Source organism: Coptis chinensis, chromosome 6 (genome assembly GCF_015680905.1).
Source record: "Coptis chinensis isolate HL-2020 chromosome 6, ASM1568090v1, whole genome shotgun sequence".
Taxonomy (NCBI): Eukaryota; Viridiplantae; Streptophyta; class Magnoliopsida; order Ranunculales; family Ranunculaceae; genus Coptis; species Coptis chinensis.
Genome location: NC_141461.1, coordinates 18,484,125 through 18,556,213, shown reverse-complemented (window position 1 = coordinate 18,556,213; position 72,089 = coordinate 18,484,125). Strand labels below are relative to the sequence as shown.

At 39.6% G+C, this 72,089-nt stretch overlaps 4 protein-coding genes and 1 pseudogene across 5 annotated transcripts; all 5 read left to right on the top strand.

Annotated features, from left to right (window-relative positions):
- Positions 1-17,041: 17,041 nt before the first annotated feature.
- LOC147491912 (uncharacterized) lies at positions 17,042-27,425 on the top strand (annotated as a pseudogene).
- Positions 27,426-30,369: 2,944 nt separating this feature from the next.
- Positions 30,370-36,506, top strand: LOC147491911 (putative protein phosphatase 2C 60). 2 transcript variants are annotated; one of them, XM_086565066.1, is made up of 5 exons: positions 30,370-30,626; positions 30,744-31,151; positions 31,333-31,700; positions 34,746-34,982; positions 35,893-36,506. In XM_086565066.1, the coding sequence occupies exons 2-5, from the start codon at positions 30,830-30,832 to the stop codon at positions 36,160-36,162; spliced, it is 1,197 nt and encodes a 398-aa protein (XP_086421192.1). In that variant the 5' UTR covers positions 30,370-30,626; positions 30,744-30,829; the 3' UTR covers positions 36,163-36,506. The 2 variants fall into 2 exon arrangements, with proteins under 2 accessions (XP_086421192.1, XP_086421193.1); XM_086565067.1 differs by having other exon boundaries at positions 30,486-30,626; positions 35,602-35,928.
- Positions 36,507-45,143: 8,637 nt separating this feature from the next.
- Positions 45,144-45,518, top strand: LOC147491910 (uncharacterized). Its single transcript, XM_086567358.1, has one exon. It carries the CDS (start codon positions 45,144-45,146, stop codon positions 45,516-45,518), a length of 375 nt encoding a protein of 124 aa, XP_086423484.1.
- A 51-nt stretch (positions 45,519-45,569) lies between these two features.
- LOC147491909 (uncharacterized) lies at positions 45,570-46,418 on the top strand. The gene has a single exon (XM_086567357.1). It carries the CDS (start codon positions 45,570-45,572, stop codon positions 46,416-46,418), a length of 849 nt encoding a protein of 282 aa, XP_086423483.1.
- Positions 46,419-46,907: 489 nt separating this feature from the next.
- On the top strand, positions 46,908-47,853 carry LOC147491908 (uncharacterized). The gene is made up of 2 exons (XM_086567356.1): positions 46,908-47,153; positions 47,407-47,853. The coding sequence occupies exons 1-2, from the start codon at positions 46,908-46,910 to the stop codon at positions 47,851-47,853; spliced, it is 693 nt and encodes a 230-aa protein (XP_086423482.1).
- The last annotated feature ends 24,236 nt before the right edge of the window (positions 47,854-72,089 follow it).

The window sequence follows — 72,089 nt, the reverse complement described above, 5'->3', positions numbered from 1 at the left end:
TAGGCATCCGACCGCTTTGATCGTCCGTTGGTTCTCGACCGGGCTGGGCTTTGAGAGTAGGCCCAATGAATCAATGAGCAAACTCATATTTTTGAAGTACTATATTCGCGATAAATAATTTCTCATTCAAACCGCCTCGAGATACAAAATTATGAGAAATCAACCGATATATAATAATTTAGCTTAAAAATAAAAATGCAATGCATAAGGGAAATAAATGACATAGTCATTTCTAAACCAAAGGAAATAAACAAATCGTGGAATCCTCCCGTTAGCGAAGATGAACCCGGTTTCTACGCCTTCGCCACGACGAAACTTCAGCCGAAATGACCGGTCCGAATGTGGCCTATAGATCAGAAAGAACCGATCTTGAATTGCCGCTGATTTGCCATCATCATTCTCCTCGAATTGGCCTTGGCGATTTCTCATTTCTTTACCGAATTCATTCGAAGTAATCATCTCTTCCCCGAGAAAGAAACATCCTCGCGATACTAGAATTCATGTTCCTCAAGGCATCCATAGGAGTATTGATTCGGGCGATGGTATCTTCATTAAAACAAATCCGTGGTGAAGGAGGGAGGAGGAGGAGGTACGCTATCATGCTCAATGTCATCTCTAGCTACCGGGTCCCAATGGTCTAAAACACAAGTCTCAAAAATTCCAAAATTCTCGAAAAGACCTTGTTTCAATGAAAGGAGTAGCAGACCGAACCCTAAGTTAAGCATAAGCCGAAAGTAACAAGTACAGCAAGAAGAGAGCTGACCTATTTGACGCTGGGTCGTAAGAATAATATGGCCCGTGAAATGGACCATACAGAAAGTGTGCTTCCTCTCCCGTAGGATCCACAAAGCAGTGCAAGAAAGTCTTGTTCACGCCGACGCCTTTGAAGTTCCAATGACGCCAGCGCGCCACCCATCGAAAGTGACGGCTAATTGGTTACGCCTCGAAAGCAAATGCCGGTACACGCAGTTCGAGCCGTGTTGTACCCCCCTCGAAAGCGTGTCAAACATCAAATCCCTCGTGGTCGGATACTCGACAATAACGTGGTCGGCTATCGAGTTAATCGGAATTTGCACGCATTCAAATCAACTCCAAATAAGAGTTCACGCTCCATCCCATCCGCCGTAATCCAAAATTCGCCACCCCGAAACCTCCATTGTTATAAAATTTCAACACCAATTCTTCGAATATTGAGCTGGATTCGATGCAATAGATATTCCCACTCTCTACTAGCAATTTCATCGAAAAATGGGTGAAACATCCCTAATTATAGAGATTTGTGAAATTTCTCTCAACTGTAATTCTTCTTCGTACGCTGCCATAGCGGTAAAATTAACTTTTGATGGTGCAAATAGCAAGAGGAGGTGGAGGAGGTGGTGCTGGAGGAAGGGGGTTGAGTTTGGTGGAGGTTGGCCCGCGTGCGCGGGTCAAATTCACTGCTGGTATGCCGCGCGCGCGAGTGGATTGTGGGGGGACCAAGATCCGATTTTTGTGGAAGAAGAAGTGGGGGGACGGACGCGGTGCCCCCGCTGGGGCTTTGTACCGATCTTTGGTTTTGGGTCGGGCAAAATTTTGGCCCAAGTACAAATGAATTACAGAAATTCCTCTTATGTCCCGAAATGTTCCGAAATTTCAAACGTGGAAATTCGATTCGTTTCAACTCCAAATTGAACGGATGAGATATCGAAACGATCAGTATTAAAAATGCCATCCACTAGAATATGAAAAATCACATTCAAACATCATTTTTTTTTTTTTTTTTTTTAATTTTCCATTTTATTTATTTATACTTTTATATACAAATGTACAAGTCGAAGAACGGTCAACAACACCGAAATCCAAATAAAACAACACATCACAACAAACTTAACTCGTAACTTTCATGTCGGCTGGCGGCGAACCCAATCCAGCCAGACCGCGGCTTATCCTTTATGTTTTGGGGCCTAGGGTTTGTGATCGGTACCATCCTTGACCAACGTGCAATGGTCTAATAATAATATTACCCTTAGTACATATGGTATAGCCTCAAACCGCCCAAACAAATACATAGAAAACTGAACGGGTTGGCCTCGGTGGAATCCATTGCCCGCATTTAACCAGGAAATGTCCGATGGTGCATATCACGACTTCTTTTGGGCACCATGCCGGGTGCTAATAAAACAAAACGAGTATATACATGTTGAGTCTTTTAACGCCGATCCTTTTTTAACGCCGATCCTCAAGACGAATGTGAGTCTTTTAACGCCAAATCCTCAAGACGAATGTGAGTCTTTTAACGCCGATCCTCAAGACCCCAACCCGTGGGAGCAACGGACGACGACGGTTTATCCCGCTTGAGCTGGTGTCGACAATAATATACCTTATACCGCTCATCTCGATAAAAGATCAAGACCTGACGTAAAGGAGTTTGATACCATACACCACCCCATCCTTTTCGCCGCCGCTTTGAAAAAAGTACTACGACCATTACCAATTCGAGATGGGTGAGATTTGGACCAAATGATGAGTTGGAGTTCACGAGGAAGAGAATAGAAAAGGGGAGGAGAAAGAAGGAGTTGAAATTTTGGTACCCATTGTTTTCCCCGAGGCACGCTTTTGCTCGACATCGAAAGACATTTATACTCACCAAGTAGAGTTTTTGTGGACTAAGGTTCCGCTTTGCAACCACACACTCTAGGGATTTTTAGAAAAGAAAATAGAAGAGGGCCCGGCTACCTTAATGGCATACTTTTCCCCGCTTAAATACATGGAAAGAAGTACACCAAATAATCTATTAGTCCGTAGACCGATCATTTAGAAGAGTCTCTTCGACATCCGAGAGCGCAACTCATGATAATGTTTAAGGCGCCGCCATTTACTTGAAATTCGCTACCATCATTTACGCTTTTCACAGAGATAGCCCCATAAGGGGTGACAAAGCAGAGACAAAGGAAAGGACCGCACCATCGAAGTTTTTAATTTTCCGAAAAAATGTGTAATCTTGAGTTGTACATCAAAACTTTTGACCGACTTTGAACTCTTTTCGCAATATGTGCTTGTCATGCACTCTTTTTCATGTTGGCTTTATAGGATTTCGAGAGATCATAGGCATCACCCAAATTTCCTCAAGCTCATTTAACCGCAATTTCTTTTCACCGCCACGCTAGTGTTATAATTGAGGCTTTTGATGGCCCATAGAGCACGGTGCTCAAGTTCAACCGCAGATGACAAGGTTTTCCAAAAACGAGGCGATACGGAGACATCCCTATAGGTGTCTTAAAAGTCGCTCAGATGCCCACAAGGCATCGATAATCGTAGAGACCAGTCTTTCCTAGATGGATTGACAGCTTTTTCCAAAATGGATTTTATTTCTCGATTAGAGACTTCTACTTGACCAATCGGGTTTGAGGATGATACGGAGTTGCCACTTTGTGCGTGACTCCATATTTCTTTACTAATGATTCAAAAATTTTATTGCAGAAATGTTTTCCCCGCCACTACTAATTATAGCTTTTGGAACACCAAATCGAGAAAAATATTTTCTTTTACAAACAAAACGACCGCTTTATGATCGTTAGCACGACATGCCAATGCCTCAATCCATTTTGACACATAGTCAACTGCTACAAGTATGTATAGGAAGCCATGAGAATTTGAAATGGACCCATGAAGTCGATGCCCCATACATCAAAGATTTCCACAATTAGAATGGGATTTAAGGGCATCATATTATATTGAGTAATGCGACCTAATCACCCGGCAAATGATTGATGCTTTGCAATGCTCATGTGCATCTCTAAACAAAGGTTGGCCAATAAAACCACATTGTAGAACCTTGGCCGCAGCTTTTCTTACCACTAAAATGACCACCACAAGATTGTTCATGGCGTAAGATAACACATCGCTTGTGTTCCCACCGAATGCAACGGCGGATTAGTTGGTCCGAACAATACTTGAAGAGGTAGGGATCATCCCAAAAATAGAATTTCACAAAGGATAAAAACTTTTTCCGGTCATTACGAGACCAAGATAAAGGAACTTCCTCGGTAACTAAGTAATTTACTATGTCCGCGCGTACTAAGGGGGACGAAAAAAAATAGAGTACAAGTGTTCATCCGAAAGGAATCACGATAGGTTCGTATCGCGATCAACATCAATCGACAAGTCTTGATAAATGGTCCGCAACCACATTTTCGCTACCTTTTTTATCTCTAATTTCGAGAGTAAACTCTTGCAAAAGGAGAATCCATCGGATCAACCTTTGTTTTGCATCTTTTTCGCTAATAGATAACGGCGTCGCATGGTCGCTGTAGACAATAGTTGAGAACCCACTAGGTAAGGATCGAAACTTATCTAACGATATACAACGGCGAAACTCTTTCTCGCGGTGGTATAGTTACGCTGAGCTTCATTAAGGGTTTTACTCGCGATAGTAAATGACAACCGGCTTATCTTCTCGGCGCGTTCTAAGTACAGCTCAATAGCATAGTCGCCGCATCACACATTAATTCAAAAGGTTTAGACCAATCGGTGGTTGAATTATGGGAGCGTAGTTAATGCGGTTTTAATACCTCAAAGGCTTGTTTGCAACCGAAACTGAAATAAAAACGCATCTTTAAGCAGAGATTGGTTAAAGGTCTAGCAACCTTTGAGAAATCTTGAATAAATCTCCTATAAAAACCTCAAGGTCCCTAAGAATGCCGAATGTCTCGAACTGTTTTTGTATAGAAGTGAAGCAATTTTTTCTATCTTAGCTTTGTCGACTTCGATTCCATCCTTTGAAACGATATGTCCTAAAACTATTCCTTTAGTAACCATGAAATGGCATTTTTCCCAATTAAGAACAAGGTTTTTCTTCACAACGCAAAAAGACCTTTTCAAGATTTGATAGATAGCTATCGAAAAGAATCTCCATAAATTGAGAAGTCGCCCATGAATACTTCCATAAACCGCTCAACCATATCACCGAAAATATGAAGCATGCAAATATTGAAAAGTACCAGTGCATTGCAAAGGCCAAAAGGCATTCGCCTATATGCAAATGTACCAAATGGACAGTGAACGCTGTCTTTTCTTGATCGCCAGGGTCGATGACTATCCGAAAATAACCTCAATAACCATCAAGAAAGCAAGAATAGGCATGACCGCTAAACGCTCGAAAGCATCCGATCGATGAATGGAAGTGGAAAGTGATCCTTACGAGTGACGGCATTAAGTTTGCGATAGTCAATGCATATTCGCCATTTTATCGATACGAAATGAAATGCATTCATCTTTATCATTTCGCACAACCGTAATGCCGATTTCTTTGGAACCACGCGGTACAGACTCACCCAAACACTATCGAGATAGGGTAAATAATACCCGCGATCTAGTAATTTTAACACTTCCTCCCCGACCACATCTTTCATGGTAGGTTTAGGCGACGCCGCGGGTTCACGCGACGCCTTAGCATTTTCTTCCGTGTATGCTGATGGGTGCACACATTAGGTTCAATGCCTTTAATGTCATCGAGGGACCATCCAATAGCGTAACGATGTTGTTGAATGACATTAATTAAACGAGCTTCCCGATCGCCGCTTAATTGTGAAGAAATAATAACCGGGTGACGCACCATCAAAGATCAAGTCAGACGATTTTAATTCGGGGAAGTGGTTTTAATTCAGGGGGCGGAGCGGGTATTAAAGATTCTTGAGGAAGGTCATCATCCATGTAGTAAACAGATTGATGATCATCCAAGCTACTTGACATCACCGCTTGTAGGGTCAAATAATGGTAATCGACTCTAATAACTCATTTACGCCTTGTGTGTAATCATCGCCCTCAAATTCAGATTCGCTAAAGGAAAGAAATTGGTACACTTCATCTTCGTGAAAGAGTTTGTGAAATACTTTTATGAATGTCATCAACCCCGCTGACTTCACCATCAATGTCGCTCGAAGTTGTTTCATCAACTTGAACACATTCACCTCGACCGAAAGATTTCCGGCGACATGGTCATGGAACCATCTCTACAGCTTAATAAGAGCATTAGCAAAGTGGCGCAAGAAACGGACGCCCTAAAATGATAGGAATGGAATCACATGCCACTTCAGATCCAAAATAACAAAGTCTACAGATAGATAGAAGAAATCTTGACTTTTACCGGACGCTTTTCCACAATTCCTTTTGATACTTTATGGAACGACCGCTAACCGTAGAGTCATGGTGGTAGGTTTGAGCTCATGAAGACCTAGTTGTTTAAATAAATAATATGGAAGTAAGTTCACACTAGCTCCTAGGTCTAATAAAGAAAGAGTCGCGGTATTTGTCACCTAAGGTGCATGGAACCGCTGGGTCTACCGTGGTCCTTGTATTTTACTATACCATCAGGTTCGTGATGGAGGGAAACCGCTCAATGAGGAACGCTTTGTCGAGGAACATTAGTTCTCTTTTGTGGTGCACATATCTTTTTAGAAATTTTGCATGTTTTGGTAATAATTTTAAGGCATCGAAAAAGGTAAGTTGATTGTTAAATTTTGAAAAGTCTCTCAATTTCAAAGAAAATTGTCATCGTTTATTCTTTGCCAAGCCGCAGAAACGGTGCCTTAGGGCTGAATTTGGCAAAAGGGTCTACTTGCTTGTTTCCTACATTCGAGGTGTTGACTTTGTTGAATCGGGAATCTTCCGTAGGTTCATTATTAGAAATAGATTCCTTGAACCCTCTTTTTTTTTTGATCATCCGCATAATGATCCGATTGTCGACGCTTTTCCGTGATCGTAGAGTAGTGATTGCATGCACCTCACCTTGGTCAGTGCTTGTACCGTGGGCATTGGTCGGCCAAAGGTCGTGGTTTGCCGGTTTAGGGTTTGAACCGCCAGGCAGAAACACGCCTTTCCTCGACTCTTTTCTTGTGCCAATTGCTCGAAGTGATTGTTGATAGACGCTAAAATTTGAGATTGTTGGTTCATGTAAGCCAAGAAAGTCTCATTTGTCCTATCCGTAATGGTTGGCGCAGTTGTGCAAATGTAGTAGTTCTCGATTATTGCTTAGAAGTTGTTGATTATAGTCGGGATTTGGATTAACCGAACAAGGCTTCGGCAAGTCCGATAATTAGCATTGGGATTATTTTGAAATCGACCTTGTTGGTATTGTTGATTATTTCCTTTGGCGTATGGAATAAAATTATTGGTAGGTCGAATAGTGGATTAGCTTAAACCCGGGAGGAGCCCCCATTTGTTGGTTATTTTGACGCCAAGCTTAAATTCGATGTTGTCTCCAGGGCATCGAATGTTGAATGCACATGCCTCCTCCGCTTTGTTGAGTAGGGAAGCATATAACAAGGGACAATATGCATCGATGATCGACTAAGACAAAGGACACAAGGAGCGGTGTCAACGCTCATGACCGGTTTTGGTAGTTGATCGCTTACTTGAACCGCAAGGGCATCTACTTTTTAGTTAGGATTCTATCAAATTTTTATTTCGTGATCGGTTTTACCTCAAAAATAGATGTGGCTTTTGTAACAGATCCTTTGATGATCTAGACGACTCGTTGTTACCCCAAAGGTGTACCTTTTTTCGCTTTGTTTTTCAAGAAAAGTATAAGCTTCAAGAGTCCTTTGTCCATGAAGCAACCTCCGCTCATTATATCAAGAGTTTCTTTTGATGATCGCATTGCACCATTAAAGAATGAACGAACAAGGACAAATTTTTTCTAGTTGGTGGTGAGGACATTCTAACGTAAGATCAAGAAAACGACTCCATGCTTCCGTAAAGGATTCATGAGGGATTTTGACGAAGAATTGAATTTTCTCAAGCATTTCAGTTGTTTTCTTCGAAAGTGTAAAACCGGAAGCATGAAAGCTTGAACTAGTTTATTCCATGTGTCTATGGATTGTGATTGTTGTCCCGCTAGCCGATTGACGCTTTTTCCGCTTAAAGTGAATGGAAACAAATGGGCAAAGAGTTGTTCCTTAGAGATCACCGGATGATGAAATGTTGTTGCCACTTTGTTGAAGTCTACGAAGATGATTGTACGGTTTTTCGTGGCTCCAAACCATGATATATTGGTAACAAACTGAAAACGCTTTGCGGGATACTTAAAAAATCACCGACAATGTCCTCAAGTTTGATGCAGAAGAAGGTCCTTCCCAGAATGCAAAGATAGAAGTCCGAGAGGGGCTTCTCTCATTGGTGGAGGATCGCCGGCCATAATGACAAGTTGATGGCTTAATTTGGAAGATTGTGATGAAGGTAATTAGCGTAAGAAGAACAATTTTTATGTGAGAACTTACGCAATTGCTTATCGTGATTTTTCGACGATAGGTATGTTCAATTTCTTTAGTGGAACCAGCATCTTTATCTCATGCAAGCATAAAATTAAATCTAACTTACGTAAGGAATTATGAGGACTCGAATTTTATTATTATCTTAAGCATTAGGGTTGAACAACATATGCCTAAGCCGCCGCTAACGAAAAAGTGGAAAGCTAGAATACGTGATGCATAAACCAACAACCGTCACAAGAGAGATATGAGGGAGGATTTCCGTAAGCACGGTTCTAATTAAGTAACCTCAATCTTTCAAGTTTCCTAGACACCATTGAATATGATTAAGATTTATGGAATTAAAATTTATGCAAAGGTGGTATTAAATTAATTTTAATTTAATTTAATTTTTTATTTATTTTTTTTTTTTTTTTTTAAGATTTATGCAAGGTTTAAAATACAAACATACAAATACGATCTACTCATACAATACTAGGTGCAAGAGTATGTGAAGGTACTCTACTCATACATATAGCTATACCTAATAGGCAAGTTTGTGTCATCGATAAATATTTCCATACGCATGTGCAAATATACATCAAGAATAATGTATATGTACGCTTAATTTGTAAATCGATATTACGTGAAATGTATATCAACAAGAATGTGCTTAATTTGAATCACTCATAATGATCTAAATACATTAGCATACCTAATACAATATACATAATGCTAATAGATGACAAAACTAAACATGCAAAGTATTATACCTAAACTAAAATATTTACTTTTGTATTGCATAATAAATCGATTTCGACAATACTCATTGAGATTGCGAATGTCCTATAGAGAGCAGCTTTACCCCGTAGGGTTTAGAAACAACTTACCCAACTCAGATTTTAACCCTCGTTGAATGTTCTCCTCTTTCTTGACAAAATCGACATATTAGACAATACCGGTAATGATAATGAGAGAAATATCAAACATTTAACAAGCAACATTTATAATGTAGAAAGACATATACCCATGCAAAACAAGCATTCATTAATATGTAAATATACATTCATATGCAAATCATGTCCGAAAGTAATCGATATAAATATTTACCGTATATAAAACTGATTCATGCATAATTCGAGGCTAAAACTTAAATAATAATCCATAAATTTATCCTAATACTATATACATGGCATACATGCAGAAAACATAATAATAATAATAATAATAAAATAATAAATTACAATAATACTGAAAATTGAACCTCAGAAGCTTCCTCGCTGCTTTTTGAAAATGAAAACAAACGCTTTAATTGGCGACGCCGATAAATCCCAAAGGATTATCGAATTTTTCGTGTACAGGGCTAGATATTTAGGCCCGAAATGGATCAAGGTAGATCTGAGATGCCGGAGGTTGAACAGAGCAAAAATTAACAAAAACACTCTCACGACGCTGGTCCCACTTCACTACGCTGATCGCACACTCGCAAGACACGCTGTTCAAGAAATTATAGTGCTTTCAATTTTTATGGTAGTCTTATAATCTCCTCGAGGAGTTGTTTCCCAAATTCTAACTTTGGGTACCGCAAGTGGAACGAAATTTTTTTATCGAACAGTCAATTGTAAGTGAAAAAAATGAAATTAAACTAAAAAAACAAACGAATCGACAAGGAAAAGGAATGAAGAGAATGGGGTTCCCCTTGATGCAACTTCCGATCTTTAGCACAAGTTCTATGGCTTTAGAACAAAGAAATGCGCGCATTTGATATTTGCTTGTTACTACTACTTAGAGTTTTGAACTCTAAATTGATGCAAAAGCAATCAATGTTCCTTACTCACGATCTTCGTTTCGTAGAGTTTGAATAAGGATTCGAACTAACCTAAAGCTTAGAACAACTAAAAATTAGATGTTACAATAAAGGGAAATTAAAGAGTAAGGTCATAATATAAATGCTAGATTTTTCCTTCCTACTTAAACATTAAGAAAACATTAACGCTGAAAACATTCACTTAATACCAAATAGAGATTTGAAAAAGAAGGTGGAGAGTTAATCCTCCTCATGTGAAACTATCATTAGCGTTGATTTGAAAAAGGTTTTGATTCTTCCTAGACTCATAGACAAGTCCCTAATGGAAAAATAGATTTGATCCCTAGCATGCATGGCTCACTAAAGAGCTCATACATGCTAGCAAGTGAAACCAAACAATGACTTATCTCTAAGCTCATTGCTTGATTCCTAACTAAACTCTACACCAACTACCATTTTGGGATAGGATGTAGAGTTAGTTGTTCTTCCTAAACCTACCAAACCAACAACAATTTGTTTACCCTCACATGAGTTGGATTAACTCCCCAAAGGGAAGTTAGCTCATGATCCTTGGGACAAAGGATTTATGAACTAAGAAAAACACAAAAAGAGAGAGAGAGAGAGAGAGAGAGAGAGAAGAAAAAAAAGATGAACAACCAAACTCACTTCTATTATTTTCTAGAAGAACAAGTGTTCCTCCATTAAAACTATTACAAGCTTTTTTAATCAAATCTAAAAACTAACTTCTCATTTTCACTAAGGAACTAAAATAATGTCATGTGAGGAAAATAAGTCAAGGGAGTAAATGGAGTGTCCCCCACCCTTGTCTAATTTCTTCTCCATTTGAGAGAAATCTCATTTCCTCCCACGTGAATTATCAAACCACATTAATTCATTTTTATCCACCACATTAAAACAAAGTGACACCTTGCCTTTTTTTTTCACTATTAACACCTAATCTAATTTATTACATGCAAGGTGTCAACTTTGCACCAATAATTTGTTATCTTTGTCTTGACATGCTCCATGATTGATGACTCATCCAATCTTGTGGCCCCGCATAGTGGGTCCATGTGTAGTCCAGTGGCAGTCCGGTATTTTGGGCAGTTTTACAATTTCCCGCCTATGCGTAGAGTTCATCGCCTCGATTGTCCGAAAGCATCTCTCTTGTCGATTCGAGTCCCGGGTTCGAGAGGTAGGAGCTTTGGAAGTTTGATGTTTCTACGCGGATTTGGGAGAATTCATATATACCCGTTCCTCGCTTTTATTGCAGTTTTAACCAATATTTCCATGTTTACTGCAAATACCTGCAAAAGTATGAAAACATATTTATTTCATGATTATTAAACACATAATGAACCAAATTTATATGTCTCAATGGGGTTTCATAATACACTTTTGGGTGCTTATCAACATCCACCACCAGTCAACCACCACCAGCCACCGCTCGCCACCACTAGTTAACCTAGCGGTTTGGTTCCTTTTGAAAACCCCTACCTACCTATACCAACAAATCGCGATTCCCTTATACTGAAAAAATCGGGATCGACGCCATTAATGGCTTCTCTGGAGCTTCAACAGCCCCACCCTTCCACTACAACCAACATTAAACCAAGAAATACAACTTAATAACACAAGAGTTCAAACAACAATCTAAACAGGCAACGCCATTAATGCTCCCTCAAAGCTTCGACAGCCCACATCTCACGACACCAACAATCGCCGTCAATTCAACTCACTAAAACGCATAGATACTTACCTAGTTCATCTCGACATTTACAGTAATCATAATCAAATCAAATTAGGTACTCGTTTTGTTTCAATGGATTGGGCAAATTTTCTGGAGACACTTTCAAACTAGAGAAAACAGTAGTTAAACCATATAATTTTAAATGTAAAATTTATCATGTGAACACAATAGGTATTCTCCAATTCCTCCATATACATACAGAGTGAGTAAACACAGAAACTTAACATGAGCAGTAAAGCTGAAAACGGATATCATTATATCTTTGTCAGTAAACACAAAACATGCTATAAGAGTAATAATAGTAAGAACTTTCATGTTCAATGAAGTGAGGTATTATCTACTCACCCGTATTGTGTTCCGACTATCAGCTAGCTAACAAAAAAACTCTTCCTTTTCTTCTTTTAGTAAAACTCCCTTTTTTTTTTTCTTTCCTCTGTATAAAACTCTCGCTATGTTTTTCCCTCAAAACTCTACGTGAGAATCCCCTTTTTTTGTTTTTAAAATCTCACCGAAAAACAAGGGTTGAAACTTATCTATTTACTTACGGGACTTTTATCCCCAAGCTGATAGTTATCATATATTTAGTTTTATCTATTATCTATTATCTATTATTATTATTATTATTATGTCTCCATAATGTCTCAAGTCTGTGGCCTTTTGCTATGTGGGCAATGGATATAGTGGGACCACTGCCCATGGCCAGTGGCAAACAGAGGTTCATGCTCGCGGCCACGAATTATTTCACAAAATGGATTGAAGTCGTACCCCTACAGCAGGTAAAGGAGACGCAAATCATCAAGTTTTTATGGGAGAACATTATTTGCAGGTTTGGGCTGCCATATGCCATCATAGCAGACAATAGGACTCAGTTTACGGGATCGAAGGTGGCCAGGTTCTTACAAGCCTATAAAGTGCTACAGGGGTTCTCGGCCCCTTACAATCCGGAGGGCAACGAACAAGTAAAGTCATCCAACAAGATTATCATGAATAATCTTAAGAGGAAATTGGAAGATAAGAAGGGGTGTGGGCCGACGGCTGAATTAGGTACTATGGGCCTACCGGACCACACCTAGGTCGTCCACCCAAGAGACCCTATTCTCATTGGCTTACAGGGTGGAGGCCGTGATCCCTTCTGAGATGGTGGCAGCGACAACGCGAACAAAGGTCGTGGAGGAGGGCTCAAACTAGAGAATTCTAGCAGCATACCTAAATTTGGCAGAAGAGAGAAGAGACATTGCCTGTATAAAGCTGAAAGAGTACCACCGGAGACTGCAAAGACAGTACAACAGGAGGGTCAAGCCGAGACAATTCAAAATAGGTGATCTAGTGCTCCGCTGGGTGACACCTAATACTAGGAAAGAGAAAGATGGAAAGTTGGGTCCGAACAGGGAGGGACCTTATACTGTGGTGGATATCGGAGGGGCTGACACATACAAATTGCGGACGCAGAAAGGCAAATTGATAGAAAAGTCGTGGAATGTGAGAATGTTGAAAAAAATTCACACTTAAATGTAATGGAAATCTAAAGCTGGAATATGTAGCTGTATGTAAATATATAATATGACAGCACTTTTGAGAAGAGATTATCATTTGTAAGGGCAGGAATCCAAAATAAACATGGGGCATGGAATACCAACGAGGCTGCAGAGGGGATGAGCCCTTCACTGACGCAAGGTAGGAATTTGACCTGGGGCAAGACAAGTTGCCCTACTTTCGGAAGCTACAGAGGCGGAGTGGGATGAGCCTTCTGCGGATGAGAGGCGCAAATTACACATGGGGCATAGGGCCCAGGTGTGGAGAGAGACAGCGGAAGGGATGAGCCCTTCGCTGATACAAGGCTAGAGAGGAGCCTGGGGCAAGATGAGTTGCCCCACGGAACTAAATGAAACAGTAAAGTCCGCGGAGTGGGAGGGAGCCCTTCGCGGAGGAGAGATGCAAAGCACACGTGGGGCATGAAATCCAAGCGTGGAGAGAGACAGAGGAGGTGAAGAGTGCTTCGCTGATATGAGGTTGGAGGGAGTCATGGGCAAGATGAGTTGCCTTCAACGACCCGCCGAAGCTTGGGCGCCTGCGGAGTGGGAGGAATCCTTCGCGGATTGGAGATACTAATAACACACGAGACATAGGGACTGGCTTATAGTTGATGGAATAGCCAAACTAAGAGAAGAGGACAGGGCAAGGACTACATTTGATTAAGACAAAGAGACTAGACCACAGAGGAAGGGGGGAAAGAGTGTAGACAGAGATACAATGTGATTTAAACGAGCAGCAAAGTCAAGAGACAAGGAAATAACTAGCATGCCATACAAAATCAAATATCACATGAAACAGATTAATATCCAAATATAAACAAAACAAGCGTACTGCAATCAGTGGCCAAGATGGGGTAAAAGTGACTTATTACAAAGAAATACATAAAGAGTAGGTCTAGTGCATCTCAGAGGGAGAGTTGTTAGCAAATAGTGCGTTCAGGAACCTCCTCGGGGGGTATAGTGGTGGTCGTTGCAGTAATTCCCTCCAAGGTCGCGGTAGGGGTCTCTTCTGTAGCTGTGGCAGGGTTGGGGTTTTCTTCATGCACCGGGGAGTGGGGAAGGGTCTCGGTGGCCGCCACCTCTTCACTGGCATTTTTTGGGGAGGCTACCACCGGGATGGTAGGCTTGTCAGGCAGAAGCCGTCCTTCCTGTGTGAGTTAGGCAAGCTCCTCCTGGATCTTCTTGGTTACCCTTTTTTCAGCAAAAAGCTTGAAGCGTTCGGGAAGGGTAGCCATGTCATCTTGGTGTTGCTAGAGTAGGGCAGTGGCAGCATCTTTCTGCTCTTGTTTGAGGGTGTCAACGGCAGCCTAGTGTTGTTGATCTAAGGCAGATAGGTTGAGCTGATGTTGTTCAAGGAGCATTTCCCGCTGACGACTCAGGAGGTCGTTAACCATATCCATGTAGTTCTGACGAGATTATTCTGCGGACTGCAGTTCATCTCGGGCCTTGAGTTTAGCCAAGTTAGCAGCGGCTAAATCGGATTGAAGCCCTACGTAGGCACCCTTTAGACCATAAGGGCCATTGACTTCTTTCTCCAAGGCGGCCAACTTGTTCTTGGCGCTAAGGAGACCGCGGATCATGAAAGAGATGTCCAAGCTCACCTAGAAACATAAATAGAGAGGTAAAAAAAAAAGCAAGGAGTGTACCCGTTCCCAGTTAGTATACAAAGAGGTGCGGTGCTGATCAAACGAACCCCCATCGGCATAGGCGATGTCCCTAGGCAGATGGGCATTGTAGAATAGGGAAGAGGCTACCGCCACATTGTCTAGGGCGGAGTCAGCTGTGGATACTCGGCGGTTGTGCATGTTGAAAATAGGGCAGAAGTCTTCTGCAAGGGCCGATTCAGAGACCGGAGTTGCCGGTGGAATAGGTTCTTTGCCAGGCCGGCGGGCACATGGGGAAGAGACTGTAGGTTGAAGTGACGAGGTGATGGGGCAGGTGCTTGCATAACCGCAGGTCCGCTAACTACAGGGACCGATCCTTCAGAGGTCGATGTCCGGCCGCCTCGACGGGGCATTTCGGCAGGATCCCTGACCTCGATTGGAGAAACCTCCGTCACATCATCATCATCCTCGTGAGTCGCCAAAACAACTTCGCTTTTTAACGTCCATGTCGCCGCGGGGAGTTGGGAGAGGTGTACTGGTCGTCCCAGTTGGAAATGGAGCGGTAGGAAGGGAAGTCTTCGGGGGCGGAGGTTGCGGGAGAGTCACGGGATCTAACGGAGTGAGAGGAGGTGCGAGGACGACGGTGGTGGGAGGAAGAAACGTGGGATCTTTTCCTGGTAGGCGGAGAGGCTCTGGGTTTCCGCTCCTTGGGAGGGGGAGGGCGGTAAAAGGGAGCTGAGAAACCGCGAAAAGTTTGTAGACTGGGGATTTGCAACAGCGGGGTGGTTGTGGTAGGGTGGATACCTAAGTGACTGGTTTGAGCGAGTCCGAGATCGCGGAGTCTTTGAAAAATGGGGCAAGATATGCCGAAGTAGAGTTGAGATTTGGAGTCTGACCGCCAACCTACAGAACAGAGAAGAACAACGAGTTAGAGCATAAGGGTAACAATGCAATAAGAAAGAAGGGAAGAACAAGGATACTCACCACAAGTGAAGAAGGCGAGATGGTTAAGATTTAAATCTGAAGAAACGTCCGCGGACATAAATTGTCCTGATACGTATAAAGGGTAATGGTGCCACTTTGTCTAAGGCAAGGACCAAAATATTGATATCGGTGAATATATCGATGTACCCAAAAACCGATATATATCGGATATATCAATTTTTTGTGACCAGTCCAAACTATTTAAAATATCAAAAATATCGGATATATAATATCGAAATATCGGAAATATATTGGAAATATCGGATTTATATTAAAAAATGGTCAAAAAGTCAAACGATATATATCGTAAATATCGATTATATCGGAAATTCTGATATATATCGGAAAAAAAAGGGTTCAATATTCGGTGGATATATGTCGAAAATATCGATGTCGGTGTACCAAAAAAATGATATATATATCGGCAATATATCTGATATATCGGCGATATTTTGGTCCATGGTCTGAGGATGTAGTACGGAGCAAAAGGGGTAGCTTCCGAGGGCGTACACAAAAAGACTGGTATCCCACACCGACGTCTTTGGTACTTTTCTTAATGAAATAGTGTGAGAAGATGTTGCGGCTGGTGATTTTGGGCTCGCCGGTTTTATTGTATACATTCGCGACATATATAGTCCTCCAAAAATTCCCTATGCCTTGACAGGGGGGAATATTAAAATGATTACACACCTCAACGTCCAGAAGAGTGAAGGGCAGCTGTAGACCGGCGATAATTTGACCCACCATGATTACTAGGTACCCCAGACGGCGGGGAACCAGGTGAGGATAGTGTGTGATAGATGGCACGTGTTCTAACGTTATGTTGGCTGGAATTCCATAAGCTGCCCTAATTGCGTCCAAATTAGGGCGGCAGCATCTCGAGGGTGGAGGTAGCAAAGAGGCTGGGAGCCCAGAGGTGGAGGGGGCCGTTGTAGGGGCAATAGGAGGCGAGACGTTACTCTATGTGAGCGAGAAGTGGAAGAAGCACCAGAGTTAGAGTCCGACATCGGAAAGACAGATGGACAGACACGGGATATGAACAGAACCAACTATTTAACCCAAACAAAAGTAAAGGAAGCCTAGAAAACGTACCAACTGAAGCAAAGAGAGTGGTTATGCCTGAGTAGAGGTCCGGAAGGATGAAAGAACCGCCAGGAGACCGAGAAAGCGCCCGCAAACCGGAGGTTGATCGGAGAAGAGGAAAGGGGAGAGCAGTGAAAAGCAAAGGGAGTAGGGAAAACAAAATGAGGAAGAAGGAGAGGGAGGGGAGTTTAAATAGGGGAGGGGTAAAAGGGTAATTGATGGATTTGTGGAACTCGAAGACTTAGGCGGACAATCCAGCCAACGCGAGACACGTGGAAGCGCAAGACACGAGGGGCGGCTGAAAACGCGTGTGATGATTGCAGCCCACTTCACACGCAAACCAAGAAATAGCGGGGACGGTGGAAAGAGAATAACAGTGAGAGTTCTCGACCCCGGCTCCATTAATAAGACCGCGGAGTCGAGAAGAGGCATCTGTAGTGGCACAATATGGGAATATTATATTGAGTCTGCTGTGCAGGGGATAGGAGACAACATAATCAAAGACACGGAGCAGCGAATCAAGACCACGGAACCCTGTGACCGCTGGACGGCGCGGTACGCATCGGTCGAAAAGGAGAGCCACAGGATGACAAGACAGTGGACGGTCCAGATAGGAGGGAGGGGGGTATAAAAAGAAGATAGAGGGGAGAAAAAAGGGAGGCCGCCAATGGAAAGAAAGAGAGAACAGTGAAAAAGAGAGAGAAAAAGAAAGGCTTGTAAAGGAGATATTTTAGGTTCATACAAATAACCCGTTTAAAATGGATGGGAAAACCAATGGAGTCCTTCTCACTTACCTTTTCGGTTTTCCAAATATAGTTCGAAAATGAACATCAGTAACCTGGCCCCACTTTTTGGGCATTCCATTCTGCGGGGCAAGGTCGTGGACTTATGTGTTGTGCGGGTCAAATAAGGCCTTAAATAAATGTAGGCTTTGTAAGTAGTGGAGATTGTATTCACTGGACTCTGAGAAAAGGCCCATTTATCTGACCCAAGTATAAAGTTGCTTATGTGTATATGGGCGTCTTTTCGGTGTATGGCACATAGTACAAAATATCTCGATATATCGCGATATTTGGGAATATCTATCCAGATTTCAGAGAAAGATATATAAATATCACGATATGTTCAGAGATATATACGACTGCAAATATTGGTGATATTTCGACGATATTTGTGATATTTTGCGATATTTTGTGTATATAACAATTTTATTTAATATTTACCATTATATTTGAAATAAATATAAATAATGTATCATGATATATCAAGAAATATCTATAATATTTACGATATTTATCGATATTTTGGATATATCCACGATATTTGCATGTGAAACAATGTCAAATATCCCCAAAGAAGGGGATATATCCACGATACATATCCAGAAATTGAATATCGATAAATACCCATATCCTAATATTTTGTACTATGGTATGGCATGGCGAACCAGAAACCGACCTCAGTACTCCAAGCCCACGTAGAAAATGTCTCCAATCTTGAGTGATACAATTTAGTTAAGGAAGGGGTTATTTTAAAAAAATATATAAACAAACTCAAAATCGTTAGTGCATTTATAAGTATTATATTGGTCTAATTTTTTTAGATATGATCTCCTAACTATTCTAAACATTGTCACAAAAAATTAAAATAATCAAAAATTTCTAAACTTGCCAAATATAATATCAATAATCATGAAAATGATCGATCGGTTCACAATTCTTAATTTGTCATGTACATTTGATGGGGTTACAAGTTTTGGATTTTAATAATTTTTTGTGACAATGTTTAAAGTAGTTAGAAGATTATATCTACAAAAATTTAGGCTAATCTAAAACTTATAAATGCCCTAACAATTTTGACTTTACGTGTTTTTTAACATGTCCTTAGAACCCCTCCATTTAACTTAATATATTTTTTTTCCGGTAAATTTACTTATTATCTACCCAGAGTTCATGGTTTTGAATGGAATCTCAAAATTCCATCGAATATTTTTTTTTTTTTTAAGAAAACAAAATATTAATCTAACCGATTGTAGAGAGGTCCCTTGCGGAGGGTCAAAAATATTGTCTCGTGTCCCGTGTCTTCTTATATAACCACTTCTCTTCTCATTTCTTTTGCCTCACATATTTCATCTATTCATTTCAATTTTTCTCTACGTTCACATAAAACACAAAATCAATTATAACTACTATACTCGTCAATCTTTTTCATCACTAGAGCACTTCCACACTATTGCAAACCATACCAAAATTCTCGACATCTTCTTCATCATAATTTCTCTACTGCTCACTCACAATATTGCACAACAGATCATTATCGTCAATTGGTAAATTGCATTCAATAATTCACAATTTATTGTTTATTTGCATATTTGCAAGAAGTCCTTTAACTGACTGATCGTACACTTTTGTTGGGCAGAACCACACAAGACGTGTTATACATTGGAAGCATTGGGTTTGCGCAATAACCATTTCGAAATATACGATCGGTCGACACCGTGTTGCAGTATAATAATATAAGCTAAGAGCATCTCTAGGTGGTAGTATCACCTCCAAATTTCTCGTAATTTGCTTTCAAAATTCGGAATTTCACGGAAATCCAACTCCATATGGAAGTAAATCCAGTAGTATCACTTGTCTAGCCGCATCCGTGGATGCAAAATTGGGATTTCGGATGCAGATGCGGCACGACAGTGGTAATGTCGCGTGAGTTTTTCTTTTTACTTTTTCAATTTAGCGTGACAGTGGGAATGTCACGTGGGGATATATTTATTTTTTTTAACTTGGGGAGACATTGGGAGTGTCCGCGACATTCCAATGGTGCAGGTGAAATTTGCCACCACCTAGAGTTGGTCAGATTTTGAGGAAAGTTTTGTCAAATTTCAAAAGCAAATCTGCAGATGATACTACCACCACCTAGAAATGCTCTAAGGGTAGAAAAATCAAAATCCCAAATTTTTTCAAAATATTTTAGATTCCAACTAGAATTTCAATTTTTGGAATTGTTGAATTTTTGGTTTTCTGAACTGTCAGTTTTTTTAGCAGATAATCACTAGTTACTAAAGCAAAAATCAAAATACCACCTTTTGTGTAATTCACTTTGCTTTTAAGAATAATCACTTAGTCCATGGTTTGGGAAAATTGAGTTTGCGCTAGAATTTGATTTGGGGGGGAATTAGGGTTTTGAGGAATGGGCAAAATCATTGAAAGCTTTTTTTCCGTTTGGAAGAAAGGGAAACGGTTTGTGCTAACATGCGCTTTAGCTGGCGTTGTTTTGTTGTGTTGACTGAGTTTAGAAATCGGTGGGTTCGGACGAAATTGGAATTAAAGCGAGTTGGGTAACGGGATCCGAATTTTGGATTAGGGTAACTAGATTCTATTAGGTTAAATAAAGCCCAAACTAAAAAGAAAAGGCCCAAAGTTTGTGTCGTATAAGTAGGGGTGACTTCGGATCGGATCGGATCGGATTAACCTCCTTCGGAATTTTTCCAAATTTTTTTCGGAACCTAATATGCTAGTCAAATCCGATCCAATTTTTTTTCGGATTCAAAATATATTTCCAATTTCGGAACTTTCGGAAATTTTGGAATAACTCGGAAATTTCGGAATACTTGGTAAATTTTCAAAGATCTCTTTACTTTCAATTATTTTTGAATATCATAAATGCAATGTTCATTGTAGGGAGAAAAAACCATGTCCACAACACCAATGTACCAACAACAATACGCACTTGTTTACTGAGAAAACCCATTTTCATTCAAACAAGTGATCCAAGAAAAAACGAGAAAAAGAACATGCAGCCACCAATAGCAAGCATTGCATTCATTGAGGTCCGGGTATTTGTAATGTTTCAATCTTTTTTCGTGTGTGGAAATTGAAGCGTGAAGTGTCCGTGCATAAATAATGGATTATGGTCTTGGACTCTAAGTAGCTTTACATAATATTCTATCTATTGGAATTTGGCTTTTGGATTGGTCCGAAGTCATTGTATGACTCAATGACATTTTTTCATATCATTGTTGTTATGGCGGGACGGTGTAATGACAAAGAAAGTGGTCCAATTCAAGTGGGGAAGTAGCGGCTAGGTTATGTTTTGTTTTTGTTTTGGAAGTAAAAACTAGAAAAAGAATGAACTATCGAGATCTAATCAAGTGGATAGTGAGAGAAGTATATATTTTCGAAATAAATTGGCAATAATATCGGAAATTTCAGAATTTTCGGATCGGATCGGATTTTAGAATTATATCCAAATCCGATCCAATTTTTTTTCGGAATTTTCGGAAATCGGAAAATCGGCCCATGAAAACTACACCCAGAGCCAGACCAATTTCGGGTCGGATTTCGGAAAAATCGGAAATTCGACAAAAAGAGACACCCCTAGGTATAACTAATTATCGGCCTTCACAACTATATTGGCATTTGCGTGAAACTGGAAAAGAAAGGGGTAATAGAATCACGTGTCCCCGCCCACGTGCGCTTTTTTTGCTTAGGTGTCTAATTTCACACTTTCCATTTGCCACATAATTTATTGACTGGCACTTGTCATTACTCCGACAGCCACATAAGCACCCAATTGCCTGAGATTTAGAAAAATTAATTATCAAAGTGAAAAAAATCAAATTATACAGTGCATAAGAACAACTTTAGGAGAGCAACCAAAAAAACACCAAAATTTTGAACAAAAAAAACACCAAATCAAAAAAACACCAACCATCTTTAGGAGCAACATCAAATTTTCAACATCAAACTATGTGGTTTTGGATAAACCGCGTCATATAACCCATGCGGTTTTGGAGGCGGTTTTTTCAAAACCGCTCCCCTGAAGCCCATCTGACAAGCCCAAGCCCACGCTGTTTTCCAGAAACCGCGTGCTATAACCATTTAACCCTCTTGATCCTGCGAAGTTATCTTCATTTTTCATGTTCCCTCTAATCTAAACTCATCTCCTTGAAAAAAAAAAAAACACTACCAAAACTCTTGACAATTTTTCAATGGATCATTCATCTTCTTCTTAATTCTTCATCGAGCTCGAGCTCTTCAAATTATAACACTGTAATTAAAACTCGTAAATTAGTGGCTATTGCTCTACCTTTGGTTCAACATCGTCTGAGTTTATTGCGTCAGCAAGAAGCGAGTCTTCTTATAGGCCACATAGTGGTTCGAAGAAAGGAAGAAAATGTAAGAATCGTCAGTACGAGGCAACACTGGCTCGTGTAAATGTTAACTACTTCAGCGCAAATCCTATATTTCGTGATCACGACTTTCAACGCCGATTTCGTATGGGTCAATCATTATTTACTCGTATTTTGAATCATCTTAATCATAATGTACCATGTTTTCAACAAAAAGTTAATAATGCAGGTAAGTTTGGGATTAACCCAAAAATAAAAGTAATTGCTGCTATACGAATGCTTGCTTATGGGACTGCAGTTGATCTAGTAGATGACATGTTACATGTTGCTGAGCCAACTGTTCATGAATGTATGCGCTATATCTGTGTTGTGATGGAATTATTAGAATTTTTGGAGGTGAATACTTGCGCAAACCAAATGCTGCAGATATTCAACGTTTGCTTGAAGAGTCTAAGGAACGCGGATGGCCTGGAATGCTCGGAAGCATTGATTGCATGCACTGGCAATGGAAGAATTGCCCATCCGCGTGGCAAGGGTCTCACACTGGCCATGTGCATAAACCAACAGTGATTTTGGAGGCAGTTGCTTCTCGTGACACGTGGATTTGGCATGCTTTTTTTGGAATGGCAAGTTCTCACAATGATCTTAATGTGCTTGACCGCTCACCAATATTTGATGATATAGTCAATGATAAAGCTATTCCTTGTAACTACACTGTGAATGGCCATCATTATGATATGGGCTATTACTTGGATGATGGTATTTATCCTAATTATGCCACCTTGATTCAAACGATTGTTAAACCGACTATTGCATAAGACAAACATTTTGCAAAGAAGCAAGAAGCTGCTAGAAAAGACATAGAGCGGGCGTTTGGTATATTACAGTCGCGTTGGGCTATTTTAGCGAATCCGTGCAGGTTATGGTATTTGGAGAACATGACTATTGTTATGAGGGTTTGCATCATTTTACACAATATGATTGTGGAAGATGAACGCGAAATAGATATCTCGCAATATATCCCTGATTTGGAAATACCAAGTAGAAAAGGTGCATCTGAAGATCAATGCCACTTTGTTCTATCTCGTTGGGCATCTGGCGTCGAGAGGGTTCGTTCAAAAGTTGTTCATGATAGATTGAAGAATGACTTGGTCGAGCATTTGTGGAGTAGGCGTGGGCGGCGTGGTCAAACTTGATTTCTATTTCTATTTGCACTTCATTTGGACTTTGTGTTTATTTATCGTTTCAATTTCTATGTATTTGTGTTCCAAGTTTATTTCTATGTATTTGTGGTTTTATGAAAGGATTTGTGTATATGAGAATTTTGAAAATACAAAGTAGACTCTGCCGAATTTTTTTTAGAATGATAAAAAGTATCAACTTTAAATTAAGGTAACTTAACTCAAATTAAAATAAAATATTCAATTAAAATACATTCTAATTAAAATCAAAATACAAACTCAAACTTAACTCAAATTAAAAGACATACAAACTCAAACTTAGACTATGCACTACTTTGACTACTACCAGTGATATTGCCAAGTCGATTTTTCATTTTTTGTAAAATTTCTGCCCTTTTGAGTTGCCAAATTTCGCGCTCGTCTTCGGGTAATCCTTCTAATTTCATTCCTAGTATTTTCGCATCATTTTCATTTTCTCGAACTCAGAGCGCATCTTTCTTCAATTGAAGTTTTTCTTTTTGGATTTGGAGTGTCACACCCCAAATTTCGACAGAAATCGGAAAAACAATATTTGTTCCCGACTCTTCGATTTTGAGGCGTGATGCACTCTCCACTTCCAAAAACCCATCATCAATTTATTTATTCTAATAATTTGAAACCATTAAAAATTTTAAATAAACAAAAGTTCTCTTCAATACAAAAAATCACAAATATGATTGAATTACAAATTTCCTTTCAACAACTCTTTAATTATAATTACAACTGATAAATACAAAACAACATTGTCTCAACTAAAATCTATTACACCTTAAAGGAAAACAAAACATATTCTGAATGCGACGCTAATGCAAACCACAAGCAGCAACCAACCTTCTTCAATACTAATCCTGTTAAGACTTATCAACTATGTTCATTTAATGAACACACCCGATAAACAAACATGCAAATCGGGTTAGCATTATAAACAATGCTGGTGTGAGTAGCTATAAAATATAACATATACTTATACATATATATACACAATCCATAAGGCATTTAGTTCTTCCACCGAGGTACCTTAACTTCCAACGACTAATACAACATTCTTAAATATCATAATTAAGGCAAGTAGTTCCTCCACTGAGGTGCCTTAGTTTCCAATTCAATAATAATAAGGCATTTAGTTCCTCCACTGAGGCGTCTTAACTTCAAACCATACTAGATCAATTGTATTTAATAATAGAATACCCAAACTAAAATTTACTCTATACTTACACTGGTGTAAACCAAATCACAGAGTGGGTCACACCTGCATAAATAATCAATTCAACTCACCCTTCTGCAAAACCTTTATGAATGCTACATAAATTACAATAAACCAAACATATCATATACATAATTCCAATCATCTCATTGAACCAATTTCACAACCATTATCAATCATTTATTATAAATTTAATGTACACTTTGATATATCATCACAATTATTGTTTAGAGTTTCTTCAAGTGTCTCTAGAATCACGTCGTCTCTATGTCTTACCTAGTTTCCCTGGCTACCATAATCGCTACCCCACGCCGAACATATACATCCACATGCCTCCCCTCACATAATAAACCACTCCGTGCGTAGCTACCCTAAGCGGGATATCGCATACCAGGTAACCCCCACACGAACGCTATTATGTGAGTACTGCCACTATTCGGCATAAAATATCGCGCGTCTCGTTCTAATTTTGCGAACGGAATAATCAAGTCACTATTCGGCTACGCCATAAGGGCCATTCAGATTCACTGAAACGCTATAAGAGCCAATCAAATTACTTACGCCAGAAAGGCCATTCAGATTCACTGAAACGCCAGAAGGGACAATCATATCACATACGCCCTATACATGGCCAAATCACATGAGTTGTGGCAACTAGGTTCTAGGATTTTCATTACGTAATTTATTCAGGTGTCATACATTCATATCTCATAATAATTCTTGTTCTATCTCATGCCAGTATACTTAATTGTACTGAAGCTCAACGTTTCTCGTTATAATAAAATCCACATTATCACGTGCCAATACTATTCATTGCACGATATCCTAGCATCTCTATATCAAATCTCAAAACTTATTATTTCACGTGCCAATCATATATTGCACTACACCATATGGAATATCTCAAGCCTTCAAAAATACTACAATTCATTTAAGTAACAACTCATAATAGTAATCAATCATATAATGTATTCGTTCAATATAGTTATGTGAACCCAATATTTATATGCTTTACACACTACTCACGTCAAATCTTAATTAGATAATAACAAACGAGGTTATACAATTTTTGACAATATTTTATTATTACATTTGTCCATAAAATTAAATATGTGAAAATCTGGAAAAAGTCAACATTCCACCGTCAATGGTCAACGGTCAAGGTCAAAGTCAACATGTCAGTTCCATGTTCAACAGGTTTATGGTCATAGCCATGGCTCATGGCTACGGTCATAGTTCATGTCATGGCTAAGGTAAAAGTGCATGGCTCATGGGCTCATGTCTAAGGTCATAGTTAAGGTCATGGCTCGGACCCAACTAGCCAAGCCTATGACTCAACCAAAGATTCAAATAATGTTAGCCGAATCCACATAACAATAATGACCCAACCCACAAAATAAAAGAAAACCGGCCCATGTAAACAAAATTAGAACTAGCCCCAACAAAAACAAAACTAAGTTTCGGCCCAAAACAACTAATTGAACTGGCCCAACCAAAACTTAAACTTTTCGGCCCAAGGCCCAACAGAGGTAACAGGTCATCTTCCTCTCTTCTTCTTCCTCAACAACAACTCCCTTCCACCACCATCTCGAGTTGTCGGCCACCTCTCCTCACTTCCTCCTTCCAGTGGTTTTGCTCATTGAGAAAAACCCCATCTTCCAATACCAACAAATACCCGATTCCCCTAATCTCCAAAACTCGACCCCAACCGCCATTAACACCTGTTCAAGCTTTTTCCAAACTTCAACAGCACACACCTCACAACACAATCAAATCTCCATTCACCAAACACAGTTCAATCAACACACCCTTCACCCATACACCCCGACAGTTAAACCACCGATTCTCCATTAACACTATTTCCCAACTTCCATCAACTACACCACAAACTCCATTCGATAGCCCGACCACCGTATTCCATACAACAACACAACCAAACCGACAGCAACCTTCCACCCACAATCAATAGCCACCACCGATTCTAACCCGACAACCAACAAAACAGTCCAACCAAAACTAATAAAACCGATAACACAATCAACAATACTCACAATAATAGTTTATATTTATATAGGGATAATTAATTAAAATTAATTAGTAGTCAAACCTATTTTATCAATATAATTTGGTTTCAACAGTAGGCAGAATATTACGGTACAGAACATAATGAACATGAACAATAAACATAAAACTTATATATTTTGACAATAAATTCATAGATTTTAAATAGACGAAAAATCATAGTTTTAGTAGTCGGTGAAAGATAAAATTCATTCACCTGTATCGCGAAAAAGAAATATAGAAGAAAACTACGCGAGAACCAATCCCAAACTAGCTCGCACAATCTCTCATAGTCTGAATCATTGCGCTCCAACTCTCTAGCAAGGAAGCCTCCTCCATTTTATTTTTATTTTTTTATCCAAAAACCCTATTCTTTGAAAAAATATGAATATATATCTGGGTTTGAAACCTAAGCCCAACACAGACTCGAGCCCAGAAATCAGGCCCACATATCCCAAATCCAATCCAACAAATTTTAAATAAATAAATAAATAAATAAATACATTACAAATACGGGTGTTACATGGAGCTTCCAATCCATCGAACTTTTCTTCAATTGAAGTTTTCCGAATTCCATCTCATCTTTCTTCAATTGTTTTTGAGCTTCCAATTCATAGCCTTATTTGGTGGTTTTAGAAAGTTCCACCAGAAAATCATCAAGTTTCTTAGCGGATTCCTCCACTTTAGAATCACCTTCTTCTTTCTCTTTTTGCATTCTTCTCTTGTCTTCTTTCTTTCCAAGAGGCCTATCCTAAAGCCCATCAACTTGGTGTGGATCATAATCCATTGGTTGAGTTGTTGCAGTTGATATTGGAACTGATTAACCTCTTTCCCCACTGTTTGACTTCGACTTTTTGGTGGGATGCAAATCATTTCAACAAGTAGCCTCTTCCATTTGGTCTTTTTTTACCATATTATAGCATTGCATCCACTTCCAAACCCCATTATGCATCACATATGCACTTATTGCTTTCTCAACCTACCAATTAAGCAAAAACTAAATTAGAATTGAAAAATGTATTTGTGAATCAAAATAACAAGTAAAAAGTAAATACTTACAATCATATTGTCATTATAGCCACTTGGAAGAGATGCTTGAATCTTAGAAAGAATAGCATAAAACTTGTTGATATTAGCTTGAATGAGAGTCCAACGGTATTTCATGTCCATCAAGTTGCATTCGGTCATTCTTCATAGATTTACATGAAATGCATTTAGAATTCTAGCCCAAAAATCGTTTGACTTTTGCTCATTTCCTACTACACCATCTTGACTAACTTGTAGCCAACTATTGGTGAGAGCAACATCTTCTTCTTGTATCCATGCAGCCCATTTAGAGTTTGCTTTTGGTTCTTGACTAGTCATTATTATTTTAAGAGTAGAGAGTAGAGAGTAATAGAGAAAAGAAGTAAGTGTAAAACTATGGTGTGAGTGTTTCAATTTATAAGGTTAGAAAGATATAACCGTTTTCTTCCCGTTTTTTGCCCGTTGTTGTCATTAAGAGCACACGGTTTTAGAAAAACCGAGCGGTGTTGGCAAAACCGCGCCATAAAAGCTCATTTAGCAGCTCAAGCCCACGCGGTTTTCTTAAACCGCTTTCGGTTTTCTAAAAAAGCGTGCGAGTGATTTGATCTGGACACCAAAGATGGAACCAAATATTGGCCGATTTGGTGTTTTTTTTGTTTTTATCAACATGTAACTCTCCTGAAGTTGAAAAAACACCAAATTTTTAGGTTGAGTGGTGTTTGATGTTAGGTTGATATCACTCCTAAAGATGCTCTAATATAGCAGTGCCAAAAAAATTGTAAAGTAATGGAAATGAAAAAAATGTGATAACACGTCACTTATTTTGCCTATTAAGTGTAGACATTTATAAAGAAAGATTTGTAGAGATAGTGTTGATTCTTAATACTCTTAACTTGTAACTTGGCTCTAGAAATCATTCCAACATAAATCATGCAAATAGCTGATTTTGAAGTTCTTCAAACATTGTCTTTGCAGGAACTTTAGTAAGCATGTCCATATAACCAGGATTACACGTCCATTTAATCAAGGTAGGACCTATTTATTAGTAGATCTGAGCCGTTGAACATTAAGATAACTGGACCTGTAGCCATTAGTGGCCTACACAGGAGGGTTCCAAACAATAGGGAACAACTAAGATTTATTGGATTGCAATCGATTACAGTAATATACTGTACCAATAGTGACTATGTTACATGTATGTTTTGGGAGTTATAGTTTATTTTGTTGAATTTTGGTTCATAAATAAAATATTGTGGAAGAAAAAGAGATCACTGGGGAATTGAAGAAGAAAATAACTTATGGTGTAGTCCACTAAAATAATTTTAGACGACACAAATGCGATTTACACATTTTATTTTATTTTATTTTTAGTTGGGATATGCGATTGTTTTGTTGGGTGTGACCATGGAAGACATCAACTTTGTTTGTTTTTACATTGAATCGATGTTAGCTCCAACACATAGAAACATAGCATGTTACTTGTGCAATCAAACATGCTAATCACCAGTTCACCACATGGAATGCAATGTTGCTCCAAATCGTCCACACTGAAGTGACTCAACCCATCTGGCGCAGTTTTTGGAGACTCCCACGTTTTCAATTATTTTTCTAAAGCTAATTAACCTCTCAAGCTTAATTATTAAAAGGAAAACATCAATCAAAATAACTAATTAGTCTCCGTCAAATGTTTGAAAAAAATATCTTATCACTGTAATGGTCAATATTTCACATGTAAGTTACGTTGAAGGTTCTTTAAATTGCATGACAATGCAGATGGTAGTCCAAATATTTTTTTCTATATTTGTATATGTAGTCTACTTTCATTCCAAGTAGTGGCTGTTATTCCACAATGAGTTTCAATCCAATAAACTGCGAAATCGCATTACAGAATGTTTTAATCAACTAATAATCTATATGTCCTGAATTGAATGTGAATCCACAAAGGACCCACATATCCATCTTATTTAGCATAATTTTGTTTAGAATTCACATCAACAATAATATATCTCTTTCTCTGATGGCGTTTGTGCTAACATCATTCACAATCTTTGACAAATCATCTAACAGACTTCACAATGTCTCCTACACTAAAATTAATTTCAGTTGACTAACATTATCTTCAGTTCAGGATACACATTTCCTTCCCGATTTCCAGATTATAAGTCCTTTCTTCCTTCCCGATTTCCAGATTATAAGTCCTTTCCATTATTATAATGCTAGACATTGACCACAATGTTTTATCCCGTGTGACGATTGTTGAATGCACTCCATTTCCTAACCACCACCACCCGTTCGTACCACCTTAAAACTACAAATCCATATATCTTCAAAACGTCAATTCAAATTTAGAGTTAAGAAAATGTGTACCGAACTTCTAGAAAGGCTAGCTAATTTTTCCCTTAAATGATTAACATTGTGAGTAGGCCATGAATAAATATATAGTTTATATTACATATATACATTTTCCTCGATTGGCTTTTGGCTAGTTATAGTTTCCTTCTTCATACGATTCGCTTTATCAGCCTAACAAATCTACTACCACTCTCCATAAAGTTGTACATTATTACGGAACAAATTATATCTACAAAGAATAAGGATAAAACTATAACCACGCCAACATTTTAAATTTACAATAAAAGTTTGGGTGCAATGCGTTGATGGGGTGACGTGGACCCCAAAGGTGTCCCTATGATTAGCTGGCAATTTATAATTTAATTAATTAAACCCATTTCTTTTTCTCTCTCTTCTCTTTCTCTTTCTCTCGTTCCTCATTGTGGGATTTGTCTGCTCTTATTATATTTTTTTTCTCTCTCTCTTTTTATATCATCTCGTTTTTATTTCTGTTGGGATCCTTTTTTGGAGAATATATTAATCAATCTGATCTTTCTCTTTTAGATCTACAAGAAATGGGGTCTTCTTTATTTCTGTAGATCTCTCTTATATCATTTCCATCTCTTCCACTACTTACTGGATTTCGAAAAAAAAGGGCGAAGAAATCGGTATGATTTTTGTTTGTTTGTTTTAATTTATAGATTTATAATTATTATTAATTAGATTTAAGATATTTGTTTGAATTGGTTATGCATGATTGAATGGAAATTTGATTGTGAATGCAGTGGAGGAGAAAGTTAGGAGGGGGAGAGAGTTTTGGGATTGATCCCAAATGTGGGGAAATCCGAGGGTGGTTTGGGTGACATGAGGGATGTTAGCGGAGTTGATGAACTTTCTGAAGGCCTGCTGGCGCCCATCATCGTCTGAACGTTATGTTCATACGGGTACAGATGCGGCAGGCCGTCAGGATGGGCTTCTATGGTACAAAGATACTGGACAACATGTGAATGGAGAATTCTCAATGGCCGTTGTGCAGGCTAATAATTTACTTGAGGACCAGAGTCAGGTTGAGTCAGGATCTCTGAGCTCTTATGAGTCTGGACCGTATGGAACATTTGTTGGAGTATATGATGGGCATGGTGGGCCAGAAACTGCGCGCTACATTAATGATCACCTCTTCCAACATCTTAAGAGTAAGAATTTTAATCCTGTTTCGTCTTTGGGATTATATCAACTTTGTATATAGATTCACTTAATTAGTTAATAATTACACTTTATTAGCTCAGGTTTCACCTAGTGCCAGTATACTTTCTTAAGGTCTGGTCATCTACATTTAAACTTATTTTACTTCTAATATGAGCTGCTATTTTGCAGGATTTACTTCCGAGCAGCAGTCAATGTCAGTGGAAGTGATACGAAAGGCTTTCCAAGCAACAGAAGATGGATTTCTCTCTCTAGTGACCAAACAATGGCCAATGAAACCTCAGATTGCGGCTGTTGGGTCTTGCTGCCTGGTTGGTGTCATATGCAGTGGGACCCTGTACATTGCTAACCTGGGTGACTCCCGTGCTGTTTTGGGGAGACTTGTCAAGGCAACTGGTGAAGTGCTGTCGGTTCAGCTGTCAGCGGAGCATAATGCCAGCATTGAGGCTGTGAGGCAGGAGCTTCATTCTATGCACCCAGATGACCCTCAGATTGTTGTTCTAAAACACAATGTGTGGCGTGTGAAGGGAATCATCCAGGTAAGGAACTTGTTTGAATGGTAATGGTGATTTCTGATTTAGTATGTAGTATATTTCAGCTTATACGCAACTGCACTGTCTCATTTTGTCTAATTTTTGTAAGATAGTGTTCTCTAATCTATCTGTGGGATTTCCGGGTAATTAAGAGCTCACAAACAGTTGGAGACTAGAAAAAGGTTTATTAGGTTATGAATATATCCTGTTTGACCTACACATACTTCTTATGGTCAGTAGATACTTCCATTCTGTATGCAGTATGGAACCTGCATTTGATGAATGCTTTTGGAATATTTTGTACTAGAATTCCATATCTTTATCTTGGTTGTACTCAATTTGCAGATTTTAGGACTACATAGTAATAATTTTGCATTCAGTCTCAGCAGCTAGCTATCTTGCATAATCTGCCTGTAACAGTATCAAGGAAAGTCCCCTTGGATATGACAAATAATCATTCCATGGCTTATGCAAATTTACTCCGAAAATATATATACTCTTAACCTAAGTAATGATGACACAGGTATGAGTATTAGTGTGACATGGATATAAGGTGTTGGACACAACATAAAGCCACTAGGAAAAATCAAATATACAAGTTTATTGGAATCTGATGAGATAATCTTCTACACAATGAAAGTAGGAGTGGAAATTTAACCGATCGATCATACTTCAAGGTCTTTAACACCCTCTCCTCAAGATGGGTCTCATCTATTTCATCTGTTGTGGTGCGATGGAATTCTAGTGGTGCATTTTCATCTTGAGGTCAACTTGGAACAAGGGGTAAAGAGGGGTGTCAAATCTCCGTTCACTCGAAATGTTCGAACGTGTTGAAAGGGTTGAGTTTAATCAATATCAAGGAAAAGGCCGGACTGCCTGAAGATTGAACATAGGTGGGAGTGTGGTCTACCCCACGCCCTGTTAACTAAAAAAGTCCCTGATCTTATGTAAACCAGAGTTTTGATACCCTGTTAAATTGCCATTTTCTCTAAAATATTAAAAAAAAAATGGAAATTTATGATAATTAAGAGAAGGCCTAAGGAAGTATTTAACATCGGTGAGATACACCTAGAAGCGGGAGGGAAAATAGATATCACTAGGAGTCCATTGAATATGTTATATGTTGTATAGAAGAGAAAATACTGGACCACCTTATGCTTCACTAGCGGTTCAACATAGAAGTGTGGAAACTGGAAAGCTTTCCTTACTCCAATGTGGTCCAACATCAACCAAGTTGTTGCATATCACTCGAGTGGTGCATGTCCTTAGAGTTGGATTTCCCCTACTTATGCAGCTTATGGGAGTTCTAATGCGGAAAGCTATTGAGTGAGCTTTTGTCTGTTGTAGGTGTGGAAAGGGGCACAAAGTGAGGAGATGGAGCACAAGACCAATATGTTTGCATGATTCTTGTTAAAATTGTCGAGGTTTTGTTTGATTGGTCTATGGACGCAATGAACTTAGGAGTGTACACTATCAGCATGTTATATGTAATGTGGGTGCTCTTGTAGAATAGCGAGGTTTTATTTGTTGTAACGAGTGAATAGATGTGTCATTACACTTGCTAGTGATGCATGCTACATATCAAGGGGTAGGTTGCTTTCATAATGTAATACTTCCTTTAACTTTTCACGGGAAAAAGAGGTGTTGGACTATGTCCTCTTTTGCGGGGCCACTGAAAATATTATTATGGATAGTCAATTGCAGTGTAGTGATATTGGGATCTTGAAGGAAACTCTATATTGTATCTGCTGAGCCTATTTATCTCTCTTTTCTAACGTGGGTCTCGTAGTGAATTCGTCTTCACTCTGTTATAGGATCATAATGAGTGGCCTTGGGTGCCATCCTAATTGAGATTCTTGGTCCGTTGGGGGAGTCAGTGGGGCGGGGGCCTATCTTGATTTTTCTTTCTGTAACTCAGCTTCATCTTCATCTTATATCAATAGAAGTGTTTTTATTTATGAAGATATTGGGTTGAGGTGGTGAGAATATATTTGTACATTGGATGCACTCATATAAAAATAAAATTAGGTGGTTGACCAATGTTCTTTTTAGCTGACTTGACATGTATGATGTAATTAAAATTTTAATATAACTCAGGTAGTGAAGATTATGTAATTAGACAAGTGCTTAGAGTTGTATATTTTGTTAATTACATTGGAAAAAGAAAGTCCTCCTTTTGTTGTCCCGCCTTTTGTTGTCTACAACATGCATTTTTTTTGTATCCAACTCTATATTTAGTTTTTACTACTATATCTAATCAGTGCGTGTATTTTTATCTGTCACCGGTCATCCTGCCAAATCTCTGTATTTGTCTTTTCTGGTCTCATCACCATCTATCTCAATTTGTACATCTCTGTGAACACATATATATGCATGACCTTAGCATTTGATCCAAAAGAATTGTCTGCTCTAGCTGTTACCAAAAATTGCTTCCATTTGGTTTACATCAGTCACACGATGGTCCTAGGATGCTCCACTCTGTTGTTCAGCAATAAGTACAATTCCTTGGTTACATGTTTCATAATTTGTGCGTCTTTGTGAATAAATGGATTTGAAATAACTGTAGTGCTCTATTGGTATGGACCGTTGAATTCCCGTTTTGATACTTATTTGCAAGTACCAATATGGCAATATCTCATGAGAGATATACACATGGTAAATAGAGAAGAATAGTTAAATTTGAAACAACCATTTGAATTATATATAAAAGGAATCGTATAGGTATTATAGAAGGTTTTAAAAGATCCAAATGTAGCACCTAACGTAGGAACAGTATCATCCTTTATTTTCATGGCTTAGGAGAACGTTGAGTGGATCAGTTTTCGTGGTTTATGAAATAGTAGTGCACAATTTGTATCTGTTTTATTGACAAGTGAAGATGCATTCATATTGGCTATATTGAAACATGCTCATTTCTATACTTGTTTTTTAAGAGGTATCAAACTGACACAGAGCTTCTTCCTTAAAATATATATCTCCTGTGGTTTACAGGGTCTACTACATTTTGATTTTTCGCCTTCTTAACTCTTCGAAATAATATCTGTCTTGCAGGTTTCTAGATCCATTGGTGATGTATATTTAAAAAGGGCGGAGTTCAATAGGGAACCTTTGTATGCTAAGTTCCGCCTTCGTGAGACTTTCAGAAGGCCTATTCTGAGTTCTGAACCATCAATTTATGTGGCCCAGCTACAGCCATATGATCAATTTATTATATTTGCATCTGATGGACTCTGGGAGCACTTCAGTAATCAGGAAGCAGTTGATATAATCCAAAATCATCCACGAAATGTAAGATTATCTAATCCTTGTGAAACCTATAGTTCTCTATTTGTGTTGAAGTTTATTTTGTATTATAATGACGTGTAAAGTGTGACAGAGTGTTGTTCCAGTAACGAAAATGAGCTTGTTATCTAATGAGAGGTCAATATAATTATAAATTGTCAATGTGGTGTAGCGGGGGAATACCCTTCAAAGTGAAATAGTCAGCTGTAACATTGAATTGTTGTTACGAGGTGTTGTTTCCAATTATTAAACCGAGATCAGTTTTGTTTTTGTTAATGCATCTCAAACAAATTATTGTATGTTTTTTTTTTGGTTTATTTTGAAAGAATTTGCTGTGACGTTTGGACCAGATAAGAAACATTGTCTAACTCAGAATTATCTTTCTCTGCCTTTTGGAATTTACTGGCTCTGAACTCGAGAAAAGACTTCTCACAGCCATGTCATTATTCTTGGAAGACAGAACTTCCCATGTGCTCATTTATAAGTGTCTTGGATTTCGATCTCTTACATTTCTCACAAATAAAGTTATCATCTTTATAATCGTAACCATCCAATCAATGAGCTTTAGGTGGAGTGCGTTACCTTTTTCATGCTGCTCAACTGAAATCCAGCTTTCTTGTGCCAGGTGTATCATTTTCTAGATGTGCCTTACACAAGCCGTTACAATTATGCTAAATTGATAAAATTCCTGGTAGGTCACAGCCCCATGAATCAATACTTTTGACTACTTAATGGTTCTTCTCCTACCATTGAGGGTAAACTATGGCCCATCCAAAGAAGCTATTATTTGTGGTTAAATGGTCTGAATTGATATGAATGCATACACAATTACAGATTAATCTGGAATAGAAGCTGTTACCGAACTATAGCCATTAGGAAAAGTTGGAACGTACTTTACTTGCTGATGTTATTGCAGGGAAGTGCTAGGAGGCTTGTAAAAGCTGCACTACAAGAAGCAGCAAAGAAAAGAGAAATGAGGTACTCAGACTTGAAGAAGATCGATCGTGGAGTTCGGCGGCATTTCCATGATGACATAACTGTCGTTGTTGTTTTTCTTGATTCAAATCTTGTGAGCAGGGCCAGCTCAGTGAAGGGTCCCACGCTATCTGTGAGGGGGGGAGGTGTTAATTTACGTGCTAACTCTCTTGCCCCATGTGCTACGCCTACAGAACTTGGTACCAACTAATGAGGCCATCTTGCACTCTATATGTTGTACTAATATCCACGTTTGATGTTCTGTGTGACCAAAGTCACAACTAGGTGCTATCTGAGAGAGAGAAGGACCGGGTCTTCAATTCTTTAATGTACACTGTAACACTTAACTGAGGGACAGGTACTTGAGTATAGTTTCTAAACAAAAGAAGCATGGAAAGAGAACTTCAAGGTGATGGTTAGATTATTTCTTTACGACTGTTCCTTCTACGTATTCATTTTGCTCTTAGGTTTTGCTTTTGCTTATCTTTGCTTTCTTTTGTAAATTGCGTGAAACAGCATCCTTGGAAATCTAAACTTCTCTTATCATTGCTTGTTTATCATTTTGTTAAACCTTTTGTCTGGTTAACAAAGTAGGAGAAGCTACAAGTGTTTTTCAGCTTTGTAGTGGTGAGTTTCATATTTTTCCAACTACCATTGATGATTTATGGTGGAATAGCTGCAGAAGACGTGGAGAATTGTTCGAGAGCATGGTTGTTTCTAAGGTAACATAATGTAATCTTGTTTAAATCTGTTTTCTCCCTGGGCTGTCTGACAGCAAAAGACCAAGACTGTCCAAGAGTGATCTTAAACCACAGCAAGGAATAACTTTACATGTTCTGAAAGTCACGAGTTCTTTCTTCTAGTTAGATTTGTTTTCACTGTGATTTGAGGGCAAGGCTTGTTGTCCCACTAGTTCTGACAAAGCACCAGTTTATCTAGTTAACAGAAGTCGTCAATTTTCTAGCCCATTTGACGGTCATCTTATGAAGCATTTAAGTAGGTGTCACTTGGTGTTGTAGATTCCAACATAAAATTTCTTGATTAGGAACTCGAAGCAACTAGTGCAGATACAACATAATTATACATCAGGATGCTCCAATATGTTGAAGTTTTTGTTCTGGAACTGCGAACTCTTTCCCAAGACCCAGATTACAGAAAGCTAAAGCTGAAACTGAAACTGAAGGTGATATGTTGCTATCTAACAGTTAACATTATGGTTGCACAGACTAACAGTATTGCGGCGTATGATTTTTAAAGTTGTTATCGATGAAGCTACGACGATAGAATTTAGGGCCCTGCATAAAAAATAAGTAGATAAATAGATTAAAAATAAATAAAACAGTCGGCGTGTTACTGATCTTTAGTTTGAGTTGTTACTTATTCTTGTCGGCAGTGATTTCTGTGCCTCTATGTATGAGTGGAGTAATTTCCTAATCCTATTTCCCTTTTGCATGGGACTGACTGGAAGTAATGTCTGCTATGAATGTTCTTTCACTTGACTCCTGTGAAAGAAAAATGTATTTGTGCCAGTAAATTATTTGAGAGAGTGCTTGAACATATATAAATATATATATATATATATTTTTGATTTGATTTTTTCAAGTAATCCTTATATATGGGCCATAAGGGGTCATGCAAAGTTTAGAATTGTTTTGATAATCTAATGTCTCCCTATTTATCTTGTACCAAAGTTATTCAGTGCTGCCCAGAACAATTTGCTGATTAACTTGTCAAGAAGAGTATAGTTATAAGGGTATATGAAGTTTGTAAACGTGTTGGAATTACGTCAAACAGTGTCATCTATATGAAGGACAAGTGAACAGTCTCTAGTTAAAAAAATCTCATCGCCATGACTGTCTAGCATCAGTATTATTTAGGCTTGATTGTTGCGTGGACGAGTTCAGGCAAAGCCAAAAACAAACTCCAAGAAGCTCGACTCATTTACTGGCATTGTTGAGCAGTGGATGGTAAAAGTCAACAGTTTGCAAGTGAGCTGTAGGCTAAATGCCAACAACTCGTGATACTGTATTTGGAATGCTAAGTAATGGAAAATTATTAGGTAAGCAGAATTGTCTCACAACAGCTGGAGAACCGCTCCGAGAATGCTCTATTGATGCAAAGAAGGCTAGCAAATCTCAAAAATTTGAGATCAGCTACATAGGAAATGATATGATGATAAAAGAGTTTTTTTTGGGTAACTGGATGATAAAAGAGTTGGTTGCCTAATACTGTCTGAGGGCCAAAACGTTGTGGGCAATATCTGCAAATTTAGGGCCCAAAGATACGATTACCCACACAAAAAGGGTCCAAAGATGAAGGGAAATAGAGAAGAATCTTACACTCTGAGTAAACGGTACAAGTATTTAGCTAGAGAGAGACGGGGGGATTTCACGAGGGAAAAGGACAGCTTTTAACACATTTGCCAGGGCATATTCACACAACCCCATGAACATGAGCAGCCCATTTATGTAAAAGTCATTTTTCTATCTACTCTTCTTTAAGCTTTAGCTCCTAAACAAGCACAAGTTTCAATACAAGGGACAATACAAAACGACCCCCCTCTCCCAGCAAGAGACATTTGTTTATAGATAGTACTGCTTTATATATTGATTGTTAATATGGAATTGCATATTATATGGAGACAAGAATCCCTAAGCAATACTGGGCTACTGGCCAACATAAAGAACAAAAACCAGCATATTTGTTGCATAAACATTCCTATTTCCTGGCTCAATATATCAGTTCTAGTCTTGCTTCTCATTGATCTTACTTAAACTATATATATATATAATGGACAAAGACTGAAACAGTCATAATTAACAATCCTACCAGACTTGGGTACTTAAATTATATATATATGGATAGCATACTGTTAAATAAAAAATTGGTTCCAATCATCTGTGGCAGTGAATTGGATTGCATTCACTTGAGCAATTACATGTAGACAAGAGACGAGGGTTCTGTCGCCACAACTCCCAGTGTTAGATGACCTCGGTTGTACATGAGCAACACTTTGTGGAAGTCAGTGTGTTATATGGTGGATTGGTGGTGCGTGTTTTTGAATTTTGATGTTCTAATGTTACGAGTATGTGTGTCTGTGCGTCAAAATGTCTAATGCCCAGCACTCCTATATCAGGTAGTACTGTTGTTTTTTATTGTGATAGCCACTTGGTTGGCATGGTAAGTATTTTGGGCAAAGATCTGCAGAAGAAGGGCAAGCAAGACTTACAGTGGCCCTTTGGTCGTGTCTAGTTGACACCGGTGCACTATGTACGTTACAAATGGTTGTACTTAGGAGGCACTTTGGAAGTGGTTTAACTTAAACTCTCGGATGTATTCATAATCATAACCAAGAACATCACTTCTTGTCATGTTCGTACCACTCCATGTCCTATCACCCCCTCTAGTCTATAATGTCCTGCATAAGGGCAAAGGGGTATGTGCTTCCATTCTGGATGAGAATAAACTAGCAATCCAATATGATGCCCACAATGTGATGGTTTACCTACTAAAGAGGTAGGTGTTTAAAACCCAATACTTGGAGAGTTGGAGTCACCAAATTGCACGAGTCTTGTGGAATTTCAGCTATGAGACGCTATGAGACAGTATATTGGTTTTCTTTTTTTTATGGTGGTTTTCACTAATCGGCAATCGCCAAATGGTAGTCACCTCATCTACAGTCTACACACTAACACACCATAAATTGAGAACGCATGGGAGTGTGACATTGTTAGTTTGTTACAAACCAAATAGCGATAGGATATTGTACCCTGTGTTTTAGTCTCTTATTATGCTCTATGAGTGTTCATCTTAGTATGGGTGTATCACTGAGTGGCTATCACTGAGTGGCCATTTGTTTTTGTTTTTTATGAGACTCAAGGTCTTATATAACCTCTTATAAGATGATGTGGACTAGTGATTTTGAACATTTATTTGGTTTGTTTTTTTGACTATTTTATAGGAGGTATTCTACTATAGATGTCTTACTAGGTTTTATAGATGTCTTACTAGGTTTTGGACCCGGGTATACGCCCGGATCTATTAAATATTTTGTGTGCTAAAAAGGCTTTACAAAATGTCTCACACAAATTTTCGAATCAGAATATATTTTTATTGAAAATAAACCAAAATATGTTAATGAGCAGCGATTATGGTGCATAAGTACTTGAAAACTAAGGGATCAAATTGAGATAGCATCTTCATTTTGTGGTTTAGGATATTAATCTATAATTTTCAAATAAAATTATCTTAAACTCGATCTAGCTTGTATAATAGTTTTCTTAGATTTATGGTGATTTAGCGGTAAATTTTCGAATCAGAATATATTTTTATTGAAAATAAACCGAAATACGTTAATGAGCAGCGATTATGTTGAATAAGTACTTGGAAACTAATGGATCAAATTGAGATAGCTTCTTCACTTTGTGGTTTAGGATATTAATCAGTAATTTTCAAATAGAATTATCTTAAATTTGATTTAGCTTGTATAATAGTTTTCTTAGATTTATGATGATTTAGCGGCAAATTTTCAATCAGAATATATTTTTATTGAAAATAAACTGAAATATGTTACTAAGCAGCAGATTATGGTGGATAAATACTTGGAAACTATGAGATCAAATTGAGATTATCTCTTCACTTTATGGTTTATGATATTAATCCGTAATTTTCAAATATAATTATCTTAAACTCGATCTAGCTTGTATAATAGTTTTATTAAATTTATAGTGATTTAGCGGTAAATCATCACCGCTCGGCTTACGTACTAATGTGTACAAATCACTAAAACAGATTGATTGTTTCCATATTCCTCAAAGAATACACTACTCCCACTTGAAAAGATTTATCGCATAAACGTGTCCTACGAACGGGTGCCATTATATTAAATTATTCTAAAAAAATATTAGCAACTATGCATAACTATAAGATCTGAAAATTATATTAATTACTCATTTAAATTTCTTGCACCACTTTCTATAAAAAAAGCATCAAATCTTGATAAAACTCATCGACTTCTTTTTATTGTTAGGTTTAAAAATAGAAGTTTAATTGAAGTTTTGTGATAATGCCCAATGTAGCGCGAAAATAATATTGAAGCTACTTGAATAGCAAAACATTTCCAATCACAATAAAAGAATTATGATAAACACTACTTAAAATGCAAAACTATATATGTCGAGACATTTATTCTCCCTACATATAATACAAATATGTTTTAGGGTTATTAGTTCAATACATTTGCATCAAGTTTCTGATTTTCCATTAATTATTCTTTGAGGTTAGTTTAATGTAGTACGTTGCATCCAGTTTTCCATTTCTCATTAATTATTCTTTGAGGTTAGTTCAATGCAGTTGCATCAAGTTTCCAATTTTCCGTTAATTATTATTTGAGGTTAGTTCAGTGCAATTGCATCCACTTTATGATTTTCCGTTAATTATTCATTAATGTTAATTCAGTACAGTTGCATCCAATTTTTGATGTTTTGTTAATTATTATTTGAGATTAGTTCATTGCATTAGCATCCAGGTTCCAAGATCCCGTTAATTACTCTTTGAGATTAGTTCAATACATCTGCATCCAGTTTCTGATTTCCCGTTAATTATTTTTCTAGGTTAGTTCGATAGTTTATAATTTCTATACAGTTTGCATACATGTAAGAGTCTATTTTTATAAACTCACTTTCGTTTTGGGTTCCTAATTACTCATGTGAGAAGGCTAAATAAGCAGACATTTATGCTTTGAGGTTAGTGCGATGCAGTTAAATCCAACTTCTGATTTCCAGTTAACTATTTTTTGAGGTTATTTCAATGCATTTGCATCCAATTTATGATTTCCTGTTAGTTACTCTCTGATTTTAGTTTAATGCAGTTGCATCCAGTTTTTGGTTTTCCGTTAATTATTCTTTGAGGTTAGTTCAATGCAGTTGCATTCAATTTCTGATTTTATGTTAATTGTTCTTTGAGGTTAGTTCAATGCATTTGCATCAAGTTTTTGATTTCCCGTTAATTATTTTTTGAGGTTAGTTCAATGCAGTTACATCAAACTTATAATTTCCCGTTAATTATTCATTTAGGTTAGTTCAATGCAGTTTCATCCAATTTTCAATGTTTCGTTAATTGATCTTTGAGATTAGTTCATTGCATTTGGATCCAGTTTCTGATTTCCCATTAATAACTCTTTAAGGTTAGTTCAATACATCTGCATCTAGTTTCTGATTATTTATGCTTTGAGATTAGTTCGATACAATTATACCCGGTTTCTGATTTCCCGTTAATTATTCTTTGAGATTATTTCAATGTATTTGCATTTAGCTTTCGATTTCCCACCAATTATTCTATGAGGTTAGTTCAATACAGTTGCATTTGGTTTTTGATTTTCTATTAATTATTTTTTGAGTTTAGTTCAATGCATTTGCATCCAATTTTCGGTTTTCCATTAATTATTATTTGAGATTTGTTTGATGTATTTGCACACCGTTTCCAATTTTCCGTTAAATATTTTTCAAAAATTTGCATCCAATTTCTAATTTCCCGTAAGTTATTATCTGACGTTAGTTTAATGCAATTGCAACCAGTTTCCAATTTCTAGGTAATCACTTTTTGAGTTTAGTTTATTGCATTTGCATAAAGTTTCCGATTTCCCGTTAATTACTCTTTGAGCTCAGTTATGTATTTGAATCCAGTTTTCGATTTTCTTTTAATTATCCAATGTGGTGTGTAATATTAACTTCTATTGATCCATCTGTAGTATCATTGCAAACATAACATAAAAAGTAAATTATGCTTGATTTACTATGTGGGATCATCAAAGATTATCCAGTTCTCGATTTCCCATTAATTATTCTTTAAATTATGCATGACTCACTATGTGGAATCTTCAAAGATTATCTACGAATAGGTGTTGTTATATCAATTATTCTGAAAAATATTTGCAAATATGCAGAACTATTATATATTAATATTATATTAATCACTCAACCAAATTTCTTAGAACGTGAAAACTGTATTAACCCCTTTTTAGTCCACTGAGGTGGCATGTCCGCCGACCTGAAGCAAGATAAGAAAAAGAAAGCGCGAAACACCTGATCGGGGCCGCGACTCTAAAAAAGTGGTCGGGCCGTACAACAGCATGTGGAAGCAGAGCGGCCAGAGTCAAAGAGGAGGCAACTTAATAGAGAAGGAACGGGGAGTACAGTAGCAAGCTAGGTCGCGGAACCCTAAGAAGACAGGTGTGTTAGTGTGGACCAGAGGATGGGAGGCAGATCAACGAATAAGAAAGAAGGGAGGAGGATATAAATAGGAACAGAAGAGTAAGAAAAATAGGGGAGAAAGGAAAAAAAAAAAAAGAGAGTGGAGTGAGAGTTAGAGAGATTAGGACATAGGATCTTAGAGGTTGTAATTTGTGTGCATACATTTGGCGCCGTCTGTGGGGACGAGGTAGGTCCACGATTCGAGAAGAATGGGAAGGTGCGAAACATGGCTCAAGCTAAGAGAGGAAAAGGCAGGGGAAGAGGTAGAGGACAAGGTAGAGGAAGGCTGGCGAGGGAGGAGGCCGTTCAGAACGAAACGACGAGCGTGGAAAACATAGAGGTGGGGGAAGAGGAAGTCGAAGATGCGTTGGCTGAGGCAACTAGGTTGCTTCAGGAGGAGGTAGGTAGACTTAGGGAAGAAAATGAGGAGCTGAGGAGAGAAAGGGAAGACACTCAAGGAGGAGCGGAAATCGCAGTGCCTGCAGGTAGTGAAGTGGAAGTGCAAAGTGAGGAACTTTCTCAGGAAGCTAGGGTGGATCGTGCAGGAGGCATTACCATGGAAATGGTACAGGCGATGATCGAAAGAGACAGAGAGGCCAACCGCGTGGTGGAAAAGGAGAAACTCGGCGCGGCCACGAAGGTGGTGGACAGCCTGAATCAGAATCCACTTACTGATTCAGTCTGGAATTCGGAGGTACCCAAAAGGTTCACCCAGCTGCGGTTTGAAAGGTACGACAGGAAAGGAGATCCAGCGGACCATTTGCATCATTTCCGGCAGCAGATGCCACTGTGGCAAGAGGCGAAGTATGATGGCCTCCGGTACATGATGTTCCCCGCCAGTCTAAAAGGGGGAGCATCCGATTGGTACTATCGGTTGGCGTCGTGGAGTATACAAAGGTTCGAGGAGTTAGAGCAAGCTTTTGTGAACCACTTCATCCATCAGAAGAAGAGGGTGGTGGACGTAGCGGATCTTTTCAATGTCAAGCAGAAGTCCGCAGAGACACTCAAAGACTTTTTGTGCCGATTCAAGGAAGAAACCCTGAGGGTGGAGAATTTGGACAAGTGCACCGCGGTCATAGCATTCCAATATGGGCTGAAGCAGGGAACCATGGTGCATGAATCAATATCAAAGATTGAAGTTACCACCTTGCATGCTTTGTATTTGAAGGTAGAGAGGTACATCCGATACGAGGACATTCTGTGGAGAAATAGTAAGGAACCCAAGAAACCCGACAAGTTAGTGCACGCCGTGGCCGCGGAGGATAGGCGAGATAGAGACAGAGCCGTGGCGCGGGATGAAGGAACCTACAGGGGGGAGACACAGAGAGAAGAGAGGGGCATGGACCAAGCCCGAAGGGAGTACAGGGAGAGAAAACCTTACTACGAGATAGACTTGACTCCGCTGAACAAGCCGTTGGAGGAAATCTTGCCCCTGATCAAGGGACAACGGAATTACGAAGAACCTCGGAGCTCGCCTAAGGAGATAGAGGGAAATCCATTTTGTGCATACCATCAGGTTAGGAATCATGCTACCAACAAATGCTTTGCTTTACAATGGTTAGTAGAGAGAATGATTGAGAGAGGACAACAAAAGGAACATGTCAAGGAAGTTCAGCCGATCGAAAGGGTTCCTGCCGCGGCAAGAATCCTGGGCATGATAAATGTTATATTCAGCGGAGAAACACTAGGGAGGAACGCCCACAGGGATAAGGTGAGGAAGACGGCCAGTCTGCAGCAGATAAACGAAGTTGTGAGCAGTCCGTGTCCAATTCTAGGAAGTAGCAAAGGAAATGATAGGATAGAGTTTACTCCAAAGGATCTGGAGTCGGTGAGCTCGCCGCACGAAGATACGTTGGTGATTACCATAGCAATGGGGAATTACATGGTGAAGAGAGTGCTGATAGACTGCAGAAGTTCAGTGGATTTGCTGTTTTAGAGTGCGATGGAAGAAATGGGAGTAGGAAAGGAGCAGATGAAGCCTCCACGGACTAACTTGTTCGGGTTCAACGGCAGCATGACTGAGCCATTGGGGGAGCTAGTACTGCCGATGACCGCGGGGCCGGTGACTATTTTCACCAACTTTATGGTAGTGGACACTAACTTGCAATACAACGCGATCCTGGGAAGAAAATGGATTCATGAGATGAAGGCAATTCTCTACACGTATTACCAGGTGATCCGCTTCCCAGCGAATGGGGGAATGTACGAGAAAAAGGGTGATCAGGTCGCGGCCCAGAACCTCCACCAGGTGACAGCGAAGGGTCTTGTGCGCGCACCCGGTAAAGGGACACCGAAGGTAGGGGACAATCTGGCATAGCAATTACAGACCGCGGCTGAAGAAAAGAGGTCGCTCGTCGGGGGTAAGACAATGGACGAGATTAAGGTTGTGAGCATCGGAGTGGCTGAGGAGGAGAGGTTTGTGAATGTGGGGGCAAGTTTGTCAGAGGATTGGAAGGCGAAACTGATTGCTTTGTTGACTGAGAACAGCGATGTATTCGCATGTCACAGATTACATATGCGGGAAGGGACCCGTCCAGTCCAGCAGAAAATGAGGAGTATGAAACCACAGTATGCACAAGGAAAAGCAGAGAGGCCGGTGTACTTCCAAAGCAAAACAATATTAGATGCTGAAACAAGGTACGGTAGAATTGAAAAGTATGCCCTGGCGCTGGTCTTCTCAGCGCTGAAGTTGAAACCATACTTCGATGCTCATTATGTAGTGGTGGTGACCAACTTGCCACTCAAGCAGGCATTGAAGACCGACAAATCGAGAAGAATGTTGAAGTGGGTCGTGCTGCTCAGCTCTTATGAGATCGAGTACCAAGTCAGGACCACCGAAAAGGCCCAAGCGATGGCGGAGTTCTTGGCCGAGTTTCCAGCCGAGGACCCCACTTGGGGGGAGGAGATGGTTATGGAGCAGAAGACGGACCTAAACCACGACCCCTTGGATCCATGGGACATGTGGAATGGATGGATGGTATTTGCAGATGGATCAACTACAAATACTGGGAATGGAATTGGGGTGGTGCTGGTTACCCCCGAGAATACTCGCCCGGAGTTGTCAATGAAACTGGGTTTTTCGGCTTCGAACAACGAGTCTGAGTATGAGGCAGTGATAGCGGGAATGGATTTGGGGGTGCGTGAACTGACAGTATATTCGGATTCTAATTTGGTAATATGTCAAGTCAATGGAGGATTTGCAGCGTGGTGCCCTTAGATGGCCAAGTGTCTAGAGGTGGTACGGAAAAAGGCAGGAAAATTCGAAAAGATCAGCTTTGCTCATCTAGGCAAGGGGGAGAATAGACACGCCGATGCCTTGGCATACGTGGCCGCGGTACTCCCTGGGATAGAGGGTAGATCTATTGAGGTCAGGGTACTAAACAAACCAAGCACCGCGGGGGACGAGGATGTGTGCCTGGCTATTGAACAAGAGCATGGATAGATGGAACCCATCAAGAGTTTCCTATCGGGGATAGATACAGGGGATAAGGGTGAAAGAAGGAGAATGGAACAGAGGTCAAGGAGATACATTCTGACAGACGGTGAGTTATACCGGCGGAGCGTCAGTGGACCACTTCTGAGATGCCTGGGGCCGCAGAAAGCGCGAGAGGTGTTAGGAGAGGTTCACGAAGGGGATTGTGGAAGCCACTCGGTAGGGAGAATGACGGCCCACCAGTTGCTATCTCAAGGGTACTTCTAGCCCCACATGCAGAAAGATGCAATTGAGTACTCGAAGAGGTGCCGAAAGTGTCAAACCTTTGCACCGTTGATACATTCACCTGCAGAACCATTACACAAGGTCTTTAGTCCGTGGCCATTTGCTATGTGGGCGTTGGATGTCATCGGGCCCCTGCCCTTGGCCAGTGGCAAGAGGAGGTTTATGCTGGCCGTGACCGATTATTTTACGAAATGGGTTGAGTGGGTGGCCCTACAGCAGGTGAAAGAGGAACAGGTGAGAAAGTTTTTGTGGGAGAATATAATATGCCAGTTTGGGCTGCCACACACCATCATCGCGGACAATGGCATTCAGTTCACAAGGGGAAAAGTGAGGGCCTTCCTCCAAGCCTATAAAGTAAAGCAAGGGTTGTCAGCCTCGTACAACAGAGTCTTCCAACAAAGTTATCATGGATAATTTAAAGAAAAAGTTGGAGGAGCACACGGGGTGCTTGGTAGATGAGTTAAATCATGTATTGTGGGCGTATCAGACTACGCCGCGGACATCTACAGGAGAATCCCCCTTCACAATGGCCTACGAAGTGGAGGCAATGATCCTGGTGGAAATGATGGCTCCGACGACTAGAACCAAGGCGGTAGAGGTAGGGGCTAATGAGAAAATACTGGCCGAAGAACTGAACCTCACAAAGGAGAGGAGAGACATTGCGCGCATCCGATTGGAAGAGTATCACCGCAGGTTGCAGAGACATTATAACAAGCGGGTGAAGTCGCGGACATTTCATGTGGGAGATCAGGTACTTCGGAGGGTGACCCCAGCCACCAAGGAGGAGATAGACGGGAAGTTGGGACCCAACTGGGAGGGACCTTACACCGTGGTGGAGGCAGGGATGGCAGGGACCTACAGGCTTCAGACACCCCAAGGGGAGAACATCAAGCGGCCGTGGAACGTTTGGATTCTGAAAGAATTCCATGAGTAGCTTTTGTTATGGGTGCTTTTAATTAAAGAAAATTGTACTTGCTTCATTCGAGCCTTGTACTATTATTTTGAGTTAGCTACTATGTTAATGAAAGCAATAGCCAAATTTTCCCATCTGATGAATGTGTGTTCGCTCATGTGTGTGTTAGGCTGGGAGCAGCGGATAAGGGTTTCTACATCAATGTTGACTCTTTAGTCAACTTGGGGGCAAGCCGAGTGGCCTGGGCATGCTTAGCTGCCCTCAACATCTCCATGGCCAACTTGGGGGCACGCTGAGTGGCCTGGGCTTACCCAGCGGCCCTCAACATCTCCTTAGTCAACTTGGGGGCAAGCTGAGTGGCCCAGGCATGCTCAGCTGCCCTTAACATCTCCACGGCCAACTTGGGGGCACGCTAAGTGGCCTGGGCTTACTCAGCGGCCCTCAACATCTCCTTAGTCAACTTAGAGGCAATCTGAGTGGCCCGAGCATGCTCAGCTGCCCTCAACATCTCCACGACCAACTTAGGGGCACGCTGAGTGGCCCGGGATTACTCAGCGGCCCTCAACATCTCCTTAGTTAACTTGGGGGCAAGATGAGTGGACCAGGCATGCTCAGCTGCCCTCAACATCTCCACGGCCAACTTGGGGGCACGCTGAGTGGCTCGGGATTACTCAGCGGCCCTCAACATCTCCTTAGTTAACTTGGGGGCAAGATGAGTGGACCGGGCATGCTCAGCTGCCCTCAACATCTCCACAGCCAACTTGGGGGCACGCTGAGTGGCTTGGGATTACTCAGCGGTGCTCAACATCTCCTTAGTTAACTTGGGGAAAGCTAAGTGGCCCGGGCATGCTCAGCTACCCTCAACATCTCCACGACCAACTTGGGGGCACGCTGAGTGGCCCGGGCTTACTCAACAACCCTCAACATCTATCTCCTTAATCAACTTGGGGGCAACCTGAGTGGCCCGGGCATGCTCAGCTGCCCTCAACATCTCCACGGCCAACTTGGGGGCACACTGAGTGGCCCGAGCTTACTCAGCGGCCCTCAACATCTCCTTAGTCAACTTGGGGGCAAGCTGAGTGGCTCGGGCATGCTCAGCTGCCCTCAACATATCCACAGACAATTTGGGGGTCACTGAGTGGCCCGGGCATACTCAGCGGCCTCCTACCTCACCAAAGCAAATTGGAAGGGGATGAACGCCACGGTGAAACAAGGTGGTAATTAACTAGGGAGGGGTGTCAACACATTACAAAAGAGGAACACTTGGAGTGCAATGAGTTTTCATAAAACACAAGTTAAACAGGAATGGAGACCCACTGCGGTCTGCTAGGAGTAACCAGAAATCCAAACCCAGGGGTTGAAACCAAAAAGTTAAAGTATCAAAATATCATATACAACTGTGCAACTGGCTAGGCCAACAGACAAAGTGAAACTTAGATACACTTTATTTCGGATCACCCAAGGCATCAGCTGGCAGACCGCCCTCCTCCACCGCATCGGTGGTTTCGTCCACATCAATAGGAGACAAAGACACCCCAGGAATGGCAGTGGCTTCCGTCTCAGGAACGGGGGATATGGCCGCGGATTCAGTTGAAACCAAAGCAGGAGATGGGTCACGAAGAAGACGCCCAGCGGCAGTAAGAGCTTCCAGCTGCTGATTCAGTTCTCGAGCTATCTTCTTGGCAGCAAGGACTTTGAAGTATTCAGCGACACCTTTCAGCGACTGTTCCAAGTCTGCCTGGGCGGCGGCCCTGTCGGCTTCCCTCTGGTTCTCTAGCTGAGAAGCGATACCTGCCACATAGTCCTTGTAGGCTTCCTCAGCGCGCTGGAGCTCCTTGTGATGTTTAAGGGCAGTGATACGGACATCATCCCTTTCCTTCTCAAGTTGGGCACAGTTCACTTTCCACCCAGTGGGACCATGAATCTCAGCTTTCACAGACTCGAACGCGTCCAAGGTGTTGGTTAGACCACGAATCACATAACCCACATCCAAGCTCAGCTGAAGGGACAGACCAAGTTAGAGAATAGTAAACAATAAAGAGGGAAGAGAGAGGGATGGGGTGCATACCCGTTCCCAACCAGTGTAGATCGCCGCTCGGTGGGAGGCGAAGGAGCCAGAATCCCCATACGCTTGGTCCCTAGGAAGGTGGGAGCTGAAGAAGAGAGACGCAGCCACTGCTGGATTATCCAGAGCGGAGTCACGTGTGGTGACATCGCGTTCTCTGGCCTTGAATTGAGGATGCCAGAGTTTTGCGAGCCCGTCGGGCAGGGGACCAATTTGGACCGCCTCTTTGCCAGTGCGGCGGGTGGATGGCCGCGGTGATGAAGGTCGAGAGGAAGGTGCAGGGGCAGTGGGGGCAGTAGTCTTGGCCTTCTTGGCGGTTGCAGTGGCGGGCGCATCACCGTCGGAATCGCTGTCCCAAATCTTGAGTTTGGTAATATCCATGTTGTCAGAGGTGCCTGCAGGGGGGGCAAAATCGTCGTCCCAGTCAGCTATGGAAGAATAAGACCTGGGGATAGTAGCAAGGGGGACTGAAAAAGAACCAATGGAGGGCTTACGAGTCTTGGAAGCTGCGGCCTTTTGGGCGAGAGCTTGGCTGCGGGAGATCTTTGTGGTGTACCCAAAGGACCAATGGACTATGGGTTTCGCCTGCCGTTTCTTGGGGGGAGATGGTTTGGGTTTCCTTTCTTTGGGCGGGGGCAGAAGGTAGAGAGGGTCGCGGTATTGGCCGAAGTCTTTGAGGGATGGGTCTCGGAGGAGTGGACTCCCTTTGTCAGGGTTAATGCTGAGGATGTCACACTGGCTGACCCCTAGGCTACGGAGTTTGGTGAAAATTGCGGAGGAAACACCAGCGTATATCTGGGAGTGGGAATCCGGGTTCCAACCTGAAAAGCAGAGGAAAAGATATGTCAAGGAGATAATAGAATGTGAAACCAACAAGGCAATCAACTCAACTCACTGCGGCGGATAAAATGGGAGTGCCTCAAGGACAATTCAGGGGGGAAAGCAGCAGAGAGGAAGTTCCTAGATACGTAGAGGGGATAATGATGCCAGACCTTGTCGGAGGAGGTGACGTGAATAACAAATGATTTCTTCTACGGACGCACACAGAAGGATTGATACCCCACGCTCCCGACCTTGGTGCTTTTCTTGATAAAATAGTGGGACGTGATGTCCTAAAGGGAAATCAGAGGGGTATTTGTGGTATTGTAGTAGTTGGCTACAAACATGATTTGCCAGAAGTTGTCGATGCCTTGACACGGCGGAATATTAAAATGATTGCAGACTTCAACATCTAACAAGGATAAAGGGAAGCGGAGACCAGCCGCTATTTGCCCCACTGTTGCTACTAAAAACCCGGCGTGGGCGTACTACTAAATGGGGAAATGAGTGACCCCGGGCACATGTTCCAGAACCACATCCTCAGGGATATCATAGGCAGCCTTTACAGTGGCCAGGTTGGGTCGGCGATAGTGAGAGGGAGGAGAAGGTAGCGCAGGGTCTACCGGAGGTGGATGGAATAGCTCGGCCCCACTGGATGACTCTGTGGAGGGAGATTCTGAGTAGTCTGCGGAGGGGCCGGAAGATCCAGACTCCGCTGCAGTGCCAGATGATTTAGAGGTCGGGGACATAGATCTAGTGGATCCGTAGTGGAGGAGCCACCAGATTCGGAGCCGCATGTCATTAGAGTAGGATGAACAAGGCGGATCAAAAGAGTGATGGACGAATAGTAAGAAGAAAGAAATGGTCACGAAAGAGCAAGAACTAAAAAAGAAAGAAAATGATGACCAACCAACTTACGCTAGCAAGAAAAGGAAATTGAGAAGTGTAAGTGCAAACCTGAGAAGAGGAGGCGATCGGCGCGGGGAGCGTAAGCGAGATGCAAAGAGAGCTTCACCAGAGATGGTAGGACAGATGAAAGGAACTCACAAGAGAAAAAATAAGAGCACAAGAAAACTGGAGTGAGGGAGGTTGAAGGTATAGTTAGAAAAATGAAAAGTTAAGAGTCGGGAAAGGGGAGGAGTGCATAATAAAGGCATTGGGCGGGATTTGTTTAGTCAGGGGCAAAACGGTAAAAGGGGGGTGGCGCATGTGGAAAAGAGAGCCATTAAAGAATAAACGCGTGGCATCACAAGAATCGAGGAAGGCAGGGCTAGTTGGGCATGCGCAGCAAAGCACGTGCCTAGGGACGCGTGGCAAGGGTCTGGAGGTCAAGGCAGTGGGTAGTGTGATGGTCAGAAAGATTCGAATGATTGATGGGTGACATGACAGCGTGGTAGTCTAACAGTTGGGGAGTCTCGGCCCGTGAATTCGTTCGGATTCGCAGACTGAGAGGGGGCATTTGTATTAACCCCTTTTTAGTCCACTGAGGTGGCATGTCCGCTGGCCTGAAGCAAGATAAGAAAAAGAAGGCACGAAACACCTGATAGTGGTCGCAGCTCTGAAAAAGTGGTCGGGCCGTACAACAGCATGTGGAAGCAGAGCGGCCAGAGTCAAAGAGGAGGCAACTTAATAGAGAAGGAACGGGGAGTACAGTAGCAAGGTCGCGGAACCCTAAGAAAACAAGTGTGCTAGTGTGGACCAGAGGATGGGAGGGAGATCAACGGATAAGAAAGAAGGGATGAGGATATAAATAAGAACAGAAGAGCAAGAAAAATAGGGGAGAAAGGAAAAAAAAAAAAAAAAAAAAAAAAAAGGGAGAGATAGGACATAGGATCTTAGAGGTTGTAATTTGTGTGCATACAAAAACCTCACTCTCCATTAAAAAAAAATAACTCACTTTTGATACCTTTCAACTTTATTTTGTTGTTTAATAATAGAAGTTTTGTGAGATTGCTTAATAAGGTGAAGTTCATATATATTGAAGCTACTTGAATAGCAATGAGTTCCCAATCATATGGAAATAGATAAGATAAACACCATTTTAAATGCAAAACTATACTTATCGAGACATTCCCACAACATATTATCCAACTATGTTTTGAGGTTAGTTCAATACATTTGCATCCAGTTTATGATTTTCTGTTATTTATATTTTGAGGTTAGTTCAATACAATTGCATCCAATTTCCAATTCCCATTATTTATTTTTTGAGATCAGTCCAATGTCGTTGCATCCAATTTCTAATTTCTTGTTAATTATTCTTTTCGGTTAGTTCAATATATTTGCATCCAATTTCCAATTTCCTGTCAATTGTTCTTTAAGGTCAGTTCAATGCATTTGCATTCAGTTTATGATTTCTCGTTAATTATTCTGTGAGATTAGTTTAATGCATTTGCATCCAGTTTCCGATTTCTCATTTATTATTTGATAAAGTTGCATTTGCATCTAGTTTCTGATTTTTCGTTAATTATTGGTTGAGGTTAGTTCAATGAATTTGCATCCAGTTTATTTTTTTAGATTAGTTCAGTGCAGTTGCATCCGGTTTCCAATTTCCCATTAATTATTTGTTAAGATTAGTTCCACGCATTTGCACATGTTTTCGATTTCCCGTTAATTATTTCTTGAGGTTAGTTCAATGCATTTGCATCCATTTTATTTTTTGAGATTAGTTCAGTGCAGTTGCATCCGGTTTCCGATTTCCTGTTAATTATTTTTTAAGATTAGTTCCACGCATTTGCATCATGTTTTCAATTTATAACTAATTTTTCTTTGAGGTTAGTTCAATGTAGTTGCAATCAGTTTTCGATTTTCGGTTAATTTAATCTTTGAGGGTTAACTCAATGCATTTACATCCAGTTTCTGATTTTCCGACAATTATTTTTTTATGTTAGTTTGATGTATTTGCATCCAAGTTTTGATTTTTCATTAATTATTTTTTGAGGTTAGTTTAATGCAGTTGTATCCATATTCCAATTTTCTATTAATTACTTTTTAAGATTAGTTCAATGCTTGCATTTACATCCAGTTTTCGATTTCCCGTTCAATATTATTTTAAGTTAGTTCGATGCATTTGCGTCCAGTTTTCGGTTCCTCATTAATTGTTTTTTACGTTAGTTTCATTCAGTATTTTATATTTTTTAAAATATTTGTCATTATTGCTTTGCCATTATTTTTTTTTTCATTTTCGATTATATATTTTGTGATATTATTTTTTATATAATTGTTTTTAACTATGTTTTTATGCCATGTTAAGGATATATTCGAAATAAGTCGGTGTTTTATCATATACACTAAAATTGTATGATTTGTAATAGAGAATTAGTTTCTACAAATCACATATTTTTTAGCAATTTTTTTTTTTTTATTTGATCAAATATATAAGAATTGGAACACTAAAAGTGTTTGATTTGTAATAGGAAATTACCTTTTACAAATCACCTATTTTTTAGCATTTTTTTTTTTTTTGATCAAATATATAAAAATTGAAAATACACTTAAACTCTCCAAATATTAGAATTAGAAATACACTCAAACTCTCCAAAGAGGTTCCATGTACGTGAGATTGTAGGCTATTAAAAAATACTATTTTTCATATTATAGTGCTACATAGGAGAGAGAAAAAACTAACTTTAATATTAGAGTGCCACATAAGAGAGAGAAAATCTTTCATTAGAGGTCTCTGCTTTAGTATATAGATAGTAGATAAGATGATGCTCCAATTCTATCTACTATTCTATATACTAATAAAATAGATATCTCTAAGAGAGATGTTTTTCTTTCCTAAGTGGCACTTTAATACGAAAGATAGCCAATTCTCTAAGCCTACCATGCCCCATGGAGAGTTTGAGATAAAAAAAAAACTTGCTAAAAAAATAGGACTGTCAATATACTAAAGTATAGATCTCTAAAAAAGATTTTTCTCTCTCCTCAGTGACATTCTAATTTGAAAGATAGCCTATTCTCTAAGCCTACCATGCCACGTGGAGAGTTTGAGATAAAAGAAAACTTGTTAAAAAAATAGGTGATTTGTAGCCGTTGGTAGGCCATGTAGAATCTCTTTAGAGAGTTTGAGTGTATTTCCACCAGTGTTCATTATTCCGAACAGAATGTCGGAATTCCGCCCAATATTTCAGTTTTTCAAAAAATTGGAAAAGACTGTATAGAGTCAAAATATTGATAATTCCGAAATTAGTTGAAATTCCAAATATAACATGGGTTGAAATATTATGAATTGGATTTGTCAGAATTCCGATAATTCCGAAATCCTGAACTATGATTTCCACTAAGTTTTAGTGTATTTCCACTTTCCTTATATTTTACCAAATAAAAACAACTTGCTATGTAGAAGTCCAATTTAATTTGGAAACTGCCTAACCTCTTTTATTTTTTGGATTTTAGTGTATTCTATCAAAAAAGTAAAATAAAAACTAAATCACTACAAAAAAGGAAAATATTCTCGCCCATAAACACTAACCATAAAGGTGTTGGTAGTGTGGTGAGTGTGTGTAGGTGGTGGTGTTGGTAGTCTATGTGTGTTGTGTGGTGGTGGTAGGTGGCCAGTATGTGCATATATATGGTGATTATGATTGTCAGCTTTGACTCTTTGAGGAGGAATTAAAGGGTGACCATGTCTGCATGGTATTCTGTATTCAAGAGGCTTCATGTACAGGGTAGTAAGTTAAATTTGTCCACCATTTGATATTAATCATGGATTCACATCCTTCTACTGAGTTGATTGGGTCTGATATAAGGATGAAATTGTTCATTGCTCGCTAGCGTAGACTATTTAAGGCTCAAACCAAGCCTTGGAACCGTTAAATTATGATGCAACCACATTGGTATGTATCTTAAGAACTTCTAATTATATCTCAATTAGTAGAGTACACCATAATTAACATGAGTTTTTAAATTGGACCAGCCTTTTTTCTACCACTAAATACCCTTGATAAAATATTAAAACCAATTATTCAATGCCTTTAAAAAAGACTATTTCGTCATTTCAATTTTTACTAATGTGTATGCCCTTGATTAACATAGGGAACAAGAGGGTGTTTGTGTAAATTCAAGTAGAAAACAAATACACGTAATATACGAATTATACGCCTATATTAATTATTCATAAATTAGACTTTAATTACCATAAATACAGCTCCTTCCCCCTTCCGTCTCCCCTATTTTGGTGAACAATAAAAAATCCAATCACTTTAATACTGACTTTAATAAGCCATAATCGTTTCTCTTCGCAAACATAACCAAAAACCCTTTGTATCCCACGATCTCTCTCTCTTCTTTTTATATCTTTCTTCCCAAACAGTCGTCATTCTCTCTATCTAGCAGCTGTAGCTGGGGTTTTATGCTCACCTTCTCACTTTCAACAAATCGTTTGATTACCATAAAATTTTTCAATTTCTGATTCCTCAATTAGTTTCAACTATACTGACTTCTAGACCCCCTTCTACTTCTTCTTCAAACTCCAAAGTTTCTTTACTCCCTTCAACTACAGGTACATATATTAATTTATTAACAACCCCATTGTTTAGTTTCGAATGAGAAGAATGTGTGACCCCTTTTGTTGAATTTGTTTGTAGGGAAGAAGTTTTATGGAGGGATTGGAATTCTTCCCAGTAAAAAGGGGAGGTCTCATTTCCATGTTGTTAATGTAGCTACTGAAGCCACTCCCACTGAAAAGGTTCGATTTATTTAGATTATTTTTTTTTTGTTAGTGCTCATTTTAACTTTAAGTGTATTTTCTACATTTAGAATTGAAGTATAGTTAACTTACTACTAGAATCTTATCTGGGAGTCCGTCATTGCACATTTTGATTAACTAGCGAAAAATACAGATGCCCATTAGTGTGTGGTTGATTTTTTTGAGTTTAAATATGAGCAGCCATTCATTTCTATATACATATTTTACAGTGTTGTTTTTTACTAGATCATTTTATTATGGTATTGCGATGTGGACTAGGTTTTACGTTTTTATTGTATAGATTTCATGTAGATTTTCTGGAAGCCTTTTAGTTGTTGGTTGGTGATTTTGAATTTTTCATTTTTGTTTTGGTTGAGAACAAGTTGTTTGTAATTGCATAAACTGATCACAATTTTCTTTAAGAATCTAATCGACGAAAAGCGCAGGTGGCCTTTAGGTTTTTGTTAATCAACTTGACTTAATTCTTACCACCCGTTTATTAGAACATAAGTTCCAGGTTTAACTTTACCAAATGTCGTGATAACTACTTACGTGAACTTATGCACCGTGGTTGTTTTCGTGCTCGAGGGGGTTGCCACTAAGGGAAATCAGCTACCGGTGTATCCTTTTGCTGCAATAGTCGGGCAGGATGAAATGAAACTGTGTCTTCTACTTAATGTGATTGATTCAAAATTGGAGGAGTCATGATCATGGGTGATCGAGGGATTTGAAAATCAACCACAGCAGTCGGGTCCTTAGTGGACTTACTTCCGAAATTAAGGTTGTTTAAGAACGCTGGCTGATGGCAGTCGTCCCCATAGACAAACTCATACCTAAGACCATCAATGAAGGTTAGGTTCAATTCTTTTCTCTTTTTGAGTACATAATAAGGTCCACACAGACTACTGTTAAGGAAAATTTGAGCATACTGCCAAAGTCTGCCGTTGTAGTGCTTTTGTGTTCTTCACAAGTCAAGAACACTGGCTGATAGCAGATGCTGAAATTCACAAGAGCACCTACAACTCAATCATGAAGAGTGATATTGATATCATAACAGATTTGTATGGGAACTTTGTTCTTAGTGGTGGATCTACTATGTTCCCTAGCATTACAGACCGTAAGAGCAGTGAGATCATTTCTCTTGCACCAAGCTGCATGACGATTAAAGTAGTTGCACCTCCTAAGTGAAATTACAGTGAATGGAGGCTAACAACTTTGCCAAATCAGTGGCATCTATTGCTTCCAAGAGAGTACATGTTGTACAACTCAAGCTTTTCAGAATTTTGAGGTAAGGAGATGCATTTGTTAATTTTCTAATATGTGGTCTGTCTGGGCCTGATCTTGTGAGAAGTTTACCTTCTGCAGAAATGGATTGACTACTATGGTCCTTTTGAAGCGGTTATTGTAGATGCAAATGTGACATGGGTCTTTTCAGCCAAAGGAAATATTCACCATCTAAGGTGAACTTTGAAATGATTTGTCTTGCTAGAATTAAATAACAATAAAAATATGAAGTTATCCTTTTCTGATATATCTTTTTTTCCCGACTATTTTGTATGCCTACTAACAAACTTCTTTTTGTGTATGTAGATGGTGTATGGTCGTTGAACAAAACAGAAGCGTATCAAAACTTAATTATCCCTTAATAAGTAAAGGATGAGTAGGGTATTGTTCCACTTTTAAGTGTATGTTATGTGAAGGACAGGACTGGAAAGGGGTTTAAAGAATTAAAAACTATGACTGTAGAGATTTTAGATTCTAATACTAAACTAAACTAAATTAACTAAACTATTGTAAATTTATAAGAGAGGGAATTCAAGAGATTAGAATCCACCAATACTTTTAATCTATGACCTTCTGCTTCATGGTTGTTCTTACAAGTAGACTACAATTAGGCAAATCGAAATGAGTGCCGATGCCTCTTCGATCTAAAATATCATTAACAATTAACTCTACTTAAGGTTGTTCCTATGTTTATGCTATTAATATCTTCTTTCCTTTTATGTAAGCTCGGGCAGCCATTCAATGTATTACCAAGAGCAACATCAAGGAGTACTTCCTAATAGGGCGGCCATTTAATGAATCACCACTTAAGACAAACACAAATAATACTTCCCCTAGGTAGACACTCCCTGAGCTACCCCTTCTAAGGCAACACAAAGAATACTTCCCTAACTCTAAAGAACTATACTACTAGAAGAAAAGTAAAGAACACTAGCATGATATTAATATTGCAAAACATAAACCCTATTCTATACTCCCATCCCCTGGAGTGGGCAATAGAACTAATAACTAAAAACATAAAGAACTAAACTGATTGAAGAACACCAGGAACCAGAAGAATCATTAAACCTTAAACACTGGCTTTATCTCCTCCCTTGAAGGAGAAGAGTAGCTTTCCATAAAGAAGGAAGAACACGAAGAACGAGAAGAAGAAGAAGAGTCGAAGAACATAAGGCTAGAAAGACTAAATTATTAAGACTCAGCTAGTTAAAACCGATATTATATTATTAATCTCTCTCTACCTCAAATTTTGGAGACAAGAATATAAGTGAATTGGCTAATTACATGAGGCACTTAGGTCCTCTATTTATAGAGGTTACAATGAGCTCTAGAAGCATTCCAAACCGTCATTTGTTTCCTAATACAAATAGACTTCTTTCAAAGTCCAACTTCGTCTCCAAAACTGAGAAGAAATTAGCTACATTGTCGATCCATGCATCTGGACGCACTATTCATGCGTCTCAGACGCGATCAATGAGTCTGGACGCTCGATCCATGCGTCCTAGACGCATTAGCCTATTTTGTCTCTTCTGCTCTATCCTTCTATCCTCTTTTGCAGGCTTTGGTCCAAGCAACAAATTCTTTTGCCTTGGGCTTCCAAATAGGCTTTAAAATAGGTCCAAGTCGCATATTTAATAGCTCTAATTTCTTGGCCTTCTCCATGATTGTCCACGGGCTTCCCATGTGATCCTTAATGCTCTGAATTACTCCGTTTTACCCATTTTTCTCTAATATTCCACAAAACTCTCTCTTTAACCTGTAGAATCATAAAACATAACTTACAAACACTATTAGTCCACTAAGATGGCTAAACAAGAGGCATAATCAAGGGTTAAATAGCACTTTTTGAGCACTTATCACAACTCCCAACTAGCTTTTTGCTAGTCTCTTAGCAAATAAGATAAAAAAAATAGATAAGTGATCAAAATCACATCCTAATAACAAAAATAAAATCCTAACTCATTTTCGCAGGCATCGCGATTGCATTTACCATATGTAACAAGGTTTTAAACCTTTAAGTTCCCCAAAAAGGACAAGTTATAGTCTCATGAGAGTTTTCAGGTGATATACCCACAAAATTAATCAATAGCATGTTCAAAAATGATAGTATTTTTCAGAGAGAGAAATTCCTTACCCACTTAGTGCTTATTCCAACAGACAGTCTCCATTGCTAACCATATTGCTGTAAAGACTCATAAATTATGATGGGAGATAGTAAAAATTGACAAAATTCTTAATCAAGGCTTATGTGTGTACTTAGTCAATCTCCTATACTCTCCTATCCAAGAAACGGAATCCCTAATTTACCATAGGTAGATAATCTCGATTTTCAATCCTCACCGGTCATACTCTTAAAAAAGAATCTCTCAGAAGATGGTCTACTATTTTACCTCATGTATGTGGAGAAAAGAATAATGCATACGAACATCCCACATACTACCTTGAAAAACAGACTTCTGAATAAAAGTAGTCTCATGGAAAGAATGTCAATCACATATGAAGTGTCGGGTCCTTCACTTTATCATCCTCTCACCTATTCTAGACTTTGTATCATACTGTAGTGATAAGTCATGGGTTGTAACTTGGCTTGGGTATTGGTTTATGAATAAAAGGTAAAAAGGATTCTAAGGTTGTTTCTGAAAAACACTAAGGGTTTTGCTTCATTCTTTGGAAGATTTCTTCAAATTCTGTATTGCAGAGAAAATTCTTCTTTTGTCTTAGCTTTTCCATCCATTTTGTTCAACTTTTTTTTTTTTTTTAAACTCAGTGGTATATCCTTGATTAGTACTGGATATGCTTGTTTTCTACTAGCTTCTTTCACTTAGAACAGAATGATGGTCTTCATTGTATCTCTCTGGTATTTCCTTGTAATCTTCCTTTTGTGTTATTTCTTCCTCTTTGTGCCCCTCGTATTCTCATAAACATATGGGTATGGCTGATAAAGATTTTGGCTATACTCCTTGTCTGGAGTTGGGTAAAGGGTAAAGGGTTTTATGAAAGAAAATGGCTTATTGTAAGGCTCAAAAGGGTTTAACATGATGGTCCTACTAGGTGGGATAAAGGCTGAATAGGTTCACTACTTGACTTATCAGTATGATACTCTATTTCGAATAGACTACAAGACCTAATGGCTATCTCCCCAGTTGATGTCACTTCGTGATTAACCAAATCAACAAATAATGAGACTATATTACAACGACATAAAGAACTGAAAGATGTTGAGTCACTAAGACTCGGATTTTTCGTAAGAACTCTCCAAAGAATGGGTATAAAGCTCAAATCTCACAAGCTAAGTCTAAAAATTCTACTTCCAGTTTACTAGGGATTTAAATCTCTCTTCTAGAAAAAGTATACAAAACTAACCAAGTATTATGATGGTGCCTTGATAAAGAATTCTATTAACAAGAACTATGTCCGAGCATAATAAATAGTCTAAGAGGTAATGAAATCAATAATGTCAACTATCTATCAAACTCAACACTAAGCAGTATAGAATATATATCCCAGACTCATCATTAAAATCTATTTTTCTCATGCTATTGATATAGAAACAAAAATATTTTTGTTTTTGAAAATGAATTTTCGAAATTCATTTCTCAAGTGCACCCTCCCCCTACTTATGCATGCATTGACCTCAATGTATAAAGAAGTAAATTAAATGGATGAGAAAAAGGTAGGATATTACCATTGATGCCAAATATCAAGAATTAGTTTAAGAAACAAATTTTTAGGTCTTTTTACGTCAGATCCCCAAGACGTAATGTGAGTCTTTTAAAGTCAAATTCGCAAGACTTTTGAGTCATTTATAGTCAGATCCTCAAGACTAGTATTCCCACCTCAAAACTGATCTCTCAACAACATGCTTACTTCCTGTAGACATTTTATACTCTATCTACTAGAGTTATGAGACTTTGACTCCGGCGCTTGCAACTCCTCTCAGTAAAGGATAAAGTTATGAAAATCTGAGGGCCCGGCTATCAGTGGCACTTATACTAATGAGATCCTAAGGAGTCAAGCTTATGACGCTTGGCTTCCTCATGCAAAAAACTTAAACTAGACAGAGTAACAGGTTCAGCAAGACATAGAATGTAATATTTAAGGTGTGTAGGTAACTTACCCCAATTTTACTCTTTCAACATTGGTCCGATAAACCCGGATCCTTGAGAAAAATGGCCTCTACGTCTCCAAGAGGGGTAACTCCAAAAAGGCTTCAAATGATGAGCGTTGACTTTGAAACGAGTCCTTCTCTTTATGTCTTCTACTTCAATAGCTCCAAAAGGTGTGACATGTCTTACTACAAACGGTCCCGTCCAACTAGATCTCAACTTTCCAGGGAAAATTTCTAGACGAGAGTTGTAGACCCGGAACCTTCGTCGGTTCAAATTCTCTCTTCGAATTCTTACGTCATGTAATGCTTTAGTCTTATCCTTGTAAATCCTTGACTTATCATAAGCATCACTTCTCAATTCCTCTAATTCACCGATCCGAAGCTTCCTCCTTTCTCCTGCTTGATCTAGGCTGAAATTCATCTCTTTCACTGCCCAGTAGGCTTTATGTTCTAACTTAACAGGTAGATGACACGTCTTTCCATATACCAAGCGATAGGGCGACATCCCTATGGGTGTTTTGAATGTTGTTTTGTATGCCCATAGTGCATCTTGGAGTCTAAGAGACCACTCTTTCCTAGAAGGATTAATTGTCTTCTCCAGAATACTCTTGATTTCCCTATTCAAAATTTCTGCTTGACCATTAGTCTGAGGATGATATGGTAAAGCTAGCTTGTGAATTACTCCATACTTTGACATAAGATTCCCAAATACACGATTACAGAAGTGAGAACCGTTATCACTGATGATGGCTCTCGGTGTTCCAAATCTTGGTAGAATGTTCTTCTTCAGAAAGTCCACGATGACTTTATGATCGGCGATCTTTGTAGGAACTGCTTCAATCCACTTTGAAACATAGTCCACAGCCAGTAGAATGTAGGTGTGACCAAAAGAAGGCGGAAATGGTCCCATGAAATCTATACCCCATACATCAAAGATTTCTGAGATAAGGATCGGTTGTTGAGGCCACTCGAACCTTTTCGAGGTCTTACCCAAAAAGTGGCATCTCGAACATGCTTTGCAATAAACATTTGCATCTTTAAAAAGAGTAGGCCAATAGAATCCAACTGGTAATACCTTGTCTGCAGTATGTTGTGAGCCAAAGTGTCCTCCGCAAGTCTGATCATGACAGAATGATAAAATGGATTCCTGTTCCGATTCTGGGATGCATTTTTGAATAATCTGATCCGAACACTTCTTGAATAAGTATGGATCATCCCAAAAATAATATATGGCCTTTGAGTAGAATAAATCTTTTTCCTGCTTGCTCCAATGTGATGGTACCTTGTCGGTCATAAGATAATTTGCGATGTGGCCATACCATGGTACTTCTGATATACTGAACAATTGTTCATCAGGAAAAGTCTCACAGATTTGTAAGCTGTCTTCCGCATTCTCCACTAGCAATCTAGAAAGGTGATCAGCAACGACATTCTCTGTTCCTTTCTTATCATGTATCTCCAAATTAAATTCTTGTAAAAATAGTATCCATCGGATCAACCTAGGCTTGGCATCCTGCTTAGCGAGTAAATGACGCAAGGCAACATGGTCAATATAGACAATCACCTTTGAACCTATCAGATATTGTCAAAATTTGTCAAGAGAATAGACGACGGCTAAGAGTTCCTTCTCAGTGGTAGAATAATTAATCTGAGCTCCACTTAGAGTCTTGCTAGCATAATAGATTGCGTACGGCACTTTCTTGTCTCTTTGTCCTAGAACGGCTCCTATAGCATAATCAGATGCATCACACATGATCTCAAATGGCTGGCTCCAGTCGGGAGCACGAATGATTGGTGTTGAAGTGAGTGCTTCCTTTAACTTCATAAAAGTTTCGACACATGAGGTATCAAAATAAAAGACAATATCTTTCCCTATTAGATGTGACAATGGTCTTGCAATTCTGCTGAAGTCCTTGATAAATCGACGGTAGAATCCCGCGTGACCTAGGAAGGCAATCTTTGACAGTTCTTGGTTTGGGTAGATCCTTTATAATATCAATCTTCGCTCGATCTACCAGAATTCCTTCTATTGAAACTTGGTGACCCAGCACTATCCCTTCTTTTACCATGAAGTGACACTTTTTCCATTTCAGAACTAAGTTGGTATCGCAACAACGTTTAAGGACTAAGAAGAGATGGTGTAGGCAATCTTCAAAAGATGATCCAAAAACTGAAAAATCGTCCATAAAAACTTCCATGTATTTCTCCACCATGTCGTCAAAAATACTCATCATGCATCGCTGAAAAGTGGCGGTGCATTGCATAGACCAAAAAGGCATAATGACGGTAGGCGAATGTTCCGAACGGACATGTGAATGTGGTTTTCTCTTGGTCCTCGGGTGAATATGGATTTGAAAATATCCCGAAAGTAACCATCAAGAAAGCGAAGAGTAAGCTTGTCCAAATTAATCTTTCTAACATCTGATCGATGAATGGCAATGGAAAATGGTCTTTCCTTGATGCGCTATTCAACTTCCTATAATCGATGTAAACTCTCCATCCAGTCTGAATCCTGGTTGGAATCAACTCATTGTTCTTGTTCTCGATCACTATGGTTCCGGACTTCTTCGGCACAACTTGAACTGGACTAACCCATTGACTATCAAAAATAGGGTAGATAATGACGGCGTCAAGGAGTTTGATGGCCTCTTCTCGAACTACTTCCTTCATCTTTGGATTAAGCCTCCTCTGTGGTTGCTTAGAAGTCTTGGAATACTCTTCCAAATGAATCATATGTTGAACTATCATAGGGCTGATGCCCTTGATATCGTCAATTGTCCAACCTATAGCTAACTTGTGTTCCTTTAAAAGTGCTACTAACCTGGATTCCTGCTCCTCAATCAAATCTGATGCAATGACTACTGGGTAGGTTCCCAAATCTCCCAAGAAAACATACTTGAGTGTAGACGGCAAAGGCTTTAATTCTAGCTTAGGCGGCTCCTTCTTAAGCTCTTTAGATGGTCCATCAGGCATAGGCGATTCAAACTTTTCTCTGAACTTGCTATCATCCATGATAGGTGATGAATCCAAAATTGCATTAATTGCCTCGACACTAAGTTCCTCACAATCTGAATCTGTCAGAGCTTTCAACAACTCGTCAGTAGGATATGAATGATTCCAATAATCCTGTGCTAACGCTTCAATCATGCATACCTCGTTCACAGCACACACCTCTTGTGGTTGCTGTAACATATGAAAAACATTGGTCTCGACTTTCATATTACCAAAGGATAACGTTATATTACCGTTTCGACAGTTGATAAGTGCATTTGCAATGGCCAAGAATGGTCTGCCTAGAATGATTGGTATCTGCCTACCAGATGTAGGTTATGTGTCTAATACTATGAAATCAATCGGATAATAGAAATCTTCTATCTTGACTATGACGTCTTCAATGAGTCCTCTAGGTATCTTCACTGATCTATCTGCCAACTGTAAAGTAACATCAGTCGGTTTAAGATCCTTCAAGCCTAATTTCTCGTAAACAAAATATGGTAGAAGATTCACACTGGCACCCAAATCTAATAAAGCTTGCTCCTCCAAAGAATCTCCAATTCTGCATATAACAGTTGGACTTCCAGGATCTTTCAGTTTCACAACCGCTAGATTCTGTAGGTACGATGAACATCTTTGAGCGATAAAAGCTTCTTTCAGAATGTTGGTCTTCTTCTTCACTAGATCTTTCATGAACTTGGCATACGAGGGAACTTGCTTGATGGCGGTCGGAAATAGGATATTAATATGAAATTCTGAAATACATCGCAAATCTCCTTGTACTGGTCATCCTTCCTGGTATTCACTAGTTTCGAAGGAAACGGTGCTGGCGGATTCTTCAATATCTGTTCTCTTTGTTTGGGTATGAATTCACCCAGACACACTATTGAATCTGCAAGGGGAGATGTTGTATAAAGAATGAGACTGTGCCTTAATGGCTGCCTACGTATCCAGAATATGTATCCAGAATCAAGTCTCTAAAAAACGTAGTTCTTTGTTAAGTGAAGAGTCCTATTTATAGAAACAGAAAATAAGAGTCCTGACAGCACAAGGACTCTTACTAGATAGGACTGGTTAACTGAACATGTGACCGGCTCAGGTGACTGACTGGGCCGTCCCGATGTCTACTTCATACGTGAGCCGTCCAAGTGGCTAACTAGAACTGTGAGCCGTCCAGGTGGCTAAGTGGACATGTGAGCCATCCAAGTGGCTAAGTGGACATGTGAGCCGTCCAGGTAGCCGAGGATCGGTCACTTAGACTTACTATGAAGACTAAGTCCCTAATGAGTTCGTTAGCCAGGGTACGAATGTGGACGTACGTACATTGCCCCCTCTTTGCCATATGGAATTGATTGGATGTGGCAAAGAAAAAATGGGGAAAAGAAACGGAACCATAATAACTGGTATAGTGTTTAGACCATGTACAATATATGGCATGATTAAGATAAAAAGGATGAAATCAATTATTTTTAAGCAAAATTAGGAATATTTGATATAGAATCAGAGGCCTAAGCCTAAGGATTATTGCTTAATCTCCAACAACAGAACTTTAAACCCAGAACTTGCAAGCAGTTTCATATATTCATTTAGGAAAAATACTAATTAGCACTAGTTTTTGTTTCATGCATTGCAGGTACATCCGGGGGAGATGCTTACTACAAAGATATTATGTGAGTTCTGGGTTTCATTATCGCTCATTTTTGGACCATAGTTTCATTAATTAATGTACCTATCGCAAGGGGGAGCATGTGTTCCGCAATTATCACGGCCATGTACATCCTGTGTCCTTTTTCTAAACTGAATACATTTAAAATCAGCTTGCCCCTTAAAATCAATATCAAATCTTATGATTTGATAATTAAAAAGATAAGGATTAATTTGGATTAAAGTGAAATTGGTGTTTTTATTAATAGGGACTGTGAAACTAGATTACTTCAAGGCTTGAATTAGGAGCACTTATCCCATTTTACCAGGAGGCAGCTTTAGAAAAGGATTAATCCTTATCTATTTAATAAGGATTTATATAGTACGTACACTTTTGTTAAGTAAGAGTAACAAAAGTAAAACATACATACCCGATCGTATAATGGTTATTATGAGTGGAAATAAAGATGACGTGAAAGTCCGGCGAGCCGCGAAAAATGCGAGAATGACGATGGTAACATGTACTGGTGAAATTATTCGACGGCGATGGTTAGAGCGTTCGCCTGTGCCAAGATCTATTATTCGCGTAACTGGTACGGAAGGAATTAAGGGTCTTTGCCAGCTGAAGAACTTTGATGTCAAGCAACTTGAAAATTTCCGCACAAATCATCCTATGGAAGAGGGAGAAATGGTCGTAACGCAGCGCGTCTTGTGGACCAAAGGTTTAACAATCCCGCTAGATTATGACGCTGCACGATTATTGTCTTTATGGCAGATTGCACCAATACAAATCGGGATGCCGCTATGGTTGGTATTTGCACGAGCTAAAGCTTTGGCAAAAAGCTACAATCGTCCCTTTGGTTTTGAAGAATTGTTTCTTTTGCTTTGCCCGCAAACGTCGCATTGAGGCAGATGGGTCGTCATATTTTACCGTGGACTGGAAGACTGAGAAGAAGTTTAAAGGCTTACCGAAAGGTTACAAAGACTGGGATAAATATTGTTTTCTCCTCCGAGGACCATGGAATCCCCATGGAATACGTGTTCCAAATAAAATTTGAGGTACGACAAGCATTAAATTCTCACATTGAATTTTATTGATTTGATTGTTGTAAATTTGTATGTTTAAATGCCGTTTTGTGATGCTCTATAGATGAAAGCCCTATTATTCCAAATATTGAGATTGGAAAACGAGCTGCAGAGAACTTACAATTTTATTTTAGTAGTGACCGTGAGGAACACATTCTTGATTTAACTTGGCCTAATGAGGTTGCTTATTGGGGTTGGCGTAGCGAGAGACAAAATGATCGTGAGAAACTTTCTGGGCCAAAAACGCATCAAGAGCAATATGTTGCATCCAAAGATCAAATGACAGATAAGCGCCGAAGTAATGGAACGAATCTTAGAAGTGATTGCTTGCCAAGGAAATTATCGCTCAATTCTGGAGAGGGCTCAAATCAAAAGAAGCGAAAACTAACCAATGAAGTGCAAGATGATGGTTGGGAAGATTGGAAAACGCCTGAAGTGTCAACTAAGGCATCCGAAGAGGAAGGTAGAAGGAACAAACAAAAAGTTGACGAAAACTTTATTAGCGGTAGCGTTGAGTCCACACTCTCCCAAAGCCGTTCTATTGATGTTGTGGAGCCCAAAGCATGTAAAGATAATGCTCCTCAAAGTGCTGCTAAAGCATTCCTCGTTGCAACTAACAAAGATGCAGCAACTACAATTTCACCTGTTATAGAAATTAGCTTAGAAACTGAAGATACCCAACTGCAGCCTTCAAGGAGTGGACCTTCCCAGGCCAATGAGGTTCATGCTATTGTTGATAGCTCTACGCAAGATGTTGTTGCCCCTTCACAAGCTGTAAACACCACAATAATGGAAGCTGCTGCACCCACGTCAATTGGTTTTCTGGAAGAAGACATGATAGATGCGTTAAGAACTACTGAAGTTCTTGATTTTGATTTGCTCGATGATTATGTTAACAAACATTTGATGCAGCCCACTTCTGGAGAGAACCCTCTATCTGGTAACTTGATGTGTATAGGTGATACTTCAGATTTTTGCAATATGGGGATGCAAAAGTTGCAAGAGGTTAGTATTCCATTGCACTTTAAATTATAGGATTTATCATAGTTTATTGTAGTAATAAATTTATTTTTGTAGGCTAAAGAGAGTTTTGCTAAAGCAATGATAATGATTGGTAAAGAAAAAGAACGGGGTCTATCACCACTGATGATAGAGAAGCTTCAGAACGATAAAGATGAGGCTACAGCTGAGGTTGCCAAAGTCACTAATGAGTCGTCGGTTTTAAAAGAACGAGTGGCTGTTTTAGAGCATGAAAAAGGTTGTTTGAAAATGGCTATGGAGAAAGCATTAAAAGTGAAAGATACAGATTATAAGAAAATTGCGCGAGAATTGCGCGTTGAAAAAGGTACGCTAGCTGCATTGAATCCAAAGCTCGCCGCAGCGTTGCTTGAAAATGCTCAGCTGGAGTCTTCAGCAAAGAAGAATGTCGACTTGCTGAATGGAACGCGTGATGTGCTAAAAAACGCCCTGGAACACTATACTTTGCTATATGATTCTCGTCCATTGAAAGAAAATGATGGTATACTTCTTCCTAGTGCTATAGAAGACGCCATTGAAGATCTCGGCTTAGAAGATGATTTAGGAGGAGATTCTACCCCGTCTAAAGAAGAAGACGAACAGTCGACTTAAATTGTTATCTATTTGTCGTAGACTTAGTAGTTACGTTATAGTCATCGACTCATCTACCAGTTACTAGTTATTTCCCTTTCAATAATATATTATTTATTTGTTACAATTTGATCGTATATGTTTGTATCGCTTTGATTTATTTCCTTTTAGAGTAAGTCGACACTATGGTCACAAGTAATAGATAAAATGCTTCAAGGAAGTGCTAACCTACTCGGATTGCTTTGTCCGGACAGATTCAGAGAAGGAAGTTGCGTAAGGAGGTATGATCTTCTAAACAGGCTAGAAAAAGCACGAATAGAAGTGGAAGAGTTGAAGAAGCAAAGAAGCGAAGATGCAAAAGCAATCGAGAAGGTTGTAAGTATCTATGCAACACGCAACAGAGTCGGTTCACTAAAAAGGCAGCTCAAACAAAGAAACTTGGTGCCCTCGTTAATGAGCTACAGATTACAAAAATAAAGAAAGAAGAAATTATTTTGAATTTGACAAGAAAGGTCCAGGAGAAAGAGCTTATGATACAGATCTAAAGATAAGGCCTTGGAGGAAGCAGAGGCTAAGAGAAAAAGAAGGTGAAGAAAAGTCACAAAGAGGTGAGGCTATTGCAGAGGAGTTCAAAAGAAACTATAAAGAAAGAAGCTCAAAACATAACTCTAATCTTTGGAAGCATAAAACTACATTCCTCGAGCTTGTCTCAAACCAAATACGTCAGCTTGAAGCTGAAATGGGTCGCGGCCCCGACAAGTTGAAGTAGCAAAACACGAGCTTGACTCGATAATTAAGAAAAAGGATGAGTCACCATGATGGTTCAACAGCCTATCGCAAGAAGTTATAAAGATGCGTAAGCACTTTCGGAACGAAGGATAAGATTCTCATTCCGCCATCTTTGAGGAAATCCAAATTAGACCACGGCAGAAAAAAGAAATGTTGTTGAAGGAAGTGAGGATCTCCAACGAAAGAAAAACAAGCGGAGCTTGAGATGCGAAATATAGAACACCGCATGAGTCGATATATGAGAAGCCCTCTTCAAGAAGTAATCTGCTCAATCGAGCACATTCGAGATCAGAGATCTTCTCAAAGGCTAAAGAGGTCCATTCCATTGATGCAGGTCACCCACAAAACCGGACAGTTATACATCCTACTGAAAAAGAAGCAAAACCAAAAATCTTCTCCTCGAATGCATGGAGGTCGAAAGCATACACCGTAACATAGTTTTATTGTACCGACGCGCGGTTAATGTGGTTGCGAGACATACCCGATCATTACCCACCAAAAAAAGACAATTTGAATTAATCACAACAGATGTTAAGCAGTTAATTCCAAGGTGTCATAGCTACTCTTTGCTCCTTTCGGTTTTGGCTTGGATTTGGCATTGGTGGTGATTACCATTCACCTACAATCATGTCCGAGTATGCCAACAAGAAAACTCAGATTGCATTCATTGCTCTGTCTTTGCCATGCAAGGTTTTGGAATTTTAGCCGGTAGGATCGTTGGAATTATAGTATCATCATCGATTTAACGGTGCATTTGCAGCTCCCTCTTACTTGATCGATCCAAAAGGCTCAACCGTCCCACAGCTGATTACGCTTGGCGATTATTCTAATGGTTGGAGCTATTCCAAAATGCTCCGACGTACTATTGGCGTATGAAAATGCCTAAGATCGCTGCCGTTACTCTGCCCTTGTGGCAAAAGATGCAAAACAAGCTGCTGCCGACATGTCGAAGGGTTATTCTACCCTTGGACAATGAGGTCGATAATTAACTTGATTATGCAGTGTTCCAGTTTGTCGCCAAACGCGTTCACGTTGTGAATTATTTGTTTCGGGAGATGGAAAACCGGTGAAGTTAAGCGTCGGGGGTTGCTAAAGCCGTTTGTGAGTCATTTAACAATTCGCGTAAGAGCAGGTTGCTCAAGAAGTTCATTGATAAAACTTCGAAGTGAATAGACGCATTGAATGAGGGTACTTGGTTCACAAAAGGAACTCTTGAAAGGTTTGTGCGGTTTGTTAGTATAATCGAGGCATTGGAGTTGGTCATTACATTTGATGTAGAGATGTCTCAATTGGAAGCAACCAGAGAATTTATCTTCGAGGGGGCAGGAAATCAGATTTCCAAAGGCAAAAAAGGTGGTGATGGAATTGGAGCTTCCACCTCGCCAGACATAACCAAGAAAGAACTTCGAGGGCTATTGATGTGTGACTTGTTGCTGTTCGGCAAGATCCGACTACAGCTTGTGCCCGAAAGCATCATCTGCTGGTTTTAACATTGACACTATTTCAAAACTCCAATCTTTTGCGGATCGTTTTGGTGCTCATCACTTGAATGAAGCTTGTGCCAAGTTCATCCATCCGAGTCAAAACAGGCGGACTTAGTGAACCAATGGAAGGTCGAAAGACAAGACGAGCTGCTCGGTATCTTCTGAATCGATATGTCCATCGATGACCCAAATGAAGAAAAATCTCTGTCGGACCTAATGGGTTCAACCAATTCCAACCCCAACCCGAAAGCATCGATTATCATCTCACCATTCGCGGAGTGATCAACAAACAAGCCAAGATCAAGATCTTGGCGATATCAACCATCAATGCCAAGAACCCAATTCATTTGTTGCTGCAGTACATGATTCCTTGAAAGAACCAAGCAGTGTGAGAGGGATGAGAGACGAAAGTAATGGGTTCAACAAAAAGAAGGATGAGGAACCGCTGCCGAGTCACTCCGATCGATCACCGACAAAAGGCGGCTCGGTGTCGCAGGACGGATCAATCTGTTTGAGAACAAGCGAAAGAAGAACAGTCACGGGAGTAGTGGCAAAGCAAAGTTGTTGTTGGTAAGTTTGTGGAGCTACGATCATTGTTCAAGGGCAGAGTAACGTTTAGCCTTTAGCTTTGTTATGTAAGTAGTAGTGCGTGATTGGCTGATTGTTGCCAAAGCAAGGGTAATACAA

Bases quoted from the DNA above. Each gene is read 5' to 3' on its own strand.
- LOC147491909 (XM_086567357.1), top strand. From the start codon at position 45,570: ATGGACGAGATTAAGGTTGTGAGCATCGGAGTGGCTGAGGAGGAGAGG.
- LOC147491910 (XM_086567358.1), top strand. From the start codon at position 45,144: ATGGAAGAAATGGGAGTAGGAAAGGAGCAGATGAAGCCTCCACGGACT.
- LOC147491908 (XM_086567356.1), top strand. From the start codon at position 46,908: ATGCAGAAAGATGCAATTGAGTACTCGAAGAGGTGCCGAAAGTGTCAA. The intron at 47,154-47,406 runs GTGAGAAAGTTT...TGGGCGTATCAG, and splicing joins AGCAGGTGAAAGAGGAACAG to ACTACGCCGCGGACATCTAC.
- LOC147491911 (XM_086565066.1), top strand. From the start codon at position 30,830: ATGTTAGCGGAGTTGATGAACTTTCTGAAGGCCTGCTGGCGCCCATCA. The intron at 31,152-31,332 runs GTAAGAATTTTA...GCTATTTTGCAG, and splicing joins CCTCTTCCAACATCTTAAGA to GATTTACTTCCGAGCAGCAG. The intron at 31,701-34,745 runs GTAAGGAACTTG...TCTGTCTTGCAG, and splicing joins GTGTGAAGGGAATCATCCAG to GTTTCTAGATCCATTGGTGA.